Genomic DNA, 72,089 nt, shown 5'->3' with positions numbered 1-72,089 from the left:
TAGGGACTCAGCCTGCGTACCAGATGGAGCTGATAAACAGCTGTCTTGGACACAGAGTTGACCTGTGCCTCCATGGACAGCTGTGAGTCTAAGATGACTCCCAGGCTGCGCACCTGGTCTTTCAGGGGCACAGTTACCCCATTCAGGACCAGGGAGTCCTCCACACCCGCCCGCCTCCTGTCCCCCACAAACAGTACTTCTGTCTTGTCAGGATTCAATCTCAATCTGTTAGCCGCCATCCATCCTCCAACCGCCTCCAAGCACTCACACAGGACCTTCACCGCCTTCACTGGTTCTGATTTAAAAGAGAGGTAGAGCTGGGTATCATCAGCATACTGATGGACACCCAGCCCAAACCCCCTGATGATCTCTCCCAGCGGCTGCATATAGATGTTAAAAAGCATGGGGGAGAGGACAGAACCCTGAGGCACCCCACAAGTGAGAGCCCAGGGGTCTGAACACTCATCCCCCACCACCACTTTCTGAACACGGCCCAGGAGGAAGGAGCGGAACCACTGCATGACAGTGCCCCCAGCTCCCAAACCCTCTAGACGATCCAGAAGGATGTTATGGTCGATGGTGTCAAAAGCCACTGAGAGATCCAGCAGAACAAGGAAACAGCTCTTACCTTTGTCCCTAGCCCGCCGGAGATCATCGACCAGTGCGACCAAGGCAGTTTCAGTCCCATGATGAGGCCTGAATCCTGACTGGAAGGGATCCAAATGGTCCGCTTCTTCCAGGCGTGCCTGAAGTTGTTCAGCAACCACTCGCTCAATCACCTTGCCCAAGAATGGAAGATTTGAGACTGGGCGATAGTTGGCCATATTGGCCGGATCTAAAGATGGTTTTTTAAGAAGCGGTTTAATAACCGCCTCTTTCAGCGGGTCTGGGAAGACTCCCTCATGGAGAGAAGCATTTACCAACCCGCGAAGCCCATCGCCCAGCCCTTCCTGGCTAGCTTTTATAAGCCAGGATGGGCAAGGATCAAGGAGACAGGTGGTTGGTTTCACTCGTCGAAGCAGCCTGTCCACATCCTCGGAGGTAACAGATTGAAATTGATCCCACAAAACTTGACTAGACAGGACTCTAGCACTCCCCCGCCCCGGCCCTGCTCCCACGGTGGAGTCTACCTCTTCCCGAATCTGAGCGACTTTATCTGCAAAAAACTTTGCAAAATCATTGCAGGAGATCATGTGGCCCGTACTGGGCCCGGATGGAGCAGGTGGTTCCGCTAAATTGTGAACCACCTGGAAGAGTCTCCTGCTGCTGTTTTCTGCAGATGCGATGGAGACGGCGAAGCAGGTCCTCTTCGCCGTCGCCATTGCCACTTGGTAGGCTCGAAGTTGAGCTCTAGCCCGTGTCCGGTCTGATTCAAAATGAGTTTTCCGCCACCGGCGCTCTAGCCGTCTCAACGACTGTTTCATCGCCCTCAGCGCCGGGGAAAACCACGGGGCTGTCCGGGCTCCATGCAATCTGAGAGGGCGCTTCGGAGCCAGACAGTCAATAGCGCTGGTTAACTCTGCATTCCAGCGGGCCACCAGGGAATCAGCTGAAAGGCCATCGACATGGGATAAAACATCCCCTACCACTCTCTGGAAGCCAATTGGATCCATTAAGTAGTGGGGGCGGACCATCCGAATCGGTCCCACCTCCCTGCAGAGGGGAAGGGTTGCGGAGAAGTCCAGTTGCACCAGAAAGTGATCTGACCATGGCACTTCTTTTGTTTCGCTTTTACTTAATGTCAGATCTCCAACATCCATAGAGGTAAACACCAAGTCCAAGGCATGTCCGCGGCTATGAGTTGGGCCAGACTTATTCAGGGACAGCCCCATGGTGGCCATGCTTTCCACGAAGTCCCGAGCGGCTCCTTGTAAGGTCGTATCGGCATGGATGTTAAAATCCCCTAAGACAACCAAGCTAGGTGTCTCCAGGAGCACATCCGACACGACCTGAAGCAGCTCGGGCAGGGAATCCTTGGTGCAGCGGGGAGGTCGGTACACCAAAAGGAATCCTGTACTGCCCCTATTGCCCAACTTCCAGAACATGCACTCAGAAAACTCCGTCTTACCAATAGGACGCCTGGTGCAAACTAATGACTTCCTAAAAATCACTGCAACACCCCCTCCCCGCCCAGATGGCCTGGGTTGCTGTGCATACGAGAAACCTGGTGGACAAGCAGCGCCAAGAACAGGCCCATCGGCTTCATCCAACCAGGTCTCTGTCACACATGCCAGGTCAAATCCTCCATCCACAATCAGGTCGTGAATGGCAGTGGTCTTATTCATCATCGACCTGGCATTGCACAGCAGCACCTTCAGGTCATGTGGGTATCCCTTGCTGATTCCAATATCCGTCCGGTCAGGACCAGACCCGGAGGCAGGGATAGTCCTCAGACAACGACTAAGTCTGCCTCCTCGGTAATGACATGGTCTGGTCTTAGCGTAACTCCTCCTCCTACCCGTGACCACTGAGATCGGTTGTCCCAGTGCATCACCCCCTGTGGAATCTGCCCCAGCCATTTTGCTTGCTGGGACCCCCTCCCAGGCAGCCCTGACCCCTCCCCTTAAAAACAAAATAAAACCTCTGTAAAAAACAGCAAAGAACAGAACAAAAGAAAAACACAAAAAACACAATAAAACCAAAAACAATAAAAATTACAAATACACTAAAATTTAACAGATTCCCACACCCGACTAAAAATCCCTCCCTAAAACCTAGGTAAATCAAAAAATACAGTAAAACAATACAAAGACAGAAAATTACAAACTAAAATTGACCCCTCCCCTTAAAATCAAATTTAAAACCAATACAGAAAACAAACTAATACAATAAAACAATACAAACAAAGACAAAATTACAAACTAAAATTAACCCCTCCCCTTAAAATCGAATTTAAAACCAATACAGAAAACAAATACAGGCAGATATCGGATTCTTATCTCATTATGCATGATCAAGCTTTCTTTAGCACCTCAGCCCAGGACTAATTGCAGCCATCAGCAGCCATTAACACCCATCTACAGGTTTACCACTCCCATCAGCCCATCTCCCATTCCCACCCACCCCCACCACCCTCTGTATATATATAGGGTCTGACACTTCTGTTTCTAGTGTATCTGAAGAAGTGTGCATGCACACGAAAGCTCATACCAAAATATAAACTTAGTTGGTCTTTAAGGTGCTACTGAAGGAATTTTTTTATTTTGCAGAAAACAAACTAACAGACTAAACGATAAACAAAAACCAAAAACAATAAAAGTTACAAACACATCAGAATTACAAGAAAAGCAGCAGCAGCACTGTTTCAGGCCTCCTAGGAGCCTTAAAGCTGTGGTAGAGTATGGGTCCCGCCCCCGGGCCCAAGGTGGAAGTGGGCTTCAGGGGGAGCAGTCCTTCCAGTACTCACAGCAGCAGTGATGTTCCAGGCCTCCCAGGAGCCTCAAAAGCTGTGATGGAGTGGGGGACCTGCCCCAAGCCCCAGGTGGAAGTGGGCTTCAGGGGGAGCAGTCCTCCCAAACACTCCCTGGCAGAGCAGCAGCAGCAGTGTTCCAGGCCTCCCAGGAGCCTCAAAAGCTGTGGTGGAGTGGGGGACCCGCCCCAAGCCCCAGGTGGAAGTGGGCTTCAAGGGGAGCAGTCCTCCCAAACACTCCCTGGCAGAGCAGCAGCAGCAGTGTTCCAGGCCTCCCAGGAGCCTCAAAAGCTGTGATGGAGTGGGGGACCCGCCCCAAGCCCCAGGTGGAAGTGGGCTTCAGGGGGAGCAGTCCTCCCAAACACTCCCTGGCAGAGCAGCAGCAGCAGTGTTCCAGGCCTCCCAGGAGCCTCAAAAGCTGTGGTGGAGTGGGGGACCCGCCCCAAGCCCCAGGTGGAAGTGGGCTTCAAGGGGAGCAGTCCTCCCAAACACTCCCTGGCAGAGCAGCAGCAGCAGCAATGTTCCAGGCCTCCCAGGAGCCTTAAAAGCTGTGGTGGAGTGGGGGACCCGCCCCAAGCCCAAGGTGGAAGTGGGCCTCAGGGGGAGCAGTCCTTCCAGTACTCACAGCAGCACTGATGTTCCAGGCCTCCCAGGAGCCTCAAAAGCTGTGGTGGAGTGGGGGACCTGCCCCAAGCCCCAGGTGGAAGTGGGCTTCAGGGGGAGCAGTCCTCCCAAACACTCCCTGGCAGAGCAGCTATGAGCTATGCCATGCAGGGCCACCCAAGATGGACAGGTCATAGTGGAGAGTTTTGACTAAACGTGATCCACCTGGAGAAGGAACTGGCAAGCCACTCCAGTATCCCTGCCAAGAAAACTCCATGGACAAAGACAACAGGCATATAAAAATTGAGGGATAATGAAGAGCAAATTGTTTATGAAATAGAGGAAGATGAAAATGTATGTGTTGGAAAATGGCTTAAGACATAATATGAAAATTGCTAAGGATGGATTAAAAATAGATCAAGTGAGGGGGGAATCGAGGAAGTCTATATAACAATGTTAAGTAACAAGAAATATTGTTGTTATGGTTATTTCTTTTCTCTCTCTCTCTCTCTTTTGTTTTTCTTTTTTGTATTTTTTTCATTCTTATAAATTGAATAAAGATTATTTGAAAAAAATAAACATGAGATACACACTGCAGTTAAAATGATAGTATCCTCTTAAGAGGTCTTTGAGTAGAGAATAGGAACTTCACCACTAACTCTGTCATTAATTTGTTTGCATCAGCCAAAAAAATCTCAAGATACCATTCCAGTGTCTTCTAAGGTGTTTCTTTATAAGGGAGCAAAGTATTCTATTACGTTCCTCTATGCGAAGATTATGTGAACGGCTGTACGCTGGCTCCCGCAGCCAGTAAAGCAAGATGAGTGCACGACCCCAGAGTCATCCATGACTGGACCTAACGGTCAGGGGTCCCTTTACCTTTACGTATGTGAAGATTGCATTTAAAAAAAAGGCATGACCCAAAGTTTTGGCTACTTTATCTTCCACAGGGGCACAAGTGATCCTCATATGGGATACACTGATAACAGACAAAGCATTTTCGGTGGTGGCGCCCAGTTTGTCAAACAACTTCCCTCTGGAAATCAGCCAAACAACCGTGCTTTTTGACATTTGTTGAATGCATTTTGGTTTTTAATTTGGGATCCCACTCTGCCTACTTACTGTGCAGTTTGTTACCTGCTGATCTTTTTTAGGAAAATGCTTAGCATTTTAGGTTCTTTCTTTTATTTACTGTTTTATGGTCTTTAATATTTGCAGAAAAATCACCAGAAAACTGGGCAAAGTACTACTGACTGGGTATTTTTTTTGGGGGGGGGAGAAGGGAGATATGGCAGGTGCTTGAAGTAAGATTTATTCTGTGCCCAACTCATTTCAGAATAATCCTTGGTCTCACCCACTACAAGCACACCCACTGCTATAGAGGCTTTGTGCACTTGATGGAAATTGCTGTAGCAGTGGGTGTGCTTGTAGTGGGTGAGACCAAAGACAAAAGCGGGTGGAGCAACTATTGTGGATTTTTCCCTTTGCACAGTGGGCTAGTTTCTACACCCACTCACAACCATTCGTCTAAAGAAGCAGGAAGCCTTATAAGAATTCACAGAGATTCCAAAGAGGCAAAAAAAACAAAAAAACAAAAAAAACACTCAGGGTGCAAAGCAGACCAGTGAAGGGGTGTGGCCTCTAGAGAGGGGGTGTGGCCTGGGGAGAGTTCCATGGGGACGTTTCCCCCCCTACAATATAATAAAATGAGTTCCTTTAATCTATGTGAGCCACTTAGTGTCATAGCTGCCAAGTTCTCCCTTTTTTTAAGGGATTTTCCCTTATGCTGAATAGGCTTCCTCGCGAGAAAAGGGAAAACTTGGCAGCTATGCTTAGTGTGCATTTTGCAACAGACAAGTGGGGCTGAAACAACAAATATAATAAATTTCAGGGGAAAAGTAGAGTTATTCCCATCCTGCAATGGAATTCGCTGTGTAGATTACGTGAGGTTTTCTCTCAGGTTTCTTCACAGGTTATAAACACTGTTACCAATTTCCCAATTGCTTTCCTTTGCCCAAGTTCTCCTTTCCCTGCGCACATTAATGCTAAACCAATAATGAAGTTGACATGTTCAATTCATTGAGTTTCACTTGAGCCGTAACGGCCCACTCTTTCCCCCGCAAGCCCTCAGTTCCACAATTACTCACAGCTTCGGCCTTCCATAATTAAAAACATTAGTGTTCCATCTGACGTCCGTATCTGAAATAGTAGACTCTTCAAATAATGAGATGGAAACTTTTAATGAATACATGGAGGCCCATTAATGACTTTTAGGAATTAGTTGGGGACGACACCAGCGTGTTTATGTGGAAACTGTTCAATTTAGTTGGGTACTTTTTAATGTTTTGTTCATTGTTTATGACGGCTTTTGTTATGTTTTGTAGTTATATAATTTTTTATACAATATGTTGTCAGCCACCTTGAGTATGGTTTTAACTTTGGAAAGGCGGCATGCACAGGCTTGAGGGATGAGGGAAGGAGGCTATCCAATTCTTTTGATGCTCATGAAATTTTCCCTTAGAGCCCACAGAGTATTGTTTTAGAATAAGCTGTGTAATTCTCCCCCTTCTTCCCAGCTTCCAAGGACAAGTAGATGCTGATGCAAAACATTTTGAAATGGCGGTTTTTTAAAAAAAGTTTATTTCAGGAAACATTTACGTGTTTATAATGCTGCAGTAAGGACGCGGGTGGCGCTGTGGTCTAAACCACTGACCCTAGGGCTTGCCGATCAGAAGGTTGGCGGTTCGAATCCCTGCGACAGGGTGAGCTCCCGTTGTTCAGTCCCAGCTCCTCCCCACCTAGCAGTTCGAAAGTACGTCAAAGTGCAAGTAGATAAATAGGTACTGCTCCAGCGGGAAGGTAAACGGCATTTCCGTGTGCTGCTCTGGTTCACCAGAAGCGGCTTAGTCATGCTGGCCACATGACCTGGAAGCTGTCTGCGAACAAACACCAGCTCCCTCGGCCTATAGAGTGAAATGAGCGCCGCATGCCCAGAGCCGTCCACGACTGGACCTAACAGTCAGGGGTACCTTTACCTTTAAGGACAAAATCAAGTCTCCCTGTTTCCTGCTAGCAGTGGGGTGATGTGGCTAGAGTATTACTCTAGGACAGTGGTGTCCAAACTTTTTTCAAAGAGGGCCAGATTTGATGAAGTGAAGGTCATGAGGACCAAAGTTATTGACCTTTTTTTAGGATTGAAGTTGTTGAGGTTTTCTTAGGATTTTACCCCAGGAAATAAACTGCCACAGGGGCCGGATTAAATGGACCGGTGGACCGGATTAGGCCCATGAAATGGACTTTGGACATGGACATGCCTGCTCTAGGAGCTGGGAGACTAGAGTTCAAATCCCCACTTGACTATGAAACTAACTGGGTATTGTTGGACCAATCATTGCCTTTCAACCTAACCTAACTCACAGGGTTGCCAGGAAGATACTATGAAGAGATGGAGGACCATGTTGGCCACCACAAGCTTCTTAAAGGAAAGGTGGGATATTAATGCCACAGTAAATAAATCCCTTTCTGGCGTTACCTTAAGATTTATGCCAGGGGTCCCCAAACTAAGGCCCGGGGCCGGATGCAGCCCAATCACCTTCTAAATCCAGCCCGCGGATGGTCCAGGAATCAGCATGCTTTTACATGAGTAGAATGTGTTCTTTTGTTTAAAATGCATCTCTGGGTTATTTGTGGGGCCTGCCTGGTGTTTTTACATGAGTAGAATGTGGTCCTTTTATTTAACATACATCTCTGGGTTATTTGTGGGGCATATGAATTCATTCATATATATTTTCAAAATATAGTCCGGCCCCCCACAGGGTCTGAGGGACAGTGGACCGGCCCCCTGCTGAAAAAGTTTGCTGACCCCTGATTTATGCTAATATGCACTAATTGACCATAAGAACATAAGAAGAGCGTGATGGATCAAGCCCATCTGGTCCACCATCCTGTTCTCACAGTGACCAGCCAGATGCTCCAAGCAGGATCTGAGTGCCACAGCAGTGTCTCCCCTCCTGTGAGTCCCAGCAACGGGCATTCAGAGGCACAGTGCCTCCAACAGCGGAGACAGAATAGCTTGGAAGGGAGCATAGTTGTGTGGGCATCTAAATACTGATGCACATGAGTACAACACTGATGCAGTTTTCCTACAGCAGCCACAATCCTTGCACGCACACACCCCCTCCTCAGACAGTAAATACCTTGCAACTGTTATAAGAAAAACTGCTCCCTTTCCCTTATGGGGTATGCCAGAGCCCATATAGAGCCCTTAATTGGGTTCCCTATCAGTAGGAGAAAACAACAGAGGCCAACCAGAGTATATTGAGAAGCAAAGCAGCTAGTGAGCCTGATCTTTATTAAAGGAAATAAACTGTTGCAACAGGGTCCCCACTCACCACAAGCAGGAGGGAGGAAAACCCTGGACAGTAGTGTGCAAATCCTTATGTAAATTTTTGAAATTGCCCACCCTGTAGCCCAAGACCCACCCACCCCCAAAAAACCACATCGCTGTGGTTAAACCACTGAGCCTAGGGCTTGCTGATCAGAAAGTCGGCGGTTCGAATCCCTGTGACGGGGTGAGCTCCCGTTGCTTGGTCCCAGCTCCTGCCAACCTAGCAGTCCGAAAGCACGTCAAAATGCAAGTAGATAATTCGAACTGCTACAGCGGGAAGGTAAACGGCGTTTCCATGTGCTGCTCTGGTTTGCCAGAAGCGGCTTTGTCATGCTGGCCACATGACCTGGAAGCTGTACGCCGGCTCCCTCGGCCAATAATGCGAGATGAGCGCGCAACCCCAGAGTCGGTCATGACTGGACCTAATGGTCAGGGGTCCCTTTAGCTTTACCTTACATACACCACAGAAGGAGGCGGTCTACAGCAGAAATCCTGCCTGCCAGGATACCTGATATTGGTCACTGATTGCATTACTTGGGCAGTCTGGCCATTCTTTTGTGATGGTTAATACTTTAGTTCCTGAATCCAGGTCACAGGCTCACCCTATTCATACACAAAGCCAGGATTTGCAAGCAAGCAAAAAAGACAACAGGAAGGGTTTCCCCATTTGCCTCCCTTGCTGCAAAGGTGTATTTGAGGTCATTGGGAGAGTCGAAAAGGCTTCAGGATTGCTCTGCCATACTATTTCAGACACATGGTTTATATATTTAGATATGTGTACATAAACCACTGAGCCTAGGGCTTGCTGATCAGAAGGTCGGCAGTTCGAATCCCTGTGACGGGGTGAGCTCCCGTTGCTCGGTCCCAGCTCCTGCCAACCTAGCAGTTTGAAAGCACGTCAAAATGCAAGTAGATAAATAGGAACCGCTACAGCGGGAAGGTAAACGGCGTTTCCATGTGCTGCTCTGGTTTGCCAGAAGCGGCTTTGTCATGCTGGCCACATGACCTGGAAGCTATACGCCGGCTCCCTCGGCCAATAATGCGAGATGAGCGCGCAACCCCAGAGTCGGTCACGACTGGACCTAATGGTCAGGGGTCCCTTTACATTTATGAATACTTATTCTACATTTGAGACCTTAGAATTCTTATAACACAACTGTTCTGCATTAAGTACAACCAGTTACTTTGTAGGATTAAGCATTCTGTACTGCTTTAGTCACTTGGAACACCTCTGGCATCTGAAGCTAGTGGTGTCAAGTCATTGCAGAATACGGAATGTGTGGAAGAAAGGCACCAGACATGTGGAATGATTCAAGGGTTGGTGGGTGGCTGCTCAGGCAATGTGCCCTGATGTGCCACAACAGGATGTTGCGAGTGCCCCCCAAATATCCCCATATTTGCCTGTGAATTGTTGGTGGAAAGGGAACTGATTGCCACTTCCTGTAATGGAACTAGGGTAGGTTTCCTGGCATGCAAATGGGGTGACAATGACTCGCTGGTTTGGATCAAGAACTGAATGGACCTACACAAATTCTGGAAGGCAGCCAAGGATGTACTTCACTTTCACAAATGGAGATAATCAACCCCGGAATCAAGCATACAGGTGTGAAATATTGTTTGTTAAGAGATTGATGGGGTTATAGCACTGCAGTATTGTCCTACAAAAGGTACAATAGCAGATGGTCTAACAGAATCTTTATCAGGTCAGCATCATTGTAAACTATTAAGTAAAATGAGCCTAACCGGGTAATTAATTTGCCGAGATTGAAAGAGGTGTTGAAATAAGCAACAACCTTTAATTAATCCCAATGTGCTGAGAGAAAAACCAAATTGTTAATGTACCTAGGAAGAGAAAGCTTTTCTTTCTTTCTTTCTTTCTTCTTTTGTATCCAGATGCAGTAAAAGATTCAATTTAAAGTACAGAGTTGTGTCATAGTGAGACAAAACTTACTCTGCAACACGGAAAATCATCTGTCAGAGGAGATGTTGGCAACTTCTGCCCAATGTCACCTATGATGCTGTTAAAAAAAAACACGATCCCAATTTATTTTAAGTGAAACTTGCTGAAAATGTTCTTTGTCCTAGATTGGTTGTGTGCTCCCTTGATGACCTCTCCTTTATGAGACAGGTCACGGAAGCAATTGCTGGGAAAGAATGAAAAGGTCTTTGTCAGTGTTACGAATGAGTAGTTCTAGTCCTGTTTACATCATTTTAATGGTTGAATTATGCCATCATACTGGAGGCCTGGGAAATGGTTGTTAGGATACAACCAGCCCATGAATCTTAATTGCACTTCCTAGTCCTAATGAGGTAAACAAATACAAAAACTGAGCCAATATCCATATTCCCTAGGGTTCACACCAAGCCAAGATGTATTTACGGATTGGAAATGATAACAGGCAGGATGGGGAGAGAAGGAGAGAGAGAGGGGAGAAGGTGGTGTTTAAGATAACTGAGATGCGACTGAATGCAATGCTTTGCTTTTTTGCGTGGCAATGTCCCTCCCCACCCCCCAGTGGAAATAATGACATAAGACACTTCAATTAAGGTTAATGGGCGTAAAAGGCCGCAACTTTATTGGTTACGGATGTTGAGTGGTTTTGGCTTAGGCATTGGACCCTAACTGGCTATATCCGACCCCAGCCCGTGTGCTGGAAGTCTGGGAAGGGTTAACCACCATCCAAGGAGCCCAGTGATGCATATTGACAAGGAACTCCCCCTGGGGTCACCAATAGGGGCGTGCCTTAGGCCCTAACCTCCCTAGGCTTCGGGCAGGGCCACGCCTCCGGAATCTTTTAACGGAATACCCCTCCATTTTCGGGGCAGGTGATGGAGCTACCTCCCCTCCTCCTGACTTCAACCTTAATATTCCAATGCCTAACCGCCAATCGAGCCTAAAGGGTTTGCCACCAATACCCTCACACCTGCAACCAATACCTAATACCCTTGATAATATCAGCCCGCTAAATATCATTTCCAGTATTTGAAAGATGCACACCATCATTGTGGTAAAGGGACGCCTTGCGAGATCTAATGGCAGGATGCCAGATAACCTGACCCTTCTGTGAGCAGGGAACAAAGGAGGGGGTTTCCACCCCGTCCCTGCTTAAATAGTGCAGGCCGCTCCCCAGGCCGGCCGGATTGGCTGGCCTCCGAGCAGCGCAGGCGGCAAACCCACCTATCACTTAGGGGCTGAGCACCCAGCCCCTGCATGCGTGGCTGGGTCGTGCCATGCCGGCAATCCCACCTCCTCTTCAGTGCGGAAGTGGCTTTAACATTTATGTTGGATTTGAAACTGAATATTTTGAGATGGGCACATTTAATTCTATGGAGATGCTCCTAAATCCCCAGCACTTGGAAATGGTGGCTTTAATGAAGAGATGGAAAACTTGTAGGCCCCCTCCAGCTGCTGTTAGATTCCATCAGGGGCTGCAACCCTTCTAACAATTATCTGATGAAAATAGGGATGCGGGTGGCGCTGTGGGTTAAACCACAGAGCCTAGGGCTTGCCGATCAGAAGGTCGGTGGTTCGAATCCCCGCGACGGGGTGAGCTCCCATTGCTCGGTCCTAGCTCCTGCCAACCTAGCAGTTCGAAAGAACGTCAAAGTGCAAGTAGATAAATAGGTACCGCTACAGCGGGGAAGGTAAACGGTGTTTCCGTGTGCTGCTCTGGTTTGCCAGAAGCGGCTTTGTCATGCTGGCCACATGACCTGGAAGCTGTACGCCGGCTCCCTCGGCCAATAACATGAGATGAGCGTCGCAACCCCAGAGTCGGTCACGACTGGACCTAATGGCCAGGGGTCCCTTTACCTTTATTCAATAATAATAATAATAATAATAATAATAATAATAATAATAATAATGTATACCCCGCCCATCTGACTGGGTTGCCCCAGCCACTCTGCGTGGCTTCCAACATACATGAAAACATATTAAAACATTAAATATTTTTTAAAAAACCTCCCCTATACAGGGCTGCCTTCAGATGTCTTCTATAGGTTGTACAGTCATACCTTGGTTCTCGAACACCATGTTACTCAAACATTTTGGCTCCCAAAGGTCGCAAACCTGGAAGTGAGTGTTCTGGTTTGCAGACGTTTTTTGGAAGATGAATGTCCGACGCAGCTACCATGGCTTCCGATTGAGTGCAGGAAGCTTCTGCAGCCAATCAGAAGCCATGCCTTGGTTTTCAAACGTTTTCGGAAGTTGAATGGATTTCCAGGATGGATTATGTTCGAGAACCAAGGTACAACTGTATAGTTAGTTACCACCTTGGCTTAGGGGTCACATAACTCCATACCCTCCAACATTTCTCCAATGAAAATAGGGATGTCCTAAGGAAAAGCTGGACATTCCAGGATAAAATCAGAAACCAGGACAGCTTTTGTAAATCCGGTACTGTCCCTGGAAAATAGGGACACTTGGAGGGTCTGTGAGCTGCAGTCCAGCAACACCTGGAGGGTCATAGGATAAGGGCATTTCTCTATTTCTCTATTTCCTTTTATTTACAGATTGCTTCCTATGAGGCATCTTGAAACAATAGAACAATAAACACACCAGCAATAAAAATATCTCTGAAACAATTTCATATATAAACAATTTCATATATAAAAACAAAACCAATTCCATGCATAAAAACAATTTCAAACCCAAATGCAGACACAGAATGGGGAAAACCAAAACAAATCTCTCCTTAAAATTGGCGATGTGACAGAAGTTTATCAAATTATGCGCGGCATGAAAAAAGTGGATAGAGAAAAGTTCTTCTCCCTCTGTCATAAAACTAGAACTTGTGGACACCCAACAAAGCTGAGTGTCGGAAGATTCAGGGCAGATAAAAGAAAGGACTTCTTCATGCAGTGTAAAGCTAAACTGTGGAACTCACTGCCACAGGAGGCAGTGATGGCCACCAACTGGGATGGTTTTAAAAGAGGATTTGGCAAATTCAAGGAGGACAAGGCTATCAAAGGCTACTGGCTGCAATGGCTACGCTCTTCCTCCACAGTTGGGAGGCAGTAATGCTTCTGAATATCAGTTCCTGGAAGTCACAGGATGATGGAAGCTCTTGTGTGCATTCCCTGCTTTCTGGGTGGTCACTGTGAGAACAGAAGCCTGGACTAGATGGGACTATTGGCCTGATCCAGCATGCTTTTCTATGCTCTTAAAAGGCTTAGTGGAGAAGTCAGGTTACCAGTAGGCACTGAAGGCAATACAACTGGCACCTGTCTGATGTGTAATGCGTGGGAGAGCCAAAAGCAGATGCCACTGCCATAAAAGTCTAATTCCGCCATCATATGCAATGGACCTCATGAGACCACAATGATCACTCGGGTATATAAGGACTGAGATGATGCTTTTCGGTCTCCTATTGCCCCGCTGTATAGAGCTTTGTACACCAATATCATCCCCTTGAACTAATTCAGGCAGTGCCATTCTTTCAGAAGTGGCAAAGGAGAAGGTGCAGTTAAGCTGCTGCATTTTATACTACCTGCAGCTTCTCGGCCAACCTCCGGAACAGCCCTAAATAGAATATATTGTAGGTAGTCCATAGGGAGAGTCTTGGCAGATCAGGTCACAGTCCAATCTAGTTCAGTCTCCACTTCTTTCGGTAACCAACCAGATGCCTCCAAGAAGTGCAACAACTCAGCTCATACATTCCAGCATCCAATGCCTGATCCTAGAGGTAGTACACGGACATTGTGACTAGTAGCCAAGGTATTAATGGTCTTATTCTCCACAAATCTGTCTAATCCCATTAAAAAGCTCTCTTATTGGTGGCCATCAGTGTGTGGCCATGCTGGTTGGAGTTGATGGAGTCCATTGATATCTATAGATGGTCATTAACAGCCCTCTGATCAGAAGCCATTTAGCAGGGGGACTGCATTCATCTCTGTGTCATGAGAAGCTTCAGCTACTAGTTCCTACAATTTCAGCTCCTGTTCAAGGCACAATAGAAGGCCAGGCTGATTGTGGTTCTCATTAATCCTCTTCCTCCTCCTCTAGATCCACTGGAAAGTTGAATGAATGAACATGACCAGTGTAGTTTCATTATTTCAGTGAGCCTACTGGTAGAACTTGGTTGGATAGAACTGAGAGTGAACAAATGTGTCTATTTCAGTTTTTCATTTCCCCCTGTCTTAAATTAGATTCCCCCACATTTCTGCATCAGTTTGAGGGTACAATCCTCAAGAAAAGTCACTTGAATTTTAATGTACATTCCTCATAACAAATACAACTTTATATGCAATTTTTCCTAATATAACATTCTTTTGCAATGGATTTTCTCTTGAATAGTACATTATGGGGTTGTTGCTGTTTTGCTATTTCCATGAATATATGCATCTTTATACAAACCCCTAGATGATAGATAGATAGATGACAGGTGTCATGGGCTTTGAAGAAACTCAATCTCAGGACGCAAGGGAGAAACGTGCTAAGAGGAAGGCACGCTTGGCAAATCCACACCATGATTAACTCCCGCCTGGAAACCAATGCCCCCACTGTGGAAGGACGTGTGGCTCCAGAATTGGCCTCCACAGTCACTTACGGACCCATTGTTAAAACCATATTTATGGAAGACAATCTTACTCGGCTACGAGTGATTGCCAAAGAAGAAGAGACAGGCAGGCAGGCAGATATAGATACTGGATGGAGAACCGCTTTGCAAAATTCAGAGAAGTGAAAATTTCAAAAGATAGCTGTATTTAGATTTACATATTGGTTCATGAAATGCAGATTAGATAGGTGCATATTAAAATGTTGATCAAACTGATTTTTCCCTCCCTATCCCTAGATATGACCACTTTCTGCTAATAGAAATGCAAAATATTGAGGTAGCACTAGCAGGTCAATGGAAGGTTATACCAAAGAGAACCTCTTCTGAGGTCTGTGCTCCATAGGGCATTGCATTCACACATTGAATTTGTGATTCTGATCATCATTACTGTGGAGGAAAGCCTGCTGGGATTCTCTACAGTATTCATGTCTCATTTGAGATGATGGCAGTAGCTTAGATCCCCCAGCTGAGAAGTTCTTTGTGCCTAAAGCTATTCAGTGGCTAAAAATATATCTATATAAAACTGGCTTAGTGGCTTACAAATGCATACTTTCTGGAGGTATAATATCCTCCAGATATTACCTTGTATGTGATGATAATCCAAAGCATACCATGACAAAAAAATGTCACTATGTCAAAGAGAGAACCAACTCTAGCTTCTTGCATGCAGAGGGTTCTCTGATGACTTCTGGTAGTTGGTGGCTACTATCTACTTCACATTTCCTTACTTGCTTGGGTAGAGGCTGTAGAGAATCTGCTTGAAATGGGAATACAACCAGGAAAGAGAGAGAGAGAGAGGAGTCCGAATAGTTGCATCAAGAAGCAGGGCAGGATGCTGGTTGATTGCTTGTTTGTTGGTGGGGGATATTCCTTTAAATATTTGCACCCTGGATTATTTCCTCTGTCCCTTCGGGGTGTTCCAAAACACACACACACACACACACAGACACAGACACAGACACAGACACAGACACAGCACATCCTTCCTACAGAGCTCTGTTACAATTACTGGCCCTTTAGGATATAGCTGTGAATCCCACTGATGGGTATATTTGGAAGGTCAAACAGTGGAAGTTGGCATCCTGCCTCCTTCAATTCTTAATGAGAATTTCCCAAGAGGCACCTGGGTTGCAGGGAATTAGGAGATGGACAGACATCTAGAAATAAAGAGTTTTCCATCCAGCAAATTACTAATCACTGGGAACAAGCAGTCTTGACCCATGGCACTTTCCCTGGAAGCGTCTTGCCTGTCTGTTGCTGGAGAATGAATATAAGATTATAGGCACTCCAGGTGGTCTAGGGCAAAGAGCTCTTGTACTATTGAGAGTTGCGTGACAAAGGGAATGCAATCAGGTGGGTGGGGATGAGCCATACCAGGGTAACATGTTACATTAAAGGTGATGATCACCTTTACAGTGGCTGTTTATTTTTTTTAAGACTAGCTGTGAATGCAGAAATCATAATCAAGACCTTTCATCTACACTATGCTTCCAACACAAATAGGGCGGGAAGGCATATAGTTAAAGGCATCCTTCATCGCCTCTCCCCACTCCCTGTTGATCTCTTCCCTCTTTTGGAAAGCATCAAAGTAGTGATCCTGATAAGAGAACTCTGATGTCTTGATTCAAAAGACCTCTGCTTCTGCAGTCTGTGAGCTTGCCTTGAAATAAACTTTCTCCTCTCAACTTTCTTCTTTTCTATTTAAAGATCAAAGATGTATAATCTGAGCTCCTTCTCCCACCTCCCGCAAATCCTCAAGGATGTTATTGATTACAGTGACAGCTGGGACTTTGATTCAGCTGGGAACATTACTGGATCATAGGATTGAGAACAAATGGAGGCCTCCCTTCCCCAATGCACACCTTTATTTTTTTTTGGAAGAAGCTGAGTCTAAGAGGCCTTAACACATAGCCTGTTAGATCACAATTCTTCCACAGATAACTCTTTTGAAAAATATCCAAGGTACCTAAATACCTGCGCTAAGAACGAATGTGGGGGAAACTGTCCCTTTCATCAAATCTTAATGCAACAGAAAGAAAAACATCACCAATTGAAATAATGGGAAAGTTGCAGCTACTGGTACTCTTAATCCCACCTTTCATTTGAATTCTGGCTATGGATTTAGCCATCAAAGTGGTGTTGTTGTTTAGTCGTTTAGTCATGTCCAACTCTTCGTGACCCCATGGACCAGAGCACGCCAAGCACTCCTGTCTTCCACTGCCTCCCGCAGTTTGGTCAGACTCATGTTGGTAGCTTCAAGAACACTGTCCAACCATCTCGTCCTCTGTAGTCCCCTTCTCCTAGTGCCCTCAATCTTTCCCAACATCAGGGTCTTTTCCAAGGATTCTTCTCTTCTCATGAGGTGGCCAAAGTATTGGAGCCTCAGCTTCACGATCTGTCCTTCCAGTGAGCACTCAGGGCTGATTTCCTTCAGAATGGATAGGTTTGATTTTCTTGCAGTCCATGGGAGTAGGTGAAAGCAAATCTGACCTCAATTCCTCTCATTTTCTCCTTTCCCCAGTCTTAAGCTCAGGTTCTCCATTCTTCTGCATCAGTAAATCCATCAGCCTTTTAGGACAATTTTTCCTAATATGCAGATTTTTGTGTGCCTAATCAGCCATTTGTGCAAAACAATTTTCTCTGCTATGATGCATTTCTGTGCATATTATTTGGCTGGAGAACTGCACTGCAAAATTCAGAGAAATGCAAATTTCTAATGCTGGCTGTCTTTCAGATTTTGCATTGTTTTGTACAGTTAAAATTAGGCAGGTTTGCAAACTGAGCTGAATTTCTTTCCCCACCCCCACCGCCGTCCATACATTTATTATTACCCTTCATAAATTTCATAATACTACTCAGGGGACATGAAGTCTTTCCCTGGATACCCAACATTGATTTTATATTCTGGGGGAAATTATACATACATATATTTATGTGTTTCTAAGAATAAAGCAGATTGCAGGAGACTGGGCTTCCTTTTCAGTGGCATGAATGTAATCCTTTGTAGCAAAGAGTGCCTCCTTGTGAATGAGGAGACTGCTGAACTTTTGTGTTGTGACTTTCTCAGAAAAACAGCCTTCTCCAAATGAAGGATGGGGTTACCTAAATCTATCACAGGATATGAAGAACTCACTTTGAAACTCACTTACAGATGGTACCTAACACCATGGAAACTAGCACTAATATGCCCAGGAACCTCACCAAAATGCTGGAGAGGATGCACCTCCACAGGCACATACTTCCACATGTGGTGGGAATGTTCCAAAATCCAACTCTTCTGGACATCAATCATACAAGAAATATGCAAAATAAGTAAGCAAGTATTAGAAGTCACCCCAGAACTGGCCCTACTAAACAACTTCCAAGATAATAATGCCCACTCACATCATAAAGAGCTCATAACCCACCTACACTCAGCAGCCAGAATCATCATAGCCAGACACTGGAGAGATCTGTCAGGAGTAAGCATGGACCAATGGTATCAAATAGTATGGGGAACAGCCTTATTCGAAAAACTGACACTGACACAGGGTCAAATAGAAGAAGACATATTCACCCCGGTTTGGTTCCCCTTCATCACATCACAGCCCAACAAGACAACAACAAGAATCCCCCAATAGCATACGAATGAATCTGGCTAACCTGATACAAAAATACACACTCATACCCCACTCACACACAAAAACATTTCTCACTATAGCCAACCAAAAACAACCAACCACACCCTAAGCCACACCCAACCTCTATCACCTCTTCTTTTTCTTCTTCTTCCCCTTCTTCTTCCTGTTTAAACCAATTCATAAACCAAGAACTCATACATTGACCACTAATAATGAAACATATGTTGTAGATATTTCCCCACATTTATTATGCTATTTTTGTGATATGCAAATGACATGAGAAAACTTGGTATACTTATTTGTATAACATTATTCCTGTTTATAAAACGCAATCTATCACAGGGTATGGTCTGAAGGCACATGAGCCTACCACCTTGCTGAGGCTAAGTGGGTCTGGCTCTGGTCAGTGCTTGGATGGGGGACCATCCAGGAATCACATGGTTGCTGACCTGGGTTCCTTCGTGGAAGAGAGGCGGTATATAAATGCAAAGGGGGAAGGACACTATCTTGTGCAGAGTTACAGCTACCCCATTTTCTTAAAGCACCGGCATATTTTATATGCTTCCCTACTACTATAATAAAACATTCTCCCCAATACAACCAATAGCTAGATATCACACACACACACACACACACACACTGTTGGGATGATAGAATTTGATGCTAGAGCTAGTGCTATGCCGGAATCTTGCCCCTAGTTTCTCAAAGGTTTTCTGCCTCAAAAAGAAAAAAAACCTTCAATTTTCTCACCCCATTCTCAGAGAACTTGAGAATTCCTTTACAATTTCAGTGGGTGCGGAGTTTTGGAGATTGCCCTATTGCTGTATGGTGGCTGAGGACTGTGTGTGTTTCTTCCCAGTAAACAATTCTCCACCACTCTGGCTTCCCACGCTTCCTGATCTGAAAAAGCCCCATGATGTCTTCCTTTGGGCATTGATTGAAGCCCAGGCACCCAGGCAGGCTGCATGATGCAGAACCTCAGAGAAATGTGTTGCAGAACAAAGGAAAAGGAACTTGCAGATTCCCCTTGGCTGCCTTAACATATGGTGAACATTACAAAAACTCAGCAAGCACCCAACTCATGAACATTTTTCTAAAGTCTTCTGTCCCCTTTGACCATTTTCAGTGGCAATTTCCTTTCCCAGTTATTGATGGAGAGTGTTAAAAAAAACACAGATAAGAGAAATTTTGGCTCAGCCCTCACTATAACAGTTTCACCCTTTCCTCCTCCTCTGCCTCCTCCTTGAAAAAAAATTGTAGCCCTCCAGCACATGGCTTAGCTTGGGCATGGAAGGACTTCTCTTAGATAATCTGTGACAAAACCCTCCTTTTGCCTTGTGGCCCGCTTTGATCTAATGAATGCTCAGTCTCCTCTGGGCTGGCTAATATTTCTGCTCATCCCAAACCACTGCACACAAGGCAGGCTTTTTTTGTGCAAAAGAGAAGAATCTGTCACTCAAATCCCCAGGGTCTGAAATGAATGCCAGGCCTTCATTGGTCCTAAAATGGTCTATTAAAAGATGTTGTGCTGCTGGGATCCCAGTGGTCCCAGGGAGTGCGGAGAGAAGAAACTCTGTACAGAAGTACTTGTATATGTGCCTTGATGAGGCTCTTTGGATTCCAGCTGAATATATTCAGCCAGAGGCAGGTTATTAATATACCACATGTTCCACAGATACATCTGTACTCAAAACACTTTACACAAATTGAAGGGTAAAGCTCCAATAGTAAAATTTGAATAAAAATTAAATAAAAATTGCATCGCTACGCTAACAATTCAGTCATCAATAACCGATTCAAAACCGGCATGGGGGAAACCTCTTTTCAGCCCAGGAGCTGAAAACCTCTTTTCAGCCCAGTCGTGGGTGGGGCTAGAAGCAAGAGTGGGTGGAGCAAGTCATGTTCATTTATCTTTGTGGAGTAAGTTTGTTTCTACAGAAGAATGAGTCATGCGGAGGAAAAACTTAAACATGTTGCAGAGTTCCCCCCAAAATAAACCAGAGGCAATTGTATTTCATCCAGCAGTGCTTTACTGTTACTGAAGGCAAATTAGCATAAAGGTCAAAAATTCTTTTTTTTTTCTGAATAATATTTATTTATTTTTCCACTTCAAGAACAATATTATATACATTTTCCATATAACAAATAAGATTAAGGAATAAAAATAAAACATATCTGGGAGCTTAACAAAGAAAGGTTAAGCTCTTAATAACAGTTATTCCTCACAGAACATTTGTAATCAATTGTCTAAAGGGAAAAAAAAAAACCCCGAAAAAACAGAAAGAAAGAAAAAAAGTTAAAAATAAAAAATGAATAAAAATAAAAAATGAAATGATAATAATAAAAAAACAGGAAAAAAGAAAACACTCTGGGCTTCCTGTTACCACCGACGGCTTAGTTTTTGTTCTTCCATTATCGAATGTATATACAATCAGTACTATTTCTACTTTCAATATGTTTTCACATTCTATTTCTTTAAGTTTCTACAAATTCAATAAATCTCCTTACCCTTTCACTCAAACGCTATCATTTTAATTTTATCTTCAGTATATTTTCTAACATATTTCTTGTATCTATCCCATCTTTTAACAAATTCTTCCTTATCTTTCCCTCTCAAACTATTTGTTAGCTGTGCCATTTCGGCCATTTCCTGTAGCTTTTCCTGCCAATCTATGATTTTTGGGGCCTCTCTTTCTTTCCAGTTTTTGGCAATAACCAGACGAGCCGCTGCTAGAGCATATAATAAAATTTCTTTTGTTTGTGATGGTATATCTTTTTGAAATGTTATACTTAATAGGAAAATCTCTGGTTTTTTTGGAATGTTTTTCCCTAGAATTTTTTGTATCTCATCATGGATTTTATTCCAAAATTTCTTAATGGTTTCACAAGTCCACCACATGTGAAATAAGTTCCCATCGTTACCACCACACCTCCAGCAAACGTTAGCTATATTCTTATACATCTTTGATAATCTGGAAGGTGTCAGGTACCATCTGTTATTCATCTGTTATTCATCTTTAACATAGCATAAAGGTCAAAAATTCAATACGTTCAGGATTGGCACAGTCCATAAGAAATCCAGTTGCAGCGGACTTAACTTAAACTTACAATAACTTATGATAAGTCTAAACCTTCACACTAAGCATACTATGTACAGAACACCACACCAGAAAGGAAAAAGATAGAAAGAAAAAGTGAAACCCAGGCTCCTTCTGGCCCTACTTCTATAATCAGCATCATATTGACAGAAAAAGTTAAGAGAACCAGTTTAAGCCAGCTGTACCCAGCTTCTATGAAGGAATAACCCAAACATCATTCTTTCACACAGAGAAGCTTCCAGAACCCTCTTGAATTAAGTAGAATAGGAAAGATCTCTACACATCAGATCAATTCTTTCTGCACTAAGAAATGCAAAATGACAGAATGGTCAGAGTTTAAGGATACCTTCTCACCAGGCAAACGAGGGAGTAAAGTAGAGCCAGGGAATGGTGTGGCTGGGGAGGGGTGAAGCATGGGGAGAGTCCCAAGGGGCAGGTAAAGAGGCCAGGAGGGCCACAATTAACTGTCTGGATCTGACATTCCCCATCTTTGATCATAAGAAAACTTAAGCAAGCTTAAAGCTTACCAAGAGGTGAATTGGCCCCCAAACTCATGGCATTAGTATCTAGCAGACCCACTCCACATTTTTATACCTAGACTCAGAATCCCCCTGCTAGGGTTGCCATATTTTGAAGAGCAAAAGAGAGGACGCAATAAAGACTCTCATTTTAAATACCCCCTACTATACGTAAGTGGCTACTTACTATACGGGTGGCGCTGTGGGTTAAACCCTAAGGCTTGCCAATCAGAAGGTCAGCGGTTCAAATCCCCATGAGGGGGTCAGCTCCCGTTGTTCAGTCCCTGCTCCTGCCAACCTAGCAGTTCGAAAGCATGTCAAAGTGCAAGTAGATGAATAGGTACAGTTCCAGCAGAAAGGTAAACGGCGTTTCTGTGCAGTGCTCTGGTTTGCCAGAAGGGGCTTAGTCATGCTGGCCACATGACCTGGAAGCTGTACACCGGCTCCCTCGGCCAGTAAAGAAAGATGAGCACCGCAACCAAAGAGTCGTCCATGACTGGACCTAATGGTCAGGGGTCCCTTTACCTTTACCTTTACTATATGTAAGCTATAGAAGCTGTGATATATTGCTGAAGGGAGCAGGAGAAGAGAAGATGAAAGCAAGTCTTCAACCACCAGTTGAGTCTATGTCTCATCCAGAAAGTATAGCCAGAGAAATTTAAAAAATCCACCCAGATAGAAATTTTACCCCTGAAAAAGAAGATGTATCCTGGAAAAAGAGGACACATGGCAACCCTCTCAGCCACTTGTAGGACAGGAGGCTGGGTCATGGCAGGTGGAAGCAGTCCACCTACCATGGATGGCCAACCCAGCCCCTGCCCACATTTACCAGGAAGCCCCAAGATGGGACAGGCGAGGATTTGATCAAGCTCCCTTTCTCTTCATTTCCCTCTTTCCTATAACCCTTTTAATAGTTCAGCTCAAGGGATCTGATTCATGTTATGGAATGAGAGCCAAGTGCTGCAAATGATGCAATTATCCAGAAATGAACCGCGAGCGCTGGTTAAATATTGTGGCAGCCAGAATTGGAGAGGTAAAATGGGGTTTTATTTTTTTTTCCTTTTAGAGCATTTCCTACTAGGAGCCTGACTTAACGGTGTTTCTTTGCACTTAACCAGGGCAAATGAACCAATCAGCGAGTCTGGAGTCGTGCACTGCAGCCAGAACCCCACCTGGTGGGGGGAAAGTGCTAAAGCAAAACGGCAAAGGAGTGGGGTTTTTTGCTAGAATAGCTATTATTTATTTCTTCATTCATTTTATTTAAGTATTTTTAGACTGTTTTTCAGGGCTGGAGGCGAATCACCCTTAAAATCATGACATGCAATCCAATGCCGTAAATAAAATCCATGAAACGTGAATGAACCAATAAAATGAAGTCCATAAAAGACAGCAGCAGTTTACAAAGTCCACTAACAACCTTGTTCAATTAGAAGCGAATTGGAATACATTTTTTTAAAAAAACAACAAAGGAGGAAGTTGCACACTGCACAGGAGGAAGTTCTGCACGGGTGGAGCCACCACCAAAAAAGACCTGCATCTCCTGCCTGAGGTGTCTTGAGGACCAAATGCTGTGGGCAAAGAGCGGGCAGCTGTTTCCTTTCTGCAGTCCCATAAGCGGCCCAGAAATGGTGATGGCCACCAATTTAGATGCCTTTTAAAAGAAAAGAAAAAGGGAACCAGACATTTTAATAGATGATATACCTATCTGGTATCTGAAGAATGCACACAAAAGCTCATAACAATGACAAACTTAGTTGGTCTCTAAGGTGCTGCTGGAAGGAATTTTTTTATTTTGTTTTGATTACGTCAAACTATACTGTAACTATACTTATATGTGGTTAGTAGAACATTAGAGCAACCCTGCCGGATCGTGCTAAAGACTTATCAACTTCTGCTTCCAACAGGAGCCAGACAGATGTCACTTTCAAAGCTCTCAGTGAGCTCTGATAATCAGCTGATAGTTGGGGCTTGCAGAGTGTTTTGCACAGGGGGGTTGCAGGTGCCACTGATCAGCTGATTGCTAGTGCTTGCAACCCCCCTTGGGGCTGAGTCAGGATGTTACCTGCCCCACGCATGATGTTATGTATAAGGCAGATGGGCCATTTGCTCATAATGACCTGATGGGTCAAATGGGGAAGCCTGTCATGCTGAATTAGACTCACGGGTTGGAAGTTTCCCACGTTTGATATAGGCCATAGCCATGTCATGATATTCTCAAAAGCTCAAAGGCAGTGGGTCCCTCTTTCCCCGTGGGAGATTGGTCCTTTTTCTTTCTTGGAGGCAGGGCTTTTTACCGTAACAGGTCATTGACACTCATGGAAAAGAAGACTGGCCTGCCTTGATGCACTGGTACAATGCAACCCACTTCACTCCCATCACTTCCGTGCCTGGAAACATGATCTCTCCACCACCTACGTAGCTTTTTGTTCAACTACCTTATCTAATCTCCCTGACCTTGGACTGGATGCTTTCCAGAGAGGGAGAGCCTGTTTGTTCTTTCTCTGCCAGTTCGTTGTCATCTTCTTCTGACTGTTCCCTGCCCCTCCTCTTGCCAACTGTGCCCATCCGCAAACCATTGTTCCAAATCAGTACTGCTCTCCTGCTCCTGTGCAGTTTCAGGATCCTGGCCAGGAGCAGGGGGAGGGGGAGTCTCCTACCCTTCTTCATCAGAGCAGTACTCATCAGCCTGGTCTCTGACATGATGGGGCCAGCCCTGTACCTTGGGAATCATCTTTTCCTGTGGCATGCATGCATGCATGCACCTTTCCCCACAGCCTAAGGTGGCATTTCCCCATACCTTGAGACCCAGTCTGGCTCACTGTGCCATGAAGAACTGAGCTGGAGCTAGTAAGAACTGGTGGTAGTAAGAAAGCAGGAGGAACACAGCTGGCATTTGATGGCAAATGCTTTATTATTTATGTGCCAAGAATGTATAAATGTCAAGATCCTGCCAAGGATTGCCTCTGGTTCGATCTAATTAAAAGGGGCTTTGATTCAAATGGCTTACAGTAAGGAAGGAATTTTCATAACTGTGGAGAGCAACATATGGATGTGTGTGATGCATAAGCAGATGGGAGCTTGGACCTCTCCTGCAAATTCTCTGCAACCATTTAAAAGAACATGAGAGGGGAAATACTTGTTTGCGTGACAAAGCCCCCAATAAATCCCAATAACTCACAACTGACACAATATTTTAGGTTTGGTTTTTGGGCATTATTTTGGCCACAACTTTATTTAAAATACAATTTAATTCTGAGTGTTGGCTTAGGCTTTGGTTAATCCTTCTGTCCACTCTAAGGGACAGGACCATTTCCATCTGACCATTGGGTCAGGACCATACCATCTGCCCCGTTGGGCAGGACCAATTCCATCTGACCATTTGGGTCAGGACCAGCTCCGACTTACCTAGGGGTTGGTAAGTCAAGTAAACACCCCAAGGGATTGGAGGTACGGTTCACTGCACTCTCCTTCCCCCAAGGAGTGTTCCCCAAGGCTCGGCTCTGTAATGGACACACCATCCTTGCCTATGGCAGGATGATGGACTAGAGTCCCTGAGCCCCAGGATTCCTTTAACGGAATACTTCTATAAGGAGCAATTAAGGGGGTAGGCATTTTAAGCCATGCCCCTCCTATACCAATTTAACCAAAGCCTAACGACCAACCTAACAAGTTGTGACAATTGCTTGACAGTAGGCAAAAACCACATGGCAACAGCCAATCAGCCAAGTGGCAAAATTCCTACTGGGCCCCTGAATACAGGCGACCCCCGCTAGTCGGGCAAGCAGTGCCAGCTAAAGCCTAAATGCAGCGGAGGGCGGGTGGGGATTCGCAAGTGTTATGTACTGAGCTGAATCCTAGAACAATAGGATTCAGAATCAGCGGGAGCTACCCAATCCAACTCCAGGTGGAAGTGAATCCGCAACCTGATTGGCCTGCTGGAGCAGCCAATCAGGCGGCTGGCAGAAGTGAATCTGCTACCTGATTGGCCTGTAGGAGCAGCCAATCAGGCTGCAGGCAGAAGTCAATCCACAATATAATTGGCCCACAGGTGTAGCCCTGAAGTAGCCAATCACGCAAGGCCCATTGTGTAAATAATGTATATAAGCAGATGGTTTTGGGAAAAGAGCCATTCGTCTTCTCTTCTTCTCCTTGATGAATATGAGCTGAATAAAGAGCATGAAATTCACTCTCGACTCCGAGTATATTTCACTGGCGACGAAGGTGGGATCCTGCTGAGCTGACCGCCACCACGCACTGCACCGCAGCACCGCCACCTGCTGCACCGCTGCATCGCACCGTGCATCCAGGCTTCAGCTCCAGGACCCAAGGAACCCAGAATGGCAACCGACAGCAGCTTCTTGCCATTCAAACCAGCATCAGGAGACTGGGAAGGGTACGCCGCCCGTTTCAACTTCCTCCTGCAAGCGAAAGAAGTCACCAACGATGCCATGAAGAGGGCGACATTCTTCAGCGTCTGTGGAGAGGAGACGTTTGAAATCGCCCGGGCTCTCCTTGCACCTAGAGATGTCGCTACCGTCTCTTACAAAACAATAATGGAACGGCTGAAGGAGCACTTTTCACCACAGCCCTCGGTGGTAGCTTGCCGAAATGCCTTCTACGCAAAGCGGCAAGCCCCAGGGGAAACCATAACTGGGTTTGTGACCTCCCTCCGCCAAGCCGCCCGGTTATGCAACTTCTCAGAGTTGGAGAACATGCTTCGTGACCGCCTCGTCGGTGGCCTGAGGGACGAGATGTTGCAACGACGCCTCTACGCCAAAAAAGACCTCACGTTCCAGATTGCTCTGGAGGAAGCCCTGGCAACCGAAGCCGCCGAGAGGTCAACGCAAGAGGCACGACCGGCCCCGCCATCCCAACCGAGGGTCTACCACGAAGACCTCACCGACGAATCCGAATCTGACAGGGAGGAAGTACACCGAGTACAGCGGCGCACTCAAGCAGCACACACACCACAGCAGCCTCGACGAGAAGGAGGGAACTGTGCAAGCTGCGGGGAGAACCACGAGAGGAGGACCTGTCGTTTCCGCAACGCAGAGTGCAGGCAGTGCAGAAAATTGGGACACATCGCCCGGGTGTGTCGGGCTCGACTCACCCGTCGACAAGCATCAGATGACCGATCCAGGAGCCCCAGGTCACACGGCACCATGCACCAAGGCAACTCGACGGAGATCACGGACTACCAGGTATTCCAGTTGCCCCATCCCAGCACAGAGAAAATTTATATAGAGGTACAGATAGAGGGAGCCCCATGCCGCATGGAGCTGGACACGGGTTCAACTCTATCCATAATCTCGGCCCGAACATTAAGGGAACTGTGCCCTAATGGGGGTCCCAAACTAAGGCCGGCCCCATTCACCCTCCGGGACTTCCAGAAACGTAAGGTCCCTACAATGGGGGTGGGGACCTTCAGGGTGCAATATCGAGGGCGAAAGCAACAATTGGACTTGCTGGTAGTTAAGGGCCCCTACGTTAGCTTACTGGGACTGGCATGGTTTGGACCTCTGGGGCTAGCCGTTACCGGGGTGAACCGCACTAGCTTACAAGTGGACGTGGACGCCATATGCAAAGAGTTTCCAGGGGTTTTCGATGGGGCATTGGGACGATATACAGGACCCCCCATTGCCCTACAGCTAGACCCCGCTGTACGACCCATCAGGCACAAGGCCCGCCGGGTCCCGTTCACCCTGAAACCCCGCATAGACGAGGAATTGGACCGGCTCGTGGAGCAAGGAGTGCTGGAGCCGGTGCCCAACGCCCCCTGGGAAACTCCAATTGTCACACCCGTCAAGCCTAACGGTTCGGTCCGCATCTGTGCAGACTACAAATGCACCATAAACAAGGCTCTCACGGCCCATGCATACCCAGTGCCAGTGGTCAGCCATGTCCTCGCCACCCTGGCTGGGTCAAAAATCTTTGGCAAACTGGACTTGGCCCAAGCGTATCAACAGTTGCCTGTGGACGAAGCCACAGCAGAGGCTCAGACGATTGTGACGCACAGAGGGGCATTCAGAGTAAAGCGGCTGCAATTTGGCGTTAGCGTGGCACCAGGCATATTCCAGAATCTAATGGACTCTCTCCTTAAAGGGATTCCTGGCGTCACCCCCTTCTTCGATGATGTACTGATCGCCGGGCCCACACCAGAGGAATTTGAGGACCGCCTCCGCTCCGTCCTGCACCGTTTCCAGACGGCGGGCCTCAAGGTGAAGCGGGAAAAGTGTTTACTGGGAGTGCCGCAGGTGGACTTTCTGGGATTTAAGGTGGACGCAGAAGGGGTCCATCCAACCGGTGACAAGGTACGGGCCATTTGTGAGGCCCCAGCGCCCAAGAGCAAGCCCGAACTTCAGTCATTCTTGGGACTATTGAACTTTTACCATGCCTTCCTTCCCCATAAGGCAGCGGTAGTGGAGCCCCTACACAGACTCCTAGATAAAAGGGCCCCTTGGGTGTGGGGCCAGCGACAAAGGGCCGCATTCCAGGCAGTCAAGGACTTGCTCGTCTCGAACTCGGTCTTGGCACACTTCGACGAGAGGCTGCTAGTGGTGCTGGCATGTGACGCCTCTCCCTATGGCATCGGCGCTGTCCTGGGACACCAACTCCCGGATGGAAGAGAGGTGCCGGTGGCATACTTCTCCCAGACGCTTGCTGCAGCCGACTCCGAGTATATTTCAGCAAGCTTTCCAAAAGAATGAGAAACCGAAAGGAACGTGGTTGTTAAATTAGAAGTGGCTGTCAATCAAACTCTAGGCACGCCCCGTGACTCATCCTAACTCACAGCCCACCCCCTCCCAGATTTCTCTCAGGCTCGTCCGCAAACGCCACTACACTCTATGAGTGTAATGGACTATCCCCATCACTCATATCTTACACAGTGGTACCTCGGTTTACGAACTTAATCTGTTCCAGAAGTCCGTTCTTAAACCGAAACCATTCTTAAACCGAGGTGCACTTTCCCGAATGAGGCTTCCTGCCCCTGGTGCCCTTCCACCATTCGGATTCCGTTCGTAGACCGAGGTAAAGTTCACACACCAGGACACTACTTCCAGTTTTGCAGAGTTCGTAAACCAAATTGTTCGTAAACAGGACTGTTCTTACACCGAGGTACCACTGTACTGTTTTATTTTTCACCAAGTCTTCAGGGAAAATATTGGGGGTGGGGTGGGTGAAAGATTAGTTTTGTGTTTTACGACAGGCAATTTATACACCCCAAAGAATGTCCTCTCCCTTAAAAAAACAGGCATGGGCATTTGTAGAGAAAGCCTGTCTTCCCGGGGAGAGACATGCAGCCTCTGGGTTTAGCTGGTGTTGCTTTTTCAGAATGGGAGGGGGCAGTTTTTGTGACTTAGGTCCTGCCACTAGTAGAAAATTAATTCTACGTGCTGCCAAAAAACCTTAAAGGTATAACCACTTTGAAAGAGCTCTCACCACCCCCCATCTCCAAAAGGCAGACAGTAATTAAACACTTTCGGCATCTATCTTGGTGTCGGCAATGAAGAATAAATGTGATGTGAGGTCTGCCTCAGCAGAAGGTGTTGTGGGAATGATTGCATGTTAATTTCTCCTTCCCCCTCTTCTATTCTTCTTCTAAGTCTGGATAGTGCAGAATTGCCATAGGGTCGGCCCTGCAATTTAGAAGACTCTAGCAAGGTTGGCATTTGACTTGCAGAAATTAGCTGAGGGCCTGGGATAGATAGCCAATTCTCTCTCTCTCTCTCTCTCTCTCTCTCTCTCTCTCTCTCTCTCTCTCTCTCACACACACACACACACACACACACACACACACACACAAATTTGAAAGGCTGTCAGGTCCAAATCTAGCTTAAAGAGGAAAAACCATAAGAAGGCAGACATGCAAGGTCCTTTAAGTTGCCCATAACAGTTCGCAGCACCTGAACACCAGCAGGAACACAGGTCACTCGGCTACAGCTGTCCCCACTAAAATGAGATGTGATCTATTTTGTAAAGTGGCTATTTCTAAATATGCATTTATACAGAGGTGTGGTGCTCCAGGTCATGGAGGATCCTTCTCATCATGCTAAGGAGGGCAAACTGGAATTTAGCTAGAGCTGAAATTTCTCTGAGGACAGAATTCTGAGGGGGGAAATCTGTGATTTTTTTTCCCTTTTCCTTTCCTCTCATTCTTGCAAATAGGCTGCCACTTTGCAGCATGTTCCCCAGTGGATCTCTACTCTTCGGTACCACAAATTCTACCTAAAATGGGAAAGCTATGTCACTATACCTCTCACATCTGCTGCCCTCTCAAGTGGGACTTGGTGGCAGAAAGTTCTATAATTCTATTATGGTCAGCAGTGGTTGTTTGGCATAAGTAGGAGGGAACCCGTAGCCATTCTGTTGGACTCCCACTACCATCCTTCCTGACTATTGATTGTGTTAAGAAGATAAGAACATAAGGAGAGCATGTTGGATCAGGCCAGTGACCCATCTAGTTCAGCATCCTTCACTCTGTGGCCAACCAGATGCCTGTGGGAAACTCGCAAGCAGAACCTAAGTGTCAGGCATCAGAGGATTCCCCCCCCCCACAATAGATAGCCAGGAATGGGTAAGACAAGGAAAGTTCTTACCAATGTGGTTTATTCAATATTCACAGAGAGAAGCATAGAAATGCAGCCTCTTGTAGTAATGGTGCTGCTCCAAGTAAATCTCCATCCCTCTTCTTTCCTACTTCCTCATTCATCAATTGCACCACCTACCTTATGGTTGCTGCTTAGAGTCATTTGTCTCTGAGCCCTTTGCTCTCCTACTTTCAATGCTCGCCAGGTTCTGCGAGAAAGGGAGGGGGTCTGGAATGCTTTCTAGTGATAAGGTGTCAGCCAGCTGCTCTGGCTCTGCCTCCTCCTCCTGTCCCATTATTTCCCAACTTTTCCCCTCATCAGCTTCTGAGCTATGACCTCCCACAAACCACTGTTGTAAATCTATACCAGGGGTCAGTCGGTTTAGCGCAGTGCGCGGGGACTCGCCGAGTGGGCAGCTCGGTTCAGGGGCTGTTCAGGGGCCGGTTAAACTGCCCCCATGGCAGGGGCCACAGGTTGCTGACCCCGATCTATACTGTCCTCCTCTTCTCTGGAAGGTTCAGGCTGGGGAGGCAGTCTCCATCATTCTTCCTCTGCCCAGTCCCTGACATGAGGCACAAGAGTCCTCTCCCCTTCCCATGGCTTCCAGCAACTGGTATTCAGAAGCATTACTGCCTCCAACCAGGGCCAGCTGTAGGGGTAGTCTGGGTGGCGCAGGGCGCCAGCCCGGTAGGGGGCGCCGCACGACGGAGCTGCGTGGAAACCGTGCTGCACGCTGCGCCCGCCCACCAGTCGCGGCAAGAAATGGAGCAGGGCGGGGCCCCCGGAGCAATCTCCGCACCACGGCACCAGGGTGCCCGACGTGCTTGAGACGGCCCTGCCTCCAACCATGGGCGCAGGGCAGAGCCGCTGTGGCTAGTAGCCACTGATACTGTCCTCCATTAATGTGTCCAAATCCTCTTTTAAAGCCCTTCCAAGCTGGTGGCCATCACTGGACCCTGCTCACAATTTCATGCAATTTCATATCTTTCCGGGGTCAGCGCAGGATGTTGTGTGGCCCTTTCTCGAGTGCCTTCTCCAATGGCAACAAGGGAACAACAGTCTTAAGTGCTGCTGCTTCGCTTAGCATCCTGATCCCCCTCTTCTCCCCTTTCCCGCCCCCTGCAAACTGAATCATCGGAGCTAACATTTAATTAATTTGTGACACTTTGACAGTTTGCAAGGCGACATTAGTAGTCCTGTCAATCTGAATTGATAATACTGTCAAGCAGGGCCCTTTGGGAGTTATCAGCTCTTAAACTTATATGCCACACATTGCAAATGTGTGCCACACATTTTGTTCTTTGACAGAATCAAGTACCACACAAAAGCCCTCCAAAGGCCTCTCATTATTCACGGGAGAGTTTGATATTTGCAAATGTTTTGCTATCTTAGTAATTCTCTCCCCATCACCACCCTTAAAAGGGGGGAAAAGTGCACCTCAGCCTCACCCCCCCTTTGTCTTTTAGAAAGAGAAATGGAATTAGATGTCCTCTTTCCTTAATCACTTGCCATTGCATTTAACAGGGATGATTCTGTCTTGCACCTAGTTGTGTCTGCAGGGATGTCTGTCTTAAGCTTCCACTCTCAATCTGGGTAGACATATTCTGGTTCACACACGCACACATTCACACATAGCTCAGTTTCTTCTCACTACTTGATAACCCAGTTGGATGTGTGAGCCAACTTGATTGCAACGTGTTGTGCTAAAAATGATATTGTGAGAATTACCTTTGCTATATCAACATGTGCGGCACTTTGCAAAGTACGAGAGAACAGGTCACTGTCCCAAGATGATTAGAATCTAAAATTCAGTACAGTGGTGCCTCGCAAGACGAATTTAATTCGTTCCGCGAGTCAATTCGTTTTGCGAAAAATTCATCTTGTGAATCGCGGTTTCCCATAGGAATGCATTGAAATTTCTTTTTTTGCCCATAGGAACACATTAATTAAATTTCAATGCATTCCTATGGGAAACCGCAATTCGCAAGACGAATTTTTCGCAAAACGAATTCATCTTGCGAGTCACCAACAGATCACAAGACGCATTCGTCTTGTGAAAAATTTGTCTTGCAGGGCATTCGTCTTGCGAGGTACCACTATACAGAGAAGGTAAAAGAACGGGGTAAACTCTGAATGCCAGCTGCTGGGGGAGGGCAAAAGTAAGGAGTATGTTGTTGCACTCATGCCCTGCTTATGAGTATCTGATTGGCCACATTGAAAACAAGATGCTGGACTAGATGAGTATTTGGCCTGACTCAGCAAACCTGTTATTATGTTCTTCCGAAGGAAAGAAACACTTTCCCAGCTATTAAACCTACTAGGAAATTATCGGTGTTTGCTTCATTCTTTATAAACAACCCACATTAGTGTAAAGGGGATGAAACTGCTGAGAAAACCTGCTCGTAACTAAATTATTCAGCAACCCTAGCTATTCTCCTCAAACGATCACAAGTCCATTTTCTTTTTGTGCTGCTACTGGATTTTAAGAATGCATAAGAGATTCCCTCCAGCCTTGCAGTTGTTTTGCAAACCGAAAGTCCCCGATGTCTGTTTGGGATTGCTGAATCCTTCTCTTGGAGTTTTGCCGCTTTTAAGATCTGGTCAAGGTAGGGTGTCTACTTGCACAGCACCCAAAAAAGAGGAGAATGTGAATAAGCAAATACATATTGATAAAGGCAAATTTAGAAAGAGTTACTGTAGTCTAAGACTGTGACCAAGTGCCCTGTATATTCTGATGTCCAGGTTGATGAGCGCATGACACTTCAATAGAGGACTGTCCTCTGTAACACAGGCCACATGGCCATCCTAGGTAAGGGCATATCCTAAAACTCACATCAACATTCCTCAAAAGAGAAAGGTAGGGTTTTGAGGTCAGAGTAGGCAAAGTGTATTGTTGTAGGTTTATATTGTTCCTTAAATCATTGTTGACACTGTGGTCAAAATTTCAGATTTCTTTGTCCATTAACTAGTAGGAAATTCTACTTGGAGTCTTTTTGTTTACTTTGATTTTTCATGGGCATCAAATATGAACTCTCATAAACTGTTGATGACCAAATTTTAAGTGACACTGAATATAAAATTTTGTAGATAAATATTTACTTCTAGGGGTGTGTGCCAGCTCCAAGAACCACCTTATACCTGCACATTTTTTAAAATTCTGATTTGATTCTGAACCCCCCTGTCTGCTTTGATCTGTGGTTCTGTTCTGACCTGCTCTGTGTAAAATGAACTTTCTCAAAATACAAAAACAGCTATCACTTTTTTTGACATTTGGCAGAAGTGGATAAACTTTGCAGCCACAGGAGCCCAGCCAGAGTGGTGAAGACTGCAAAATTGCAGACAACTCAATCCAGGGACTTTGGGTGGGGGGGAGTAAAATGAATTTACTTTCCTCTATAACCCATATGATGATATATTTATTATGCCACCTAAAACTCTGAACACAATATTAGGGTCTTGGTTTTTTTTTCCCGGGTGGGGGGGGGAGTTGTCCCTTGCTTGTTCTTACCTTCAAGTAACTAAGAGGGCAGAGTGGTGTGTATTCTTACTTGCCTTTGAGTGTTTGTGTGTGTGTGTGTGTGTTTTAACTGTAGGTTCTATCAAGCAATTTAGAGAATGCATAATTTACTCCCTTAAATGGCAATTTCCTGGTCGATCCTTAGAAACCCTTTTGAGTATCTTCCTTGCAGGAGTCTAATATCTGAATGCTGTAATATCTTTCAGACCTGCTATGATTGTTAGCATACTACTTCTGAAAAAATGGAGAGATTTGCAGAAAAGTGTCATCACAAAAATAATTCCTGGACAAAAAAAAAAACAAACCTCTGCATATTGGGATTAAATTGCCAAAGAGATGTGCAAAGCAGAACTATTTATTAATTCAAGGAGAGGTCGATGGTTGTCTTGATAACTGAGAGAACCTCAAGGAGCTGGTTGTGTGTCACCATCTATTACTTATGCAGTATTTTGAAAAGGCCAATGGAATGACTTAACACTAACGCAGGCATGTTGGAAACTGTTTCTAACAAGGATTTTGAGCGCAGGCAGAATGTCCTGTCCTCCCATCCTTTGTGGTCAGTTTCATTTGATGGAGAGACCTCTGGAGCTTCACAACATCCTCTTCAAAATCAGAACAAACAGAGATCTCTTCCATGGAAAACACAACTACCATTTGGTATGATTCAGCAGTAAACCAATGATTTTCTGGAGGGGAAGCAGTGCAGCAAACAGAGGTGTGGAAAAGCCCTGAGTGGGCAGACAGTGAATGGAGAATGAGTTAATTATCAGCCCCTTTCCCTTGCTATTGCCGTCACTCTTAACACAATTCCCAACCCCACCCCTCCAACAAGGCTGTGTTTCATTTCCTGCTTAAAGAAAACCTTGGAGTAAGGGCCAAACAACTGTGCCTCATATCATTTAGCACTTCTTGAGAGCTTATAGTTATTCATTTGGGGGTTGAAATGCTTTGAACATTTCCTTTACCATTCAAAATTGTGTCCATCTCCCATGGAGGTGAGGCAGTTGTACCGTACATTTTAATGACACAGTTGTTTTGGAGGAATGGAAGGTGGTGGTCTTCTCAGGACATGAATCCTCTAGAAAGGGAATGTGTGTGACCCCCAAATAAAACATGTTTACAAAGCATTTATAATCTGGTTTGTTCTGTTGGAATGATAACTCTGCATTCGTGAGCGCCAGTTGGCCGTCTCCCTGCTTCATTGGTAAATTCGTTCTTTCCTCTAAATGAATTTGTCAATTGAAGTGATTCAGCTGAAGTGTTTGGACAAACAAATCTCGTTCCCTTTTGCTTTCCACTCTTTTGTCATTTTATGGTTCCTGTTGCTCGCTTTGTCATCAAATATGTTTTCTTCTCCCCAGCGTGAAACTTGTTAAACAGGGAATAATGAATTGCACATTGTCTGGTAGAGATTTTCAGATACCTAAAGCTGCTCTGAAACATTTGTAGTTTAAAACTATCCATAACAATCCATCAGAAGGTGCCGTTGTGTGCTTTGTGCCATGCACAGTGCAGAATTTCACAGCAAACCACAAAGCATAGCCATTTCTTCTTGGTTCCAGTGGAAAGGGTTGCTGGGAAATAGAACGATTATGGTCATACAAAGTGCCTCTTCAGAATTTAATGGCTGCTGAAAGATGCTTCATTCCATGAACATTGATGGTTGGTTGTTGGTTGTAACTACCTATTTAACACTTCTTACCTGCTCAGGGGAGAAAAAGAGCTACAATGCAGCCAGCAAATGAGAAAGAAGTCTGATGTTTTTGCAGGTCACTGACACACACACACTCTCTCTCTCTGTTTATTTCTTACATGTTTATACCACCTCCCCCCCCCCCCAAGGAGCTGGAATTGGTGTACATGGTTTCCCCCTCCCCATTTTCTCCCCACAACAAGCCTGTGAGGTAGGTTAGGTCGAGGGGCATTAACTGGCCCAATGTCACCCAGTGAGCTTCATGGCTGAATGGGGATTCAAACAAACCCTGATCTCCCAGGTCCCAGTCCAGCACTCTAACCATTACACCACACTGACTGTCACAGAAGGAGCCTTGTGGGGTGGGGGCAGTTGGTGGCAGGGGGGTGGGTGTATTCCAAGCTGTAATTATGGGGAAATGTCAATACTCTGTATTATTATTAACAACAATCTTTATTACGGTCCATAGACCCATCAATTCATTACCAAGCGATACACAGCTGGGACACCCCGCCCTCAAACCACTCAGACATCTTACTCAAATTCGGAATAGGAAACATTAGTTCTTGTGACCACCGATAAAAACTTTGCCACTGCTAGTGTTCTGGCATTTGACCAGTCTTCCAATAGGAACCTGATATAGAAATCCTCTGATTTTCCTGGGAGCAAGGCTAGCAGGGGTGAAATCACTTCAGCCCTAGCTTGCTCAAACTTCCCACAGTGCAGCACAATGTGTTTTACAGAATCTACATCATGGGTGCACGAGCACAGTCTTTCCTGGTAGGGTACTCCTCTCATCCTGCCCTCCAGCACTGCAGAGGGGAAAACATTCAGTCTTGCTTTTGTGAACAGCCTTCGGTAGTTTGGCACTGTCAAGTTTTGAATATAGGCTGCTGGCTTAAAGACATGCCCATATTGTACTCCTACTGCCAATGGACTGCAGATCGCAAGTGATTGATGTCGTAGATCACTGTGTGAATTATCCCAAAGTGGGGACCTGCCCAAGCTAGATGGCTTCCAAGCACAATTTATTCGATCCTTGCTTCAGGTGCCCAATTGTGTTCAAAATTCCATACTCCTGCTAGAAACGGGTGAATGCCCAATTTCAACAAAGGCATGGTGGGCTGCACTAAAACATTGGCTCAAGATTGCAGTATTATTATTATTATTATTATTATTATTATTATTATTATTATTATTACCCTGCCCATCTGGCTGGGTTTCCCCCACCACTCTCGGCAGCTTCCAACAAATACCAAAATACATTAAAATATCACAGATTAAAAACTTCCCTAAACAGGACTGCCTTTAGGTGTTTTCTAAATGTCAGGTAGTTGTTTATCTCCTTGACCTCCGATGGAAGGGCGTTCCCCAGGGCGGGCGCCACTACCGAAAAGGCCCTCTGCCTGGTTCCCTGTAGCTTTGCTTCTCGCAGTGAGGGAACCGCCAGAAGGCCCTCGGCGCTGGATCTCGGTGTCCGGGCTAAATGATGGGGGTGGAGGCGCTCCTTCAGGTATACAGGACCGAGGCTACAAGTGCCCACCAGGTTGCCACTCTGCTGAACTTGTATGTTTGAAAAACACCAACTATTCAGAGGAGAACTTGCTTTGTAAAAAGGAAGCCACTTAAACTTCCCACCACTCTGTGAAATGCAAGATTATCTTCCCATCCGTCCATCTATATTTCAGAGTGAGCTCATTTGCAAACTCTTTTGAAGAGGGCATTTGTCCACATACAAAAGGAGAAAAGGTGTGGAGTGGTCTCAGGTATTCATTTCTCAGCACAACAGTAGCCATATGTCTTCTTCCACCAGTAAATGTCCAACACACCCACCCAACATGCCTCTGGATACTAGTTGCTGGGTACCACAAGTGGGAGGGGGCTACTACAGTGAGCCCCCCCCTTTGTAGGCTTTCCAGAGACATCTAGTTGGTCACAGTGGAAAGGAGAGGGTGCTAAGGGAAGATGAGACTTGGATTTTATCCTGCAGGGCTGCTGTTATGTTCCAAAAACTGAAAAGTGCTTAGAGTAATGCTAAATCCATGGTGGGATGGGGAGAGGGTGGCTAGTTCAAATGAAATACATCTTTTTCATGTTTGGGAGCTGTGTACTCAGCTGTAGAGCCACCAAAGCCAATAAGTCATTTGTTACTGGGAAACAGAAAATCACAGGGTGAGACTTGGCAGCTCCTGGGGCTCAGCTTGGAGAGGCTTTCAGAATAGGTTTCTTCTGGATTTGCCTTGCTGAAGAACCCCAGATCCCACACACACGCTGCATCAGGTTGAGAAGGGTGGCTCAGATCAATCAAACTGTGTCAACAGTAATCAGTTGGAGGAAATCACAATTAGGAGAAAGTGTTTTTTTTTCCTTCTTCTTTTTAAAACCTTCATGATATACACATACTTTTCCCATTTCTGTGTCAATTAAATTACTTATACTGAACAGAGATCTGATTCCTGGGTGCAGTTGCAGCAGAACTGGGATGGAAAACTGGGCTAGCAAGCACAGCCAAAATGGTGTCTTTGGAAAATGAGTCGAGGAAATCCAAGGATGAATAAGTCGGTGTCTAATGAAGGGCTTGTGTGATGGTTCTGCCACATCTCCAAATTACAGTGCCCCCGGCTCCATGTACAGAAGCCAACCAGACTGGCTGCTGGATCTTACATGAACATTGGTGCTGTTCCTTCACCACAACAGAGGGTAGCATGCTAGTTTAGAGGATAATGCTCCTTCCTCCCCAGCTTCTGTTACCTGATCCTACTGGCTTACTCGAAGAACCATATGACTATTTCAGCACACATGCTTTAACCCTGTGATCTAGCTCGGTCAAACTGTTGACACCTTTTATGTCACTTGCGCTATCTTCTTCCTTTCCCCACTTTCACTTCCAGCCTCGCCCCATTGTTGCCTCTTTATTTGCAGTGTTCCCTCTCCTTTCCCCCACCTGCCGCCACTTCAGCGTAAATAGTGATGGGTGCAAATTGCATAAAATAGCTAATCAGTCAATATTGTGTCTGGTATTCCCAGAGTGCTGTCATTCATCAATAATCTTAAACTGTGCATCAAAAGCAGACTTGTCTTTTAGTGCATTATCCTTCGCAAATCCAATTATTCCAGAGAAATCACCTTTTTAAAAAAATAACAAACTCAAAGCTGAGTAGCATATGTTGTTCATGGTAAATACTTCCCATACCTGATTACACCCAGTAAATGTGGTGGCAAATTCAGACATGAAAGGTCCCTTCATATAAGTCATAGCCTCACCCTTTCTTAGATTATACAACCTTCTAAACAACCTTCCTGTTAACCACCCTGAGACCTGTGGGTACAGGGCGGTGGGGCGTGGGTGGCGCTGTGGTCTAAACCACTGAGTCTCTTGGGCTTGCTGGTCAGAAGGTCGGCGGTTTTAATCCCTGTAATGGGGTGAGCTCCCATTGCTCTGTCCCAGGTCCTGCCAACCTACCAGTTTGAAAGCACACCGGTGCAAGTAGATAAATAGGCGGCAGCAAGATAAACAGTATTTCTGTGCTCTGCTTTCTGTCACGGTGTTCCATTGTGCCAGAAGCAGTTTATTCATGCTGGCCAGATAACCCAGAAAGCGGTCTATGGACAAATAACGGCTCCCTCGGCCTGAAAGCAAGATGAGCGCCACAACCCCATAGTCGCTTTTGACTGGACTTAACCATCCAGGGGTCCTTTACCTTACATGGCGGTATACAAATTTTAACAACAACAACAACAACAAATTTACACAATAATTTTAAAATTATGCAATAGTATTCAGGGATAATATTCAGGGATGCATTGCAACCATCCATGCAGATCTCCATGTGTTGCTGTTCACCTATATCTAATATTTTCTGTACATGTACGTGGGCAAATGATTTGGAATGCTCCAATATCTTCTTTCCGAATGACTTAAGGTGTGTTTCCCTTGAAGCTCCATTGTACGTAGCAGAACTTGCGCACTGTTCCCTTGAAACTGAAGCACCATTTATTTCCCATGTTCTCAAATGCTTAGCTTCAGAACATAACAGTGGCAAAAAGTTCCTCTTTCATGGCAATTAGGTAACTCTAGCATGCTTGAGACAGGGACCTTGCAGGCAATGGGGATTTGCGCCCACCCCACCCCCATGAGCCTGGACCACTAAACCATTGCCCATACCGATTCAAAGGTGAAAGCAGATTCTTGCTTTTCCATTTAACTACAATTTTGGGACTCTTTTTGAAGTGGCTCTCTTTCTTATCGCAAACAGAAACTGCAGGCTGGAAGTACAAACAGCCATATATTTTTTCTGAGCCTCCCTTACTAATGCAGCGTTATTGGGGTTTAGTCTGTTTTCCCCTCTATAAAAGGCATAGCGCTCCCCCCTGATTATTTCAGTTGACCTTTTCTGCACCTTTCCCCAGTTCTACAATATCCTTTTTGAAAGTATTCCAGGTGTGGCTGAACCAAAGATTTGCAAAAGGGCATTGCGATATTGGCACTTAGATTTCCTATCACTCCCCTAATAACCCTTAGCATGGAATTTGCCTTTTTCGCTACGGCTGCACACTCAATCAAAGTCAGGATAACGTTTCTCAAATGTTTCTCAAAATCCTCCATCGAAAGCCGTGGAATTGTAAATCTCCAATCTCTTGTCATTATGTGCTTTTCTGCAGCGCAGTGTTTTGAAAAATGTTCCTTTTTCAATTATGTTGTACAATTATATGCAGCCTTTGACAATGAGCACCATAGCAATATCCAATTAGCACAAACCTTTGCAAAATCATTTTGTTTACTGAAGTGTTCTAATCAGTGTTTAATCTTTCCTTGAGCCGACCTAGATAAAGGCATAATCAAACAGAGATGGCAAAAAAGTGATGCAGTTACAGAAGCTTTTGAAGCTGCTTGGGGGGGGGGACACGGGGGAGGCGACCACTTTGGCAGCGTTTTCCTTACATAACTAAAACAGATCTCTAGGGGGAAATAATTAATACTCTTCCACCCCTGCCAAAGTGTGTTCGGAACTGCCGGGAGCCATATTTTAATTAAATAGCAAACCGTAAACTGTACCATAAATACCACCATTTATAGAGCAATTTAAACTTATGGAGAAGCACTTCCAATTTTAAAGTGCATTCTGCCCCCCACCCCCCGCTTCATGACTGCTCAATAAGGCATGTTGGATTTACATATAATCTAAGGGCATCATAATCTAAGGGGCCCCCGGCATCTTGCCAATTTTTCTTTTCTAAACACCAGGCAGATTTTACTATCTAGCCCAGAGGTGCCAACTTCTGGAGAATGAGAGTGTCAATGTCGCACGGTGCATGACGTCAGGTTGTCAGAGGAGCCGGGGTGGAGCCATACATGGCAGCAGCTTCTCCTCCTCCTGTTGCCACTGCCACCAGAACATTGGGGGGGGGGCTCCCTCCACAATATTCTCCCCCCCCCAAAAGGGCTTGGCCCCCGGGAGATGGCATCCCAGTTGCTTCTTAACAATAAACATATGACGTATGAGTCTGTGACTGTGACTGTTTAACAGTCACACAAGTGCATACTAACAGTTTAGCAAACTGCATGGAGGTTTTATTCATAATCAAATTATAAAGTCAGCTATGAAGCAATACAGTTCATATCACTGTCTATCATTATAGGGTGTGTATAGTGTGCGTTTTGAGAACAAGTGATGATTCTTTTATATCATTGGGAATCACAATCAGACTTAATTTTGACTCGTGAAAATGATCATGAGTAAGCAAGATGAAAGTGGTGCTAGTAAACAAGAGACAAAAAGAACAGAAGGAAATACTCAAACCTTTAAAGTCAATCACATCATATGGCTTTTTGTACAGCAGGCAGAAACAGCCTTGCATAATCCCTAAGATGCAGAATGTTCTTGTTTACAAGCACAAGACAATCAAGTAGACTATACTGAGCAGTCTGAACAAAATGAAGAACAAGCAGTTTATATACAGAACAGAGCCTCCCAAGAACTTCAAGGACAACTGTTGTCAGTAAATACCACTACAAGTATAGAGATTTCTGAAGAAAGTGACAATGAAATTGCATGACGAAAGAATTAACAAAAGGCACTGAAGGAACATGCTAGCGGATGGTTGCACCAAAAGAAGCAGTTCAAGCTCATTGCTGCCTTAAAGAATTGGAAAACAAAGCAAATTATCTCAGCAAAAACTCAGCACTGCACACACAAAAATACCAGCTGTTCATGCTACTAGTGATTTCAGAGACAATAATGACGTAGGCTTATGGATCACACTGAATAACAAGGAAATAATCTGCATTAAGAAAGGTCCATCAGAATGGCAGCAATATTGAGCACATCCAACAGACAGGTTATTTTAGTTTATCAGCCAATTCAACTCCTGATGTTTCCCATGTTGATCAACTAACTATCATGAATACTCTCAAAGCCAACCTAAACAGAAGAGCAACAGTGTATAGGAGTATAGCTAGGAATTTTTTTCATTTTTGGTGTATCTGCGAGCAGCCAAGGAACAGATTCACAATGACATTGAGTTCTTGAGTATCCAAAGGATGTTGACCTTAATCGAGTCAATGAACTCTTACACTTCCATTTGTACATAAAGCAAGGTCACCCTGAAAAAGAAAATTTCAGCCACAAGATATGAATCAAATAATATTCCAGGAGAAAATTCAGACAGCTTTTTCAAATGTGGAAACAATGTTCAGATTGTCCTTGTGTTTAATGGTTACAAACTGTACTGGCAAAAGATCATTTTCTAGACTAAAAAGGATAAAGAATGATCTACGGTAAACAATGCTCCAAAGACTGGTTGTCTGATCTAAGCATTCTCTTACTGATTATATTAATATACAGTAATTGATAAGTTTGCATTGAAAAGAGCTCAAAAGAATCTGTTCTGACTTTGTATACAGTGTAAATTTCCCCTACACGCTATGATTCCCCTACAAATATTCCATGTGAATAACTTCATTAATTCCAAACTTTTGTAAACTTATAAAAGATTGTTTATAAATTTATAATCTTTTTATCAGTGCTAAAATTTCAGCAATGTTCTACTTTCATTGAGTATATAAAGAAGAGAACAAAGTTTTGCTTCTTATTATCAGATACTATTAGGTTTGGGCCTCCTAAGGTCTCCTAGCTCAGGGCTTCCAGTTGCTTTAATCCAGGCATGAATGCATGTTGCTATTCTTCCCATTTTACAGGTGGAAAACTGAGGCTGAAAGGTAGTGACAGGCTTCACCTATGACAAGTATGTTTGGCATTCTTAGGCTCTTCCTAAGAGGCATGTCTGTTGGCAATTCTCTTCTCAAGAAGTGTGCCCTTGTAATGCAGGAACCAGGAAGGTACACTCAAGGCTTTTGAGAAATCAGTTAAGATTTCTGTTACCTCCATCTTCAAACCCTAGTCAACAACTAGTTTTATGGCCCTCATTTGGCCTATGGGGCCATTTGGGCCAACCCTCTCCCATCTGACACCATATATTACCTGGCTCAGCCAAAAGAGGCTTGCTTCACAAGGTCCATCCATTAGCTGCTTGTCAGGTCTTTGAAAGGCACTTGGTGGGCTGTGCGTTTGTGGGTCTGAGTTGAGATGTGAGTGGCCCATGGGGGAGGCCCATGATCTTTCCCACCAAACAGATCCAATTTCCCACCCCTGTACTTGAATGCTGGCCGAGCAGAGGCTGGTAGACAAATCCCACCCTCAAGCTGCTGAGCATGAAGATTCATTCTGTGGCCTCAGTCAAGAGCATCCCATACCCAGAAATTCCAGGTCCCCATTCCTTTCCCAGGGAAAACCTGATCTTTAGCCCTAAATCAGACTAAATGTCAACCCAACGAAAACCCAAATTGCTGTTTGCTCTGATTGAGCACTAAAGAGGTTTTTTCCTAGGGGGAAGCAGCAGGACAAGAGGAAGTATGGATAAACCCTAACACTCAAGGCATGTCCCTTTTTATGTAGCTCCCCCCCCCCCCAATATAGTTTTCGTTAGCCCAGGGGCAGCACTCCCTTGTGGACAACCTTCTGAGAATTGCATGCCACTGATAGCGAGTGAGACCAGAGGTGAAAGTGAGGAGGCCAGAGGCAAAAGTTGGGGAAGCGATGGATTTGTTCAGTAGGCTACATTTCGGGCTTACAAAGCCAGAGGTTTCTACAACTCCTTCACCATCTCTCCATCCAGGCAAAATAAAAATAATTCAAGGACATGCTTCAGCCATGCAAGAAGATCCACAGAGGGTGTGGAATTGGGTCTGGGAGACATGCGCAAGTCAGAAACAGAGGCTAGAGGTTCTCCACCCTTGGAAGCAACCCCAGGACCTAGTACTCCAGTAGTTTTTTTTTTAACTCTCTATGCGAAATTCACAAAACTGGGAGAAGTGAGTTAGTGGTCTTGCCTCCCAAGGGCGTACCCTACCACCAAGAGTAGACTATAATTTGCCAAAATGACATCTCGGGGGGGGGGGGGAGAAGGAACAGCAAGGAAGGAGTTTTAAAGCAGTGTGTACTTGGCCAAGAAGATGCCTTAGCTCATCAAGTGCACCAATATAGCAGGGGATTATAGTCTTCTATCCAACTTCCTCTTCAATTAATATGGTTAACCTTCTTGTTATCTCCCACTGAGAATGGCCATTGAGTCAAGGGGAGGCCGCTAGGAAGGAATACTAAATGTCTCAGACCAGCCAGCCTTTCAGTTCAAGAAGTGAAATTTGAATAAGCTAGAGATGGATCCCTCCCCCCTGCACATACTGAGCGACATGCAAAGTTTAAAGTTCTACAAGTCCCTTTATCTCAGGTGTCAAGCTAACCTCAGAGACAGATTTAGGGGAGCCCAACTGGTTTGGTTGTACAGGGCGTGAAGCCTCAGGGGTGCTGCAAAGGGCACAGCAACTAGGATGTAGAATGCGAGAAGTGGCGAGGCACCAAATTTTGGTGTCAGCACAGGGCAGCGTTGAAATTTTTTAGTAAAAAGTTTTTATTTATACTTTTTCAAATGTATACATTACATTTCATTAATTTTACTATCATTTTAACATTTCAAAGTTTGACTTCCTTCCCCCTCTTTCTGCGGTTCCTTAAATTTATTATTAAATATCTCCTGCATATCCAAATTCATTTAATTTGCTCGTTTCATTATCTACTTTAAATATAAACTCCTATGAAACTGCGGGTTATTACAATAATCCTGCCAATGTTCTTACCTGTTTGCAATTTATCTGTAAATATTCAATAAACCATTTCCGTTCTTTAATAATAATAAAAAATTGTTATCTTGATTTCTTACTGTTCTGATAAGTTTTGCCATTTCTGCATATTCCGTAAGTTTTTGTATTCATTCTTCCTTTGCTGGGACTTCTGCTTCTTTCCATTTTGGGGCAAGTAGCATTCTTGCTGCTGTAGTAGCATACATGAATAAATTTCTATACAATTTAGGTAGTCCTATCCCTATAATTCCCAAAAGAAAAGCTTCTGGGTTTTTTTACAAGAGTTATTTTGAACATCCTTTTCAATTCATTGTATATCATTTCCCAGTAAGCTTTAACCTGACCAGAAGACTACCACATATGATAAAAAGAACCTTCTTTCTCTTTACATTTCCAACACTTGTTTGATTTAGATTTATACATTTTTGTCAGTTTACTCGGTGCTAGATATCAACGATACAGTATATCATTGTCATATCATTTTCTCTTAAACCATAACATGCTGTAAATTTTATGTCCATTGCGCCGTTGAAATTTGAGACCACAAGATCCACTACTGTCATTAGGAATAGTGGAAAGGAAATAAAAAAGGTATTGATTTGCACCAGCTCCTGAGTTGACAAATTTCTCCTGGGTCTGTGTGTGTGCCAGGGAGCTGGGGAAGGAGTTGTTCCCTCTAGTTCTAAGTTTTCCACTGTTCCTCCCCCAGCACACCCCCAATATACTCAGTTGCTAGCGAACACGAGTACAGAGGGTTGTTGTTCTCTCCCGGCATGCCCCGCAGAGGACATTAAGGTCCACAAATAATAACATACTGGAGATCCCGAGTCACAAGGTGGTTAGACTGGCCTCGACCAGGACCAGGGCCTTCTCAGTACTAGCCCCGACCTGGTAGAATGCTCTTTCTCAGGAGACTAGGGCCCAGCGGGAGTTGTCATCTTTTCGTAGGGCCTGCAAGACGGAGATGTTCCGCTTGGCCTTTGGACTGACTCAGTCTGACCCTGGTGTTACCCTCCCCTAAGGCTTTATCCTACAGATATTTAAATGAGGTTGCACTTGTAGATTCTTAATTATAAAATTAAATTTTAACATTGTATTTAATCTGCATTTTAATTGAATTGTTTCATTTATGCTTGCTTTGATATTCTTGTTGTTAGCCGCCCTAAACCTGGTCTTGACTGGGAAGGGCGGGGTATAAATAAAATTATTATTATTATTATTATTATTAGGACATTTAGTTGGTCACAGTGTGAGCAGGATGTTGGAAAAGATGTGCCATTGAGCTGATCCAGAAGGCTGTTTTTAAATTCCTAGAATTTATTTTTATTTTTATTTTTAAAAAAAATATTTTTATTGATTTGATAAGTGCAAATATAACAAAATGAAAGAAAGCAAAGAATCAAAATGTAAGCCACAAAGCCTCCCAGTCTGGAAGGACAGGAGGTACAGCACATCTCCAAAGGAGTAATAAAGTATTGACTCATACAAGGATTCCCTTTACAAATATCAAAGATAGGTAAAAAATGAAAGTAGTCTCCACCTGTAAGCTCCATCGTTATTGACAATAAAAGCTCTATAAAGTCTTAGATGAGCCAGGCGTTTGCACAGACTTGTAATGCTGAGCAACCGTGTGCCACAATATCCATCCAATAAATAAAAATCATTCCGTATAGCAAAAAGAAAGAAAGAAAGAAAGAAAGAAAGAAAGAAAGAAAGAAAGAAAGAAAGAAAGAAAATGGGTCATTTGAGCTTTACCCTTAAGATACATTCAGTTTATAAGAGATCTTTTCAAGGAGGGCAATTTTTGCAAGCCCTATTCTACTTTGTTAAATATAGATTATTATTATTATTTTCTGTCACAGTGTTGTTGTTTTAAGCTTTCTATGCAGACTTCTTGCAAGTTGTCAATGTATCGTCAGTCAGGAAGGTTCTAAAAATCCTGAGAATGAATGGATAAAATCGTATTAGGTGCCCTAGGCAGATACATACTTATGTACAAAGGGAAGGGAGGCATGGCAAAGTGAGATCAAAAGACTGCGCAGTGTACAGACAGTAGCAGGAAACTCCCATTGCTTTGCAGAGCAGAAATGAATACAAGATCCAGTCAGAATGGGCAGCCCATTCCCAACCAGCCATTGGTGATAAATTAGCATAGCATGATTGAAAATGATAAACACCTGAAGTAGGGCAATTGTTTGTTTGTAGTCAGACAATCCCCCCTCCTTTATGTTGGCGTCTGCCTGCATCGCATTAAATTTCAGTTCAGCATCAGTTTCACGCTGGAGCCTCTCTCTGAAACATTGTTGTTCAAATATGGTGGCCTTAAGATCTGTGACTAAATCTTCCTCACTGAATGACCAACTCTTTTGTCTTCCCCTTTTGTGGTGAGGCAGATCCCCAAACCAGCTGCTTCTTCCTCATGGATTTCCAGAACGTGTCCTCGTATGATGACAGCTACGATAACCAAACCCTCAACGGGTCCAGCCCAGGACAGGAGCCCCCTCAGTATAATTTCTATGCCATGCTCCTCACTCTCCTCATCTTCGTCATCGTCTTTGGAAATGTGCTGGTGTGCATGGCTGTGTCGAGGGAGAAGGCTCTTCAGACGACCACCAACTACCTGATTGTCAGCCTCGCCGTGGCAGACCTGCTCGTGGCTACTCTGGTGATGCCCTGGGGGGTCTACTTGGAGGTAGGCAGACTCTAGGAATAGTCTATTGCAACTTGCCCTGGTTAAGAAGCCTTGAAGCTCATCCATTTAGGGTCAGGAAGAGGTGAGCCCAAACACTTGGGAGGTGTTCAGATGTGGGGGAATATTGTGTTCATTTTTCTGATTATAATGCTACTGCTTCTGTCCCATTTTCTGATGTTCCTTTCGCACAGCAGTACCTGTTGCGTTATGGATCGATAATGCAACAGGTGGCTTTTTGATCGATATACTAGCATCCCACAATAAATTCCATTCACACCAGTGGGCCTGGTATAACACAACGGCAAATGCTATTAGGCAGTGTCGCTACCTAAAACGGCAAATGCTATTAGGCAGTGTCGCTACCTTTCCACACATGCATGCTTCTGTTCCACTATGTTTTCCCCATGAAAATGGCAGGAAATGACTGTATGCCGGTATAACACCCTAAATTATGTCACTTTACTTCCATGGAATTCTGGGTCAATGGGGTTGCAAACAGATTGTTTTGGAACCAATTCACAGACGGGAGCACTAAACTTCCATTCGATTCTGCTAGAAGTGGCCATACACTGAAGACGCAAAGCTGTAAATGCTTTTCTAAGGGGTGCCAGCATAAGATTAATGAAGTATTGTTCCAGCCCAATAGATGTTTTATATATTCGATACCAGGATGCGTATGCCATCTGGGAAAGTGAATGAAGGTCCCTCAATTTAGAGTCCAAATAATTTCTTTCTTTGATGAGTTGTTTAACTCTGTTAGAGGCAAAATTTGGTAGGGAGTCCACATTAATCCCATAATAATGGAGAATCTTACAGATTCCCCAATGGGATGCTATTCACCTACTGCTGGACATACATTTAAGTGTGATTACAGCACAGGAATACCTCTACTGCTCTTATTTCTGTGCTCCTTTCCAAAGTAAGCATAATAATAATAATAATCGATGGAAGGGGGCTTCTTTCCGTTCTTTGATGTTCGCCACACTTTTCAAGAGCAAGTACAGGCAACAACAGACCCGGACTCCCTCTGTATGATCTTTCAAATGGAATATCACCTTATCCCTTCCAAGAGAATAAAAATAAACAATGACTGATTTTTTTTAAATCAGACAATAGACAGTGTCATTTCGATTTTGATGGTTTTGCCTTGTTCTCGTTGAAATATTGCATGCATATTTTTAATGTGATGCACGAAACTCATTTGTTTGAATGCACTGCAAGAAAAGCGTTCCCAACAAGTTTTTGACTGCCAAGAAATCAAATTCCACTGAAACACACAACTTTTGCCCATTTCTAAAACTGTGTTTAACAAACAATATTTGCATGGGTGTGCTCTTTCCCCTTTGGAGTGTATGTGATTGGTGGGTGGGGTGGGTTAGATTTTTAAATACATATATTTAAATACATATACGTTTCTGTGTGCTGCTCTGGTTCACCAGAAGCGGCTTTGTCATGCTGGCCACATGACCTGGAAGCTGTACGCTGGCTCCCTCGGCCAATAATGCGAGATACACACACACACACACACACACACACACACACACACACACACAAATTCTCAAACCATTTTGGACACATGGTGTTTGGGTCTTGCATTTCCTACATCTCCAAATCAAAGACCCCCCCCCCTGTTCCTGAGTACTCCACATGAGAGTCAAAACATTTTTGGGGGGGTGCCTTGTCTATCACCTCCACCCGAAAATGCTTTACAGCTGAAAAGGCTGCTGTTGCAAATGCACATTGCTTGTCCCCAGAAGGCTTCTCTGCAATGCAGCTATAAGACATAATAGGGGGAAAATGCAACCTTTTCTATTTTGCTATGAACCACTCATAAAGTTTCGCTATAAAGTGATTTAATTAATAAATAAAACATCCCAGAGACAGTGTCATTCTGGGTGCCAGATGCCAGGGGCAGGGTGTCTACTGGCCTGATGTGACAGGTCTCTTCTTAAGCTGCGTTCCACAACCACCACAAAGAGTTCACTCCCCACCAGCATTGTGTGTAACACTTCATTAGTTTGTCTTCTAATTCCTTCTGAAGTCTCACATCCTTTCCTGTAAAGTGAATGATGCTGAGAGACATTGATGTAGATTCCAAGAATTACAGAGGCCAGGGAGAGCTGGGGGGCAGGTGGGGGGAGTCTGTTGGCAGCTTGCTGGATGTATATTCAGGTTGTGTGTTGTCTGTTTCCAAATTCTCCCCAGCTGATAGGATCAGTGCCGATCTCTCCGGACAGATACATCTAGATTTTTACATTCAGATAAGCTAGACTGCAACAGCCAAAAGCGGCAAGTGATGAACATCTGGAAGCCTGATCAAAGGTGTGATTTGTGCAGGAGAGAGATAGGGAAGGAGAGAGCGCTTATGTGGTTATGCTGGAACTGTCTTGCTTTAGGCACTTGAGAAATAAATTGATTGAAGAGATTGCATCAAAAAAGCTCAGATGCGGTCCATGCCAGCATTGTTTCTGCGCTTCTTAAATTATTCCATAACAAAACTGTCTCTACTTTCCTCTAGGGCAGCTGGCTCCCAACCTGGTGCCTTCCAGATGTTTGGATTACAATTCTCATCATCACCACCCAGCATGATCAGGTTGGCTGGAGTTGATGGGAATCGTAGCCCAAAACATAAGGAGAGTGTGAGGCTAGGGGAGGCTGCTGCAAAGGCCAACTGGCTGGAAAATGGAATAGATATACCTGGATAAACAAGTCTCTCCAAGGACTCAGCTGAAAATAGAACATTTCAAGTGTGTTGTAAAGTGCAATATACAAATGTGACACTAGATGGCGATGGTAAACTATGACGAATTCAATATATTTTTCAAAACGTTTTTTTTAAAAAAACACCATTTTCACAGCGTTTTCATATGTGTGTAGAAGAAGTCTCAAAGCTGCTAACATTCTCCTTTCCTTTCCCTTCCTCCCCCACAACAAACACTCTGTGAGGTGAGTGGGGCTAAGAGACTTCAGAGAAGTATGACTAGCCCAAGGTCACCCAGCAGCTGCATGTGGAGGAGCGGGGAAGCGAACCCAGTTCACCAGATTACGAGACTACCACTCTTAACCACTACACCACACTGGCTCCCTTTTTATTCTACCCAACTCTTCATTATTCTTGTAATGAGTCTTGGAGTTTCCCATCCTTAACACCAATGCCGTTTTCTTCTCAGGTGGTTGGTGAGTGGCGTTTCAGCCGCATCCACTGTGACATCTTCGTCACCCTGGACGTTATGATGTGCACAGCTAGCATCCTCAACCTTTGCGCCATCAGCATCGACAGGTAGAGAATCCATCTCTGATTTCCTTCCCGGCTTGCAAGGGATTGCATGCTCATCCTAGCACAGCAGGATGAATCCTTGCTTTTTCTGGACCTGAACTGTCCTCTGGCATCCTTCTCCTCCTTGTTTGTTTTTTCAGCAGTGCAGGTGAGCTCCAATGCCACACTGAGTTCCTACTCTTGTGTCTCCCTTCCAAACAGGTATACTGCCGTGGCCATGCCGATGCTTTATAACACACGCTACAGCTCCAAGCGCAGAGTCACTGTCATGATTGCTGTGGTCTGGGTCCTCTCCTTTGCCGTCTCCTGCCCACTGCTTTTTGGGCTGAACAACACAAGTAAGCATGATAAAATAAAAGAGGAGGTGGATTCTGTGCTGGGTTCAAGTCGGGGGGGGGTGTCGGCTGTAAACTGAGCCAGCATTATCTCTCTCTGTCCTGGTCACAACACAGCCTTCCTCTTCTTGTAACCCCAAAGGGTAGTTTGTGCAGAAAACAAGCAAATGCACACATGTGCACTTACTTTCAGCACAGCTATTGGGAATAACAGCCCTTACTAACAGTGCTGGCAGAGGCTGATGGGAGTTATAGTCCAATAACAACTGGAGTGCACCATTGTGTCAAAAGCTGGTGTAGATACTCTTTATTCTCCTGCCCCAATTATATTTTCATATAGTTTTTATGAACCAGCAATGGCTCATTCAGAAAGACTGGCAAAGGTCCATCTAATAAAATAGCCCAGTGAGTCTCTTGGTCACGCTGTATTTCTGCCACAGCAACATCTAATCTCCTGAAGGGGTGCAAACTTCCACCACTGGATACAGAGGTGTGGTGGGAGGCACCATCTGGGTAACCGTGAGGGAAGAAGGCTCAGAGTTGGGGAGATGGTGGTGGGATGATAATGAGTGGTCAGAGGAAGAAGACTGGAGGAGGTGTCAGAAACTGCAGAGGTAACAGGGTTTAGTGAGTGGGAAGAGGCTGTGGCAGAGAGCAGTCCAGAATCAGAGGCAGAAGCAGAGGCTGGAGAGGAGGGAGACCCCAGAGAAAGATATGAAGCAGGCTGCTGAGGAAGCCTGGGGTTTTTCCCCTTCCTGCTGTGACCAGCTCCCCTCCCTGCTGGTCACCCAGAACTTGCAACGGTATGACACAATTGAAGCAGAAACAGGCAAAACAAAGGAGCCTCAGATTGCCTGGGAACTAACCAAGGGAGGAGGAGACTTAGAGAGCTGTGAGAAGGTGGGGGTCTTCAGTCCTTGCAATTGCCTCACGGGGGCAAGACCTACTGGGAAGAGTTGCTGTGCTCACTAGGCCTGAGCTATTTTGTTTCTTTGAATAAAGAGTTAACTTCACTGACACTTGGGGAGTTATTGCTGACTGGCTCCTGGTTCCCGCCTTCACACTCACTCTCCTCCTCCTCCCCATGTCTCTTAAATAACTTTATGGAACTGCAAGTCAGAAAGACTAGTAAGGCAGGGAGACAGCATGCCACCCCTTTGAAATTAGCAGTGTCTTGGGACGGGGCTGCTTCCCCACGGAACAGTGTCGTGTATGTGAGGCTGGATAGATTCCATAATAGCCATGCAGTCTCCACTGCTGAAGATCTCAAGCTTGCATTGGAGTTTATTGCACTGGGACCAAGTGTGATGAGGTTCTCCCCCAGAAACAACATCTTTTGCACCTTCTTGTAGTAGCACAAACCCACATGCAAGCTGGCAGTAGCTCCTAATGGCTGGGACAACGCTCCTGCAATCTCTTATGTCTTCCAGAGAAGAATGAGTGTTTCATTGCCAATCCTGCCTTTGTTGTGTATTCCTCTATCGTCTCCTTCTACGTCCCCTTCATTGTCACCCTGCTGGTGTACGTGCAGATATACATAGTGCTGCGGAAACGCAGGAAGCGGGTCAACACCAAGCGCGTCACCGCCACCAGCGTGGGCCTGGACCCTGATACCGAGGCCCCACTGAAGGTAATCAGAACCCAAGCAACACCCACACACCAATCTCCATCTCCTCTTTCCTCCCTGATCCTTATTTATCCCCAAGGATTTCCCATCTCCTCCTTTTCCTTCCCCAATCTTTGCTGTTCAGCGTGAGTGAACCTGAGATGGCTGTTTGGTTCTCTGACTCAGGTAGGGCTTCTAGGGAAAAGCAGCATAGTTGAGCTATGGAACTCACCTCCATAGGCGACGACAATGGCTACCAACTTGGATGTCTTTAAAGGAGGATTGGACAAATTCATGGAGGAGAAGGCTATCCATGGCTGCTAGTCATGGTGGCCATGATGTACTGCTGTGGTCAGAGGCAGTAATGTTCCTCAATACCAGTTGCTGGAAACCACAGGAGGCAAGAGTGCACTTGGGCGTGGGTCCTACTTGAGAGTTTCCCACAAGCATCAGTTTGGCCACTGTGAGACGAGAATGCTGCACTAGATGGGTCATTGGCCTGATCCAGCAGGCTCTTCTTATATTATTGCACCCCCTCATATAGGGGGACTTCATCTTCCTACCTTGGTTGACTGCCCTTGCCCTTAATAGGCACACCAGGAGCTGGGGCAACAGTTAAAAGCACATTGCTGGTGACACTGGGGAGAACAGTTCACCCTATATACCTCCCAAGAAAACCTGGAGGCATCCCAGTCCTGTACCATTTAGTGACAACTTCCATAACAATAGCTGAACAGGTGCAAGCATGAGATCAAAGTGGAAAAAACAGCCAGGGGCTATTCAGATTGTGGCCCTCAAAGCTTCTCGATCCATGCATTCGGGCTCTCAATAAATGTTCTAGTTTTGCTGCCTGTCCAAAGGATGGAAAGTATAGAGTTTATCAAGCACCTGACTGTTGGCTTATCTTTGTTTATTTTTTTGAAGAGGGGTATTCACAAGAATTGCAGGCGTAACAATGTAGGAATAACCTTGCTAGATCAGCCCCAAGGCAAAGATCTTGTCCAGCATCCTGTTCTCTCACAGTGGCCAATCAGGTGCCTCTGAAAAGCCCACTAGCAGGAGCCAAGCAGAAGAGCCTTCTCCCTACTTATGATTCTCAGCAGCTCGTTTTCAGAGACCTACTCCCTCTGGCATGAAGGCAGGACCATCATGGCTAGTAGCCTTCTCCTCCAGGTATTTGCTTGATCCTCCTTTAAAGCCCTCCAAATTGGTGGCCATCCATGACTCTTGTGGAAGCAAATTCCACAATGCAGCCAAGCGCTTTGTGAAGATTTGCTTTGTTAAATCCTGATTTTTTTCAACATTCAGCTTCATTGGATGGCTCTGAGTTCTAATATTATGTGAAAGGGAGAAAAAACATCTCTCTGTCCACTTTCCTCACACCACGCATAATGGTAGACAACTCTATCATTTCCCACCACCAGAATTGGCCCAAGGCATTTTGGCACCTGAGTTGAACCACAAAATGGCACCCTCCTCCTCTCCAGGGAAGAAGAAGTGAAAATGAAGATCTTCATCAGGAACAAGGTGGAATAAAGATCTACATTGGAATCTGCTGTCCACCTGAGGCAGTTATCTCACCTTGTCTCAAGAGTGGGCCAGCATTGCCCACCACCACCCCTTACCCTTTCTCTAAACAGGAATTGCTCCAGCCCCTTGATAATTTTGATTGGAGTGATTCCCCTTTAAGGAAAGGATATAGAGCAGGCATGTCAAACCTGCGGCCCTCCAGATGTTTTGGCCTACAACTCCCATGATCCCTAGCTAGCAGGACCAGTGGTCGGGGAAGATGGGAATTGTAGTCCAAAACATCTGGAGGGCCGCAGGTTTGACATGCCTGATATAGAGGTACTATAGAAAACTTTTTGAAATACATCTCTTGCTTAGTTTTTCACGCACCTGCCTCACCCAGGATGAGCTGCAGACTTTGCCAAGATGATCCCTGTTTATTCAGGGAGACACACACAGTCATGGCCCTCACATCTATATCCTCCACCCCACCCCCCAGTGAATTCCAAATCCTTCTCTCTAGCTCACAGGCCAGACTTATCTCTTCTTACACTCCCTGTTTGTCCTTCCTTGCTTTCCCTCCCTTCCTTGCACTCCCTCCCTCCCCACCCGTAGAGCAAATGCACTCATCTAGAAGACGTCAGGCTCTGCACACTCATCATGAAGACCAATGGGAGCTTCCAGCTTCACAAACGGAAAGTGGTGAGTTGTACTACAAGCAACAGCAAACTTCAGGCTTGCAGGATCTCTTTCATTTCTGGAGTCCCTCCAGCTGGAGCCAGGAACTCAGCTCCAGGGAAACAGACATACACTTAGAGAGGATTTCTCTGAGCACTTGCTCAGCTCAGGAAACCTCAGTCCCGTCCCGTCCTGTCCCGTCCCGTCCCCCCAAAAAAGTCCATCCCGGGATTTCTCCCAAGCTTTCTTCCTTTCAGCAAGTCCACTCCATGCAGGCTCCAGGTTTTGTACAGAGGGCAAGACACTCTCCCAGAGTCCAGCTCCCCAGTGAGGCTGCCTCCTCACCACCATAAACTGCTGCTGTGCTCCTCTTCCTCATCACATGTACTTCTGAGCAGGCAGGCAAGGACGTCTCCTGCTCCTCCTCCTCCTCACCACCATAGCCTGAGACAAGGTAACTGGTGGATGAACAAGTTAGTGGGCTGCAGTGCTGAAGAGGAGGAGCAAGTTCAGGTAGTGCTCTTGTCAGTGGGGCTCACTGGTGTAATGTTTGTCCTTGACAGATGCCCAACTTTGCCGTCCTTTTGTGCAGGCCCTGAACCTGATTTAAAATGGGGAAATGCCTAATGTTGTTGCTACTGGTTACCTGTATGGTATTATACAGCTCAGGACCCCAGTATCTCAAGAACCAGCATGGCTCACATGAAGCGACCCGAACCCCGCAACCATCATCTGAGGCAATTCTTTGTGTGCCCTGTCCCTGTTCAGAGAGTGGCAAGAATAGTTCGTGTCTTTTCAGTGGTGGCCCCCAACTTGTGGAATGCTCTCTCTGAGGAGGCATGCCTGGCCCCATCTTTATCTCCTTTAAGGTGCCAGGCAAATACTTTTTTCTTTACCAGCATTTTGGCCCTTAATTTGGGGTAGTAGCACTGTGGCCTCTTTCAGTGGGGTAGGATCTGTAGGTCCCGCTATATATTTACGTGGCTGTGTTTTCGGATTTTTATTGGCTTTTCTAAGTTGGCCTCAACGTATGTTACTTTCTAAGAAAAGCAAGTAACACATGTAAATGATCATGAGTCTACAGCTCCTACTCAATCCGCTCGCCAGCCCCTTTGCCAACCCTCTCCCCCCACACCTGTCCAGCTCCTCCTCCCTCTCCACCTGACCAAGCCTTTACACCTCACCCATCCTTTTGTCCATGCCTTCATAGCTCGCCCCAACCTCTTTTAAAGGAGGCTATCTATCCACATAACGGCTCGAACAATTAATATATCAGTTCATTTGGCATGAACAAATAACATATTTTCATATTCCAGAATGAAAATGTATCATCTTAGAGATAGATTGTGCATTAAATCAGAGCCACTTGGGTGTTGAGTGTCTGGGAGAACAGGATTCAAATCCCCGCTCAGATCGCTGAGTGTCTTTGGGCCAGTCATTGTCTCTGTGTCTAATCTACCTCACAGGGTTGTTGTGAGGATGAAACGGAGGGTAGAGAACCCTGTATGCTGGAAGAAAAGTGATACATAAACGTGGTGAAAATAATTAATTTAATAATAATAATAATAATAATAATAATAATAATAATAATACATATCAATAGTATATGGAAGCCATGAATTGGATTACAAATGCAATTGTTAAAATCTGGTATTAAAAAGTTGAATGTGCTGAATGGGGTCAAAATGCACTTTCCCTTCCCCAGTGTTTGGTCTTGGATGGCATGAGCACCAGAGCTCCATCAAGCCCTGCTGCTGCCAACCAGAGCTTAGAACTGCACCCCCCCCCTTGAGTCACTCTTTGAACGAAGTAATTTAGGTAGGTTTTCTTAAATCCTTTTTTGTAAAAAAATTATTTAAAATGGGGGAATAATCTGATCTTTGTCCAGGATGCAGTAAATCACATGGAAGAGATGGAGATGGCAACCAGCACCAGCCCTGCAGAGAAAACCAAACACAAGCCACCTGTGCCAAGTAACAACGAAGTGGCCATGCCAGCTGCTTCCAACCTCTGTGCCAATTCCACTCTGCGGTCGCCCACGGATGGCCCACCAAAAGCGGAGAAGAACGGGCATACAATGGATAACCCCAAAGCAACCAAGATATTTGAGATCCAAACAATGCCCAATGGCAAGACGAGGACCTCCCTCAAGACGATGAGCAGGAGGAAGTTTTCGCAGCAGAAGGAAAAGAAAGCCACGCAGATGCTGGCCATAGTGCTTGGTAAGGGTTCCATGTCACTTCCACCTCTAGTCTACAGAAGTTCTCCATTCATCCAAGAGACACCTTCCACTATGTTTGATAGTAAATTTGAGGCTTCTGATCATAGCTGCCAAGTCTCCCGCTGAAAAATGCGGGATCAGCAGCGGCGCGGCACCGGAAGCCACTTCTACGCATGTCCGGACATGCGTAGAAGCGACTTCCGGTGCCGCGCTACCCATGTCTGGGCACCGGAAATTGGGCGGCGCCAGTACCCAAAATGGAGCCTCCCTGGCAGGTAGGAAATCCGGGGGATTTATGGGTTTTTTTCCAATCCGGGCTGCCAGTGGGAAACGGTTTAAAATACGGGGGTTTCCCGCGAAAAACGGGAGACTTGGCAGCTATGCTTCTGATGCCTTTGTTCTATGTATTTATATCAATCATTATAAACTACTCTTTGCATTCTTGAAGTTCCTAAAGTGGGTATTTTTAAAAAATCATTAAAGTAATAAAGTAGATATAATTAAAATAATAATAATAATTTCTGCAGCAGCCTCAGTCAACCTGATACCCTCCATTGAATATAAGGAGATCAATGGTTACTTCATTGTCTGAGGCAGCTGCTTAGTAGGAATCATCAAAGAGAAGGGCAAATGGTGCAGGAATTTCTTGTTGAAATTTGCTGAACAACAATTCCCATCAAATCCAGCTAGAGCTGATGAGAGTTTCAGTCCAACAACATCCAGAGAGCACCAGGTTGGTCAAGGCTGATGCCAACATAATACATGTTGTTGGACGGCAATTCCCACCAGCTGCAGCCAACATGGTCAATCATCAGAGATGATAGAAGCTTAAAGTCCAACCATATCTGAAGGGCCACAGGTTGCCCATCCCTGCATTACCACTTGAGGAATTAAATTATATAACAACTGCAGTAAAGTCTAACACCAAAGATGCAGTAGAAATTGAAAGAGGGCGGAGGTACTTTGGAAAGGTCTTTGACTAAAGAAAGCCTCTTGATTGTGGGGCTCATAACACACCTTCTACAGGGAAGAACAACCGTACAGTCGTACCTTGGAAGTCGAATGGAATCCATTCCGGAAGTCCATTTGACTTCCAAAACATTTGAAAACCAAAGTGCGGCTTCTGATTGGCTGCAGGAAGCTCCTGCAGCCAATTAGAAGCCACGGAAGCCCTGTCGGACGTTTGGCTTCCAAAAATAGTTCGCAAACTGGAACAGTCTCTTCCAGGGTTTGCGACATTCAGGAGCCAAAACGTTCGAGAACTAAGCTCTTTGAAAACCAAGGTACAACTGCATATTGTTCTGCAAATGGCAAGGAATATAATTTGTTTCTCTGACATTCCCCACATCTGATGGTAGCACATTGCATAAGTTAACTGCATTCGGTTGTGAAAAAGTACTGGCTAGCCGCTGCAATGCTAACCTGGCTCCTTTCATTTGTCCTCCTGCAGGCGTCTTCATCATCTGTTGGCTCCCATTCTTCATCACCCACATCCTGAACATGCACTGCAACTGTGGCATCCCCCCGGCCCTGTACAATGCCTTTACATGGCTTGGCTATGTCAACAGCGCTGTCAACCCCATTATCTACACCACCTTCAATATTGAGTTCCGGAAGGCCTTTATGAAGATCCTTCACTGCTAACTCTCCCGAGGACCGGGTGCATGATTAGCATGGTCCTACTGGGGACCGTGAAGACACCATGTGTTCTGCCTGGACAACGAAGCACGCCCTGTTATGGGTGTCATGCCTACATACATTTGTCAGCTGGGTTGAAACCACTGTATTGGTTGAAGGTTGTCTCATTCATGACCAAGGTGGCATTCAGACTCTGGGAGACTGATGAAGAAGAGTTCATTTCAACTGCAACCTTTGCACTGTGCTAGAAACAACAGCAGTTAGGAAAAAATGCCCTAAATAACACCTGTGGTCTCCAGTGTTCATCACAGTGATTAGCCGAGCCTAACAGTCGAATGCATTGACTTGCTCGTGTGTAGCTCTGATGGATACATTTCTCACCAAAGACACCACCATCCTGTCTGCTTTGCAATAGGAGAACCTCTCTCTGCCACTGCCCCCCCCAAACCAGCCAGGACTTCTGAGGATTGTCTCCATTGGCCTTGCCTTCAGACTTCAAGGTCTGGTTTGGCAGGCTGCATAAAGGCATTCAGTAGCCTCAAAACACTGTTGCCGAGAGGAGAATGTAAGAAAATGAAACCTCAGGACGGAGGACACTGTATAACAATGATGTGTGTGCGTGTGTATATATACAGTATATATATATAATTGAATGAACTGAGCAGAAGCCCAAGCCAAAAAAAATAAGAATAATAAATTAAAATATACAAAATCTTGTCTTACATGGTATGCATTGTAATTAAAAGGTGTCTGTGCCCATGATGCTCAAAAACAATAGCCATCTCCACAAGCATCCACCAGCATCCCTTGCCTTCTCCAGCATCTTCTCTAATTACATGCTATTGTCCAGAAGGGAATCCAGTGGAGTTGGGGATGGAAGAGAACTCAGAGGCAAGGAGGGGTAGGTGGAAGGCAAGGAAGGGCTGTGGCTCAGTGGCAGAGGTTCTGCTTTGCATGAAGGAGGCCCCAGGGGTGATGGCCTCTGATGGCCGGGGTGGGAGAGAACCCTGCCCCAAATCCTGCAGAGCTCATGCCAATCAGCGTAGACCATGTCAAGGCAGACAGATTAATGGTCTGGTTTAAGGCAGTTTCCTAGGTTCCTAAATCAAGCATTCAAACTGAAGAAACCTCCAAGGAACACTCAATGAAGCATAAATTGTTAGGAAAAGACTGCTCGGTAGGAGAGCATATGCATTACTACTACTACTATTACTACTACTACTACTATTTATATACCACTGCCCTATACCTGGAGGTCCTGCAGTGTTCACAGTGGGCTCCAGAATTAATTCCTGCTATCTCCAGTAAATGTTTTAAAGGTCAAACAGGTAATGATGACTCTCTCAGAGATTGCTGTGTTGGTTTAGATTAGCTGTTGCCAACATCATAAAGGTAAAGGTAAAGGGACCCCTGACTATTAGAGCCAGTCGTGACCGACTCTGAGGTTGCGGCGCTCATCTCCTGTTATTGGCTGAGGGAGCTGGCGTACAGCTTCAGGTCATGTGGCCAGCATGACAAAGCCGCTTCTGGCAAACCAGAGCAGCACACGGAAATGCCGTTTACCTTCCCGCTGTAGCGGTACCTATTTATCTACTTGCACTTTGACATGCTTTCGAACTGCTAGGTTGGCAGGAGCTGGGACCGAGCAAAGGGAGCTCACCCCGTCATGGGGATTCAAACCGCCGACCTTCTGATCGGCAAGCCCTAGGCTCTGTGGTTTAACCCACAGTGCCACCCATGTCCCGCCAACATCATGCCCACCTGTAATTTCCAGCAACTGCAATTCAGGTTCATGCTGCTTCCATCAGTGGAGGTAGAACAATAGCCAGTATGGCATATGAACAGGGTTTATTTTCAAGGTTTTATCTGAGACATCATTATTCTGGCATGATGGGAACTATATCCAAACTGCGAAAATCTAGCATATCTGTGGAGAGCCTGTTGCATGGGAAGCCCATCTTGCAATGATTTAGTTCACATCTGAAAGTGGGCCTACCTAATTCATACTCACTGAAACAATGCGCAAACAGAAACACAGCCGTCCTTCGAAATACTTCTCTGAATTTAGCAATGGAGTTATCGGTCCAAGTAAGGTATAAGAGAAGAAGAAGAAGAAGAAGAAGAAGAAGAAGAAGAAGAAGAAGAAGAAGAAGAAGAAGAAGAAGAAGAAGAAGAAGAAGAAGAAGAAGAAGAAGAAGAGGAAGAGGAAGAGGAAGAAGCAGCAGCATATTCTCAGGCATTAAGATGGGTGTAACATACAAAAATGCATTATATTTGTTAGGGAAATGCTTTGAACAAAAATGTGCATTGGGAGAAGTTTTGCTAAAACCACTGATGAATTTTGATGAATATTTTTTTAAAAAAATGCAAACTGATGAGGGAATGTAGAGAACTGAAGAATAGAAAAATGAGAAAGGGGGAGCAATTAAAATGGATGGATTTGCCCATTTCTGTTTGCAATGCAGTGATTGGGCAAGAGTAGATTGAAGAGCCTTTTCTCAAGGGTAGTGCCAGATGGCATTCTTTCCTGGACACAGACCTGGGCCTTTGTGTTTTCAAGGAAGGACACAGCGCAGGCAAAAGAAAAAGAAAAAAGGCATCAAACAGTCTAACTGAGAGGAGACAAAAACGCCACCCTCAATATCCAGAGCAGTTCCGCGATTGAGATTATTTGTTTCTAGGTCTCCCGTCACATCTCATGCTTTGACATCTTGCTGTGACCTCTTCAGTACTCTCCTCTAGCAATTTTTAAAGGGGTAAAAATATAGCATTTCATGCTATAACATTTAAATGTTAGAAATCTAATTAAACAGATATTGCCAATACAGGTTTAGTTAGATTTCTAACTTGTGTCCGCAATAAAAAAATTGTTAGGGATCACTAGGGATGTGTAGTTGCTCGTTGGTACGATGCCCGGGGGGGGGGCATTTTTCTGACTAAATGTTTCCACGTCACCATCAAGGTATTTGTGGTTTGCCATCAGGAAGCTGTCACTGTCACCCACAGCCATCACATTGAATTGACAGCACCCTTTGCCACCCCTGTAACTGCTAGCTGTACCCAGTTCACAGTACCTTTTTGTACAGTCGGTTAATAAAATGGCATGGAAATGGATCTCTCTGGAATTTCATTCACTAATGTATCTGGTGAATAAGGCAGCACCTTTAAGGTTTAAGCCTAACAATTGTTGATGACCATGTTTTGGAAACGTCGAGCTCTCATGACCTCAGTGTGCTTTACACAAAGTCCACTGTTAATGTTAGGGGAAACCCACTTTTCTCACATGCAGAATTCACAGCAGGACTGGAACAAGCTAGACTCAAGTTGAATCCCTCTCCTCAGTGAAGGGATCCAGCTGACGAACCTGTCTCTGGGATGTACTGCATGAGCCTGGAGATTCATGGAACTGATTGTTCTTCCCTGCAAAGAAACACCCCCCCAAAATAATAATAATAATAATAATAATAATAATAATAATAATAATAATAATAATAATATATCCCTGTACAGAGAAACCCAACTTGGCAAGGAATAGGCTACACTAGAAAGACCTTTTTCCATGCAGGAATCTCTTTGCACAAAAGATCATTCTGTTATGCGGTATACAGACTGTGCTGGTGCTACAGCCCAAACTCAGGTTTAGCACCTCCTTGGCCCAACTTGCTAAGACTAGTGAACAAACCTAGCTTGTAAATTTTTATCTCTAAACTGTACTTGAACTGGACAGAACTTCAGGGGGAGGACACATTCAAATAGAGGACCGTTCTTTTCGAATAGGGAATGGTCTGTTTACTATCCTTGGTAAACTAAGACTAGTTGACTCTACTGTGTGAGCCACAGGAAAATGCCACCCAGCCCGCCACCTCCTGTTTGATACACTGTAGATCCCAAGGTCTACTTTGAACCATTGATGACTAGGGTTACCAGACACCTAGGACTAACCGGGGGCAGTGTGGGCCCCTAGGGTGTGTTACGGACAATAACTTGCCAATTTTCTTTGTTGTGGGGGTCAGGTGCTTTTGAAACAGTGAAGAATAGACTACTGCCTCGGAAATGCATGTGTTATGTTGAAGGCAGTGCAGACCCTTAGCAAAGTGCAACAGTGAAAAGTGGGAATGGCTTGGGCGCTGAGCCTAGGGGTATTGCAAGTATGCCCAGCAGAGAACACACTGGAGGCCATGTGTTTAAAACATTCCCCACTACCACTACCACTACCACTTATGGCAGCAAGTATCACGTAGCCATGAATGCGAGGCTTTGAGATGCATGCAGCTCACAGAATGGGTGATATTTCAGCTTCCCATATCACTTCTAACTACACATCAGAAATGCAATGGAAAGTCTCTCCTTCTTCTTTGAGGAAACCAAACCCTTGGTAAGCAGCTGGAACCCCTGGAATCTCACACCGCTGAAAGAGTGGGGTGGCATGCAACAATATATTAAGAATACTATGCATGCAGCTTGTAAGCTTCAAGCAGGCAGGAACTTGCTGCAAATTATAGCATAGACCCTTGGGAAGGGGATCTGCCCTGCTCTGTTCCCCTTTCCCAATTAGCTTTCGTCTCCAAGCCCCATTCCATGACATCACCAGGGGCCTCTCCAGGTGTCAGATTTGGGCCTTGAAATCTCAAGGAATGGGATGCTCCTAACCTGGCAAGAGATTTCCTGGCTTCTTCCTTACAGATTTGGTGCCATGACCTGAATTTTATCCACTTGAATGACATTTCTCTGTTTTGATCTCACTCAAGTGAAGCTGGGAAAATTGCCGCTTGCTTTTTATTTTTAACGGTGCAAAGTGTGTTGACATTTAAGGTGTTTGAGCCTTTTAATTAAGAGGGTAAAGAATTGATTTGCAGGATTGAGTCAATTCAGTTGGAGTAAGACACAAACAGTCATCCAATTGGAAACATGGGTGCTCTTGAGAAGTTTGGCATTTCCAGTTTCCTGATGAGGAAGGGATTTGCTACCTTCCTGTGTTTACGGAGGAAATTAATCTTGTGCTTACATGTAATCCTGTTAAGCTCACACTCTACAAAAGCTAGTCTAATTGCCGTGGCCCTTTTCTTTGCTGTGGGATGATTAGCCCTGTGCCCATTGTGCAAACAGTTTTGCTCTGAAGAAATAATCAAAAGCCCAGGTGGCACAAGGCATGTGGCTACTTATCCATAATACATACAATGCATTTTGTACAGTATTTTCACCATTATATGCAATTTTCTGCATGATCTCCCCAAACATATGCATTTTGTTGTTGTTGGAGAACTGCACCTCAAAAATGGGGAGAATTTCCAAAGCTAGATGTGTTTTGGTCCACATATTGATTCAGGAAGTGGGACTAGGATAGGTTCTCATTCAAATGCAAATGGAATGACTTTCTCTCCCACCTCTTCTCACCCAAGTCTAGGATGTTGTCCACAAACCTAGAGAGGCACTGCCAGTCAGTGGAGACAATGACAGACCAATGATATAAAACCACTTCCTGTGTGAGTAAGTTGGCTTTCAGAGTAGCTTATTAGTATGCATGCATTATTGTAATTCAGTGACCAGGGTACTAAAATGTGGGGAGACCCCCCCCCCAAGAAATTCACCCTTCAATTCCTGAAGGGTGATGAGAATGGCAAGGTGTTCGGGTAGGAATATGGGGCTAGAGCTGGCACCCCCAAACTCGGCCCTCCAGCTGTTTTGGGACTACAATTCCCATCATCCCTGACCACTGGTCCTGTTAGCTAGGGATGATGGGAGTTGTAGTCCCAAAACAGTTGGAGGGCCAAGTTTGGGTATTCATCTCCACTGTCCTCCTTGACCCTTTTTCCTAAGTTAATAATACCCTCAAGACGACTACAACAAGCTAGCTTCTCCACTTTGGTCTAGAAAACTTCAAGAGGAAATTAATTGCTGTCTTTCTGAAGTTCCTGCCTCAAGTTAGATGCTCAGTTTATGGATCAGCATCTCAACCCAGACTTCTTGCTTTATTAAAGAGCTGAGCAAAGGCAAGCATGCGCTGTTCTCTCTATGCGCACGAATATAGACTCATCAGTCTGCCTTTATCTGCCTGTGTTTCAAGTGCTTGTTGGTAATTTTAGTCATCCTGATCTGACAAGAATCGCAAATGTGATTGAGGCAATTTCTGGCCTCTTGCCTGGGGCTCCAATTTGGTGTTCCTTGCTCCCCACAACTCCCTCCCCAACTGATTATAGAGCAAATATAGCCTGTGTGGTGGACAAATTCGAATATATATTGGAAGACCTCCAAGTCAGTGGTCATCACTTTCTCTTGTAGGAGCAAATTCCACAGTTTAACTCACTGCTATGTGAAAATGTATTTTCTTTTGTCCTGAATCTCCCAACTTTCTTCTGTATTGGATGTCCCAGAATTCTAGTGTTTTTACAAGAGGGACAGAAAAACTTTCTTCCCTTTCTCAACATAATGCATTATTTTCCACACTTCTGTCTCACCTTTTCTTTAACCTAATGTCCTTTCTTCACATGATCCAAAATGCTTGACTGATGAAGTATCTGTTCAAGGAACTTCCCTGGTATTGATGTCAAGCTCATCAGTCGTTACCGGTAGTTACCTGGATCTTCCTCCCCCCCCCCTTTTTTTGAAGATGCGGAAAACATTTGCCTGCCTCCAGTTTCTAGGGACCTCACCTGTTCTCCAAGAACTCTCAAAGATAATAGACAAAGTCTCTGAACCACAAGCTCCTTTAGTACCCTTGGATGCAGCTCATAAGGTCCTGGAGATCTGAATTCATTTAAAGTAGCTAGGTGCCCTACATATATTAAGCAAAACAGAAACATCGTCACCATAGCTGCCAAGTTTTCCCTTTTCTCGTGAGGAAGCCTATTCAGCATAAGGGAAACTCCCTTAAAAAAAGGGATGACTTGGCAGCTATGATCGTCACCTACTCTCACCCCCCCATCCACCCTCCCACCCCCTATCTACCTCGTTTTCCCTCTTTCTTCTTAGTGTCTTAACAAATGAAACTGATAGGAAAATTGATACATTTTAAAATATGAGTAACACTGCACACACCTGCTCTAGATCATTTTGGTTGCCCTTTTTCAACTCTACAATACCCTTATTGACGTGTGGCAATCAATACAAGGCCTGCACTTTTCTTGCGTGAGCAGAACAGCATAGAGTTGAAAAATGTGGGATGAAGCTAGTCTCATATAACACAAGTTCCGCAGCTACAAGTCAAGGTCTTTGTGCTTCCTGTGTTGTTCTGCAGTGAACAAAACAATCTTCTTGCCAGCTCCAGAGTGCTGTTTAAATAAAGTGAGCAAAGTGTAGACAGAAGAATGAGTTGTAACAATGCGAGAACTACGCTTCAGGTGCCCTGAGAAGCCCAAAGTCCATAATTAAGTCTTCAGGTTTGTTAAATTCTGAGAAATCTACCTGCTGCTAAAAATATAGTATGTTTAGCATGCAAATTGTCTCCAGTGTCAGAGCGCCCTGACAGCTTGAATTTTCCTCCTTCACAGAATGGGGGATCTAAATTTGTGGGTGTGCTACTGAGCCTTCACCAGTTCTTAGCTGAAGCTGCTTGACTCAAAGCAGCAGAAGATACAAAAGACTATTAAATGCATGCTCATTTTCCTCCTGCCACACTCACTTCTTACCCAGGTTTTTTAAAAAAATAAAAAATAATAACCCCTTAATTCTATGGCAAAACTATCAGTGGAAAAGATGGAGCCTGTTTTAGACCAGATATTTAGAGCTTGAAATGGCCACAATCTTTTATATTGATTGTGACCATTTTAAAGTGTAAGTATCTCTGACAGAATGTCACAAGAAATCCTGGGTGCCCCACTCTGTGCAAAAATGTTGTAGATCAACCCTTGCAACATTCAACATTAATCCAGTAATAACAGTGATGCTGTGCAGTGTCTAAAGGGTGAACACCTGGGAAGGCGGGAACGGACTATGTCCGCCACCCAAATGTCCCCCTGGACTCAGGCACGGGCACAACACCCTCTCAGGGGTTGACCAAACCATTAGAGTCCCTGGATTCCTTTAACGGAATACCCTTCACATAGGGATGGCGAGAGCGTTCCCCCATCCCTATCACCTGAACCAGAGCCTATCCACAACCTTACAAGTTGTGATGATTTGCTAAGTGGCAGGCGAAACCCAAATGGCAATAGCCAATCAGCCAAGTGGGGAAAATTCCTGCCGTGCCTCTGTCCCAATGACACACAATGGCATAGCAAGGTCAAGCGCAAAAGCCCTAAAAATAGGGAGAGATGGGCGGGTGTTCCGAATGCACGCACCAAAAGAGGAATCTCTGGGTCACATGCATGGGTATATATATTATATAGGTCCCTCAATCCGTTTGGACTGCGTCCCATTGGCCAGATTGAACCCAGCAATGAGGGACCTACCAATCGGGTGTTGTGGCTGACCAATCGAACCCACCCACAACACAGGGGATCAGGTTCCAGGTCTTACCACAATGTGTGCCCTCTTTAAGGGAGGACCTGATTCATCTAAAAGGAGAAAGGGCAGCCCAAAGTGAGAGATCATTATGCCCTAACCTTCTCAAGACAGGATTTGCAAGCAAAAAGACTTGCTTTCCCCATTTGCCTCCCTTACTGCAGAGGAATATTTTAGGTCATTGGGAGAGTCAAAATAGCTTCAGGATTGCTCTCCCATACTATTCCAGACACATGGGTCATATATTTAGATATGTGTGCATTTATGAATATTTATTCTATATTTAAGACCTTAAAATCCTTATAACAAGGGCAATTTGCACAAAAATGCTGACGAATTTAAGATTGGAAAAATGAGAAACTGGCAGAACCAAAACAGATATACCCTTCCTTGGTAGGGAACCATGATTATTTAAAAACTCAACAAGACAGGGGGGGGACCAAGTAATGTATGGGTGTATCCACCACTCCAGAAGCAGTTGTTCAATATAATTCTGCTTGAAAGAAAAGAAAAGACAATTCATACACATCTCTCTCTACAAATATTGGGTGAGCTCATTGCACTTCATCAAAATCAACTTTGAAAATGCAGGAGCTGGAAACAAAGGGGGCTGAGGCATAGAACAAAACATGTCAGTTCATTGAATTAAAATCAATTGCCTTTTGTTTTTATACCTTTGATTGCAAGCAGTGTCTATTAATTATACCGGGGAGGGAGCGTGTAACCCTCTGGAGAGGCAAGAGAACAAGTGCTGAGTATCACATACATTGCTGCCTACCTGATAAACCAAGTGTTCTCCTCTGTGGCTGGATTACAAAAAGGGGTGTGTTGGGGAGGGAATCGATGCTCTAAAAAGTGTGATGGAAGAAAATCAGAATTGGCCCCAGGGGAGTTCCAGAGGCAATAAAAACTTCTAAAGTTCATGGGAAAAGCTGTGACCCTTTCACAGCACTGCTGTTAGCAAAGCGATCTGACTGCTAAGTGATGTTTAATTATTAAGCGATAAGATGCTCAACTCTGCCCTGTGTCTTTTCAAAGGCAAGCAGACATTTTGGCTCTGCAAAATGATGCTCTCTCTCAAGGATTCTGTAGCATTTTGCTTGCTAGGGACGATTGCTTGGGAAGCAGGGATGGCTGCTAGCTACCAGGTGCCGATCCCCTTGACCAGAGGTGGATTTCGGGGAGCATGACCGGTTCGGTCACACTGGGCAAGGAGCCTCAGGGGCTCTGTAGGAGATCTTGCAATTATTGTTTAGAATGAAGTGCAAAACACATAAAACACAAAAATAGAAAATACCAAACAGAATATAAAAAGAAACCATATATCATTCATATATCCTAACATTGTTGACTTCCTAACTGCGTTTCATTATATATCATCCTTAGTAATTTCTATATCATACTTCAATCCTCTTATTTTTCCCTTAACAAACATACTGTAATTCAATCCTTTTAATATTACCTTAACAAACATTTCATTTCTCATTTAACACTTATATCTAAATCTAAAGATACCGGTACTATATAATACCTCTACAAAACCACCTCTGCAACCTCCATGTACTTCCAAATCTTATATTAGACGTTCCCAATTATTGCAATTATTTCTTATATACACTTTAAATTTCTTCCAATCTTCTTCCACCGACTCTTCCCTCTGGTCACGTAGTCTCCTGGTCAGTTCAGCCAGTTCCATAAATTCAATCAACTTCATCTGCCATTCATCCACTGTTGGTATATCTTCACTCTTCCAATTCTTAGCTAGTAAAATTCTCGCTGCTGTTGTGGCATACAGGTTCACCACTGCCTTGACTCAAGATCCAAGGGAAGCAGTTTGGCAGTTCTGAATGGTGCTCCAAATAAGCAAAACAATTGCAAATTTAAAATACATAAACACAAACTAATGAAATATTTGTTAACCTATCTGAAAATAGTAAACTCATCTCATGTGGAAAGTGGGAAAAGCTGCTTTCTGTACCTTCTGACAATTCAGGGGAACTGGCTATATCACAAAACATTTCTTGGATGCCGACAGTCACTATTTAGGTTGGTGGGGATGGAATTCAAGCAGATATTATCAATGTAGCTTTGCACAAATCAAGTTAAAGGGCTGTGCTGCCCTCATACAATAAACCAGCTTCAGAAAAGTAATGGACTTTTGGGGTTGTCACCAGCTAAATTCTACTCAGAGTAGAACTAAAATACAGCCATCTTTCCAAATTCACATTTAGCCAAATTTTTGTGATACAGTTCTCTAACAAATGTTTCCAAAAATGCATATATTAAGGGAAAGTGTTCACAAAAATGAAGATATTAGCGAAGACAGCATACAAAAATGAAGTATGTCACTGCAAATTACTTGCAAAAATGTATGTTTGTCAAAAATCCACATAAAATGCTTTAATTGGGAGAAAATTGCCCTTAAAAGCTGGTGAATTTTCATGAGCATGAAGCAAAAGAAGAAGAGAAGCTGCAAAATGTAGAGAACTAAATTTTAAGACTGGAAGAATGAAAAAATCAGCAAAGCGATACTGGCAGATCCTTCCATCTCAACTGACAAAGCTCCTCGGCACATAAGGCTTGCAAAACACAATTTGTCTGGCCAGATGTGCGTAATCGGCCAGTTCTGTTGCTAAGGATATGATTGATGGCCAGACTGTGCAGTCATGTTTTTTTTTAATAAAAAAATATTTATAATGGTAAATATCATAGTGGTGTACAATGCAATCATTAATGCACACTAACATTATAAAATCATATTAGTGGTCTGTTAGAAAAAATAGAGATTTGGTAATAAAACAATGCATTATTGAAAAAGCATAGACTCAATACTTCTCAGCTTGAAGCTATCCTAATATTAAATTTTAATATTAAACACTGAAAAATGAAGGCTGTAAATGAAAGACCAAATAAATAAGTAAATAAAAAAATTCTTTAAGAAAAGAGAAGAAAAGGAAGGAAATAAGTTCAACCCTGGAATGTCTGGCATTAAAGAAATCTCCTGTTCGGAAAATAATTTTCAGCTCTGGCTCAGAATTTAAATATATGGACTGCAAGCTTTTAAAAAATAAAAAATGGCTCCCATATTGCCTAAGCTTTGACCCCACTCGTTGCTATTTGTTGCATTTCTGTGATGTCATGGAATGTTCACAAACACTAACTGCTGTGGAGAAAAAACATCATCCATAGAAATCTGACAGACAGGGGAGGGAAGTGCCGCAGTGCCTTCCTTCCTTCCTTCCTTTTCTTGCAGATACTATATACACGTAATAACCTTTTACAGAACAGAGGATGGATTCCCATCAACCAAACACTGAAGGAGTGAGAGACCCCCATGCAAAATGATGGGGAAATGGTAGACATTTTAAAAAAAGCACCACCTCTTATTGTGCAACTGACAGATTCTGTCACTGAAGGGATTTAGCCAGCATCTTCTGAACCTCTAGGTTCCAGTGACAGGATTTCTCAAATTGGAGAAAGACGAAGGATCTGGTCTGAAAAGCTCAGTATAGTTTAGCACCTGCTTTGCAGGTAGAAGTTCAGAGCTTCAGTCTCTTGCATTTTCAGGTAGAACTGGGAATGTCCTGCACCTGTAGTCCTGGAGAGCCACAGGCAGTCAGTGTCAACAATACATTAAAAAGAAATTGTTGCACAATTTTACTAAAATACAATAAATGGCAGCATGGTCAAGCACCCTGCTGTTGTTACGGAAATGCCTCTCCATGGGACATTTGGTTTTTCCCTCTCCTGGTTGGAGAAGTGTTAAAGGTAGCTTACCTTATCTTGAGCCAGACCATTGGTCCACCTAGCTCTATACTGTCTACACCAACAGGCATTTGGACTCTCCATGATTTTAACTGGAGGGCAACATGTTGGGAAAGACTACTCTGAATCCCTTTTCAACTCCGTTTCATGCTCCAAACGGCAACACAGCTGACAATTGCCCTCATCACAAATGGGGAAGCAGAGGAGAGGCAGGCTTGCCACTGTGCTGAAAACTTTATGCACCCAGTGAACATTAAGAAATTGTTGTTTCCATACTCAACAAATCTCCAAGGTCAGCAAAGCAAACATTTCACCCCTGACAAATCCTACCTGGGCCAGCCTTCTGAATGATGTCTGTCTCATATTTCAGCCACAGAATCATTTGCCAAGCAAAAAGCTCTGCTCACAAATAATACTACAAGCATTTTATAGCTTTGGGTTGGTTTTTATTATTATTTATTTACAAGAGGGTTTTTTCCAATCCAAATGATAAAAAGTCCAGTGGACTTATTTTGGGGGTGTTTTCATTTGTGGGAACACTCTGGGTTTGTTTGTTTTTAATGCAGAACTGCAGAGTCTACCGCAATGGAAACAGCTTTTTAATTATTGCAACAAATCAAGGGTTAGCACCTCACTATTTTTCTGCATAAGGCTTGCATTCACAGCTCCCAAGAAGGGGGTGTTGGGAGAACTGATTTGTCCTGGAGGTCTGTTCAGTTCGAGCTGAGTAAACTGAGAAGAAC

General features: G+C 44.7%; 1 protein-coding gene across 2 annotated transcripts; it reads left to right on the top strand.

The window, feature by feature from the left end:
• The first annotated feature begins 47,602 nt into the window (after positions 1-47,602).
• Positions 47,603-59,148, top strand: DRD2 (dopamine receptor D2). 2 transcript variants are annotated; one of them, XM_035139525.1, is made up of 7 exons: positions 47,603-47,878; positions 51,049-51,158; positions 51,357-51,493; positions 52,921-53,120; positions 55,221-55,307; positions 57,172-57,505; positions 58,955-59,148. In XM_035139525.1, exons 1-7 carry the CDS (start codon positions 47,606-47,608, stop codon positions 59,146-59,148), a joined length of 1,335 nt encoding a protein of 444 aa, XP_034995416.1. In that variant the 5' UTR covers positions 47,603-47,605. The 2 variants fall into 2 exon arrangements, with proteins under 2 accessions (XP_034995416.1, XP_034995417.1); XM_035139526.1 differs by lacking the exon at positions 55,221-55,307 and having other exon boundaries at positions 47,687-47,878.
• Positions 59,149-72,089: the final 12,941 nt, after the last annotated feature.

Source organism: Zootoca vivipara, chromosome 15, assembly GCF_963506605.1.
Source record: "Zootoca vivipara chromosome 15, rZooViv1.1, whole genome shotgun sequence".
NCBI classification, from domain to species: domain Eukaryota; kingdom Metazoa; phylum Chordata; class Lepidosauria; order Squamata; family Lacertidae; genus Zootoca; species Zootoca vivipara.
The sequence above is the reverse complement of the archived record's forward strand: the minus strand, read 5'-3'. Positions and strand labels throughout refer to the sequence as shown.

What these genes read in the sequence shown, in the direction of transcription:
- DRD2 (XM_035139525.1), top strand. Translation starts at nt 47,606, where the DNA reads ATGGATTTCCAGAACGTGTCCTCGTATGATGACAGCTACGATAACCAA. An exon ending in TGCGCCATCAGCATCGACAG is followed by an intron (nt 51,159 to 51,356) that starts GTAGAGAATCCA and finishes CCTTCCAAACAG; the next exon opens with GTATACTGCCGTGGCCATGC. An exon ending in AGCTTCACAAACGGAAAGTG is followed by an intron (nt 55,308 to 57,171) that starts GTGAGTTGTACT and finishes ATCTTTGTCCAG; the next exon opens with GATGCAGTAAATCACATGGA.